General features: G+C 43.2%; 1 protein-coding gene and 1 non-coding gene across 2 annotated transcripts; one reads left to right on the plus strand and one right to left on the minus strand.

The window, feature by feature from the left end:
• Positions 1 to 17933: 17933 nt before the first annotated feature.
• Positions 17934 to 31612, plus strand: LOC126532188 (facilitated trehalose transporter Tret1-like). The gene is made up of 5 exons (XM_050179860.3): positions 17934 to 18280; positions 20268 to 20491; positions 22864 to 23132; positions 27212 to 27484; positions 31231 to 31612. The coding sequence occupies exons 1-5, from the start codon at positions 17959 to 17961 to the stop codon at positions 31577 to 31579; spliced, it is 1437 nt and encodes a 478-aa protein (XP_050035817.2). The 5' UTR covers positions 17934 to 17958; the 3' UTR covers positions 31580 to 31612.
• LOC126532478 (U2 spliceosomal RNA) lies at positions 26267 to 26450 on the minus strand. The gene has a single exon (XR_007599798.1). It is a non-coding gene; the product is annotated as a U2 spliceosomal RNA (small nuclear RNA).
• Positions 31613 to 72089: the final 40477 nt, after the last annotated feature.

Here is a 72089-nt window from a genome sequence, read left to right on the forward strand (position 1 = left end):
TTTTGAGCTTCTAGTTAAATACGATAATCAGGACAAGGCAAGAGAAGGTTCTACGAAACAACTGACGAGTGTGCCCAATTTGTACTTCGCTCTATAAAAGTTAGCACGCTTTCGGGCTTATCTTGTCCCATAACAATAATTGTCGTCGGCCTTGCTTGCGTTTCCTTTCTTGAAAACTCGGGGCTCGCAACTTTCTGTCGAGAATGCTGTGTCACGCTGGTAACGCGCAAGCCGTTCGTGACTTGGAAGTACCGGGCTCGCAGCGTTAAAGAAAGGAAATGCGGGCAAGACGGATGACAATTATTGTTGTGGAACAAGATAAGCCCCAAAGGGTGTACATTTTCAAAGAGTGTTGCAGATCTCACACTCTAAATAAGTTTGCAGCCTTCGGGTGTATATCTGCCACACAACAATAATCGTCATCTGCTTTGATGCGTTTCCTCACTTCAAAACGCCGCGCCCGCTACTTTCCTGTTGGGAATGCTATGTCATGCTGAGAACGCGCATGCCGTTCGTTACTGGAAAGTACCGGGCTCGCCGCGTTAAAGAAAGGAAATGCGGACAAGACAGATGACGATTATTGTAGTGTGGCAAAAGGGTGTAATTTTGTAAAGCAATGAAGGGGGCTATAGTTGGTGAACGTTCATGGTTATATTGCGCTCAGTTTTACACAGACGATATTAAGGAAGGACAGGACGTGGACGGACGTAGTGCAAACTACCAACTGTTTAATACTGTTAAAGAACGCGCTTACATACAAGGAGATATGGCGCGGGGGGGGGGGGGGTATAAAAGATATCACAAGTTGACGAAATGTGACCATAGTTCGGGTCAGGCATACATCGTTCACTTGCACCCGTTTGCCCTGGCAAACTCGACCTCAGCTTTGATAAGCGCGATGGACGGAGTGCTTACGCACATTTCTCTTTCTTTAGCTATCGCAAGTGCCTCGCATATTTGTCGCTCCGTTTTTGTTTTTGATGTGCCAATGACTGCAAGAGGGTGAACGCAGGATTCAAAGAGGCAAACCCTAGTGCTACGGTCTGTCAGACTAAGCACATGAAAAAGTACGTGGAATGTGCTACTTCAGTTGTTTACCAAATCCCACTAGATTGCGGGAAAGTATACATCGGGCAAACTGGACGTTGTCTAAATGATAGGTTACGGGAGCGCAAATACACGTGCCAGCTTCTGACAGCACGTAGCAACTTGGCTGCACATTGCAAACAATGCAAATGCTCTCCGCTACTAGAAAGCACCACAGTCATTGGCACATCAAAAACAAAAAGGGAGCGAGAGATATGGGAGGCGCTTGCGATAGCTAAAGAAAAAGAAATGTGCGTAAGCACTCCGTCCATCGCGCTTATCAAAGCTGAGGTCGAGTTTGCCAGGGCAAACGGGTGCAAGTGAACGATGTATGCCTTACCCGAACTATGATCACATTTCGTCAACTTGTCATATCTTTTATACCCCCCCCCCCCCCCGCGCCATATCTCCCTGTATGTAAGCTCGTTCTTTAACAGTATTAAACGGTTGGTAGTTTGCGCTACGTCCGTCCACGTCCTGTCCTTTCTTAATATCGTCTGTGTAAAACTGAGCGCAATATAACCATGGCTGTAATTTTGCTTAAGAGTGTGTACTTGCCATCTGTCTTGTCCGCATTTCCTTTCTTTAACGCGGCGAGCCCGGTACTTCCATGTCGCGAACGGCATGCCCGTTATCAGCATTACAGAGCATTGCCGACAGTAAAGTAGCAAGCGTGGCGTTTTCAAGAAAGGAAATGCAAGCAAGGCAGATGACGATTATTGTTGTGTGGCAGATATACACCCCAAAGGGTGTAAACGTTTTAGAGCTTATAGAAGCACACCCTTTGGGGTGTATATTTGCCCCGCAACAATCGTCATCTGTCTTGCCTGCGTTTCCTTTCTTGAAAACGCTGCGCTCGGTACTTTCCTGTCTAGAACGCTTTGTCATGCAGATAACGCGCATGCCCTTCGTGACTTGGAAGTACGGGGCTCGCAGCAAAAGAAAGGAAATGCGAACAAGACAAATGAAGATTATTGTTGTGTGGCAAGATACCACCCAAAGGGTGTTAAGCGTACCTAAGAGTGTAGGTAGGAAAATAATTTGGGATAACACATAAACAATGTGTTGTTCTCACGCTTGTTGTAACACTGCAGCCTTCCAATGGATGAGTTAGCTGAGAGTAGAAAACCCAAGGCCCTCGAAAGCGCAGCAAAGGTAGTCCGTTGTTGGTTGGTCGAGAAGTACGCTAGAACTTAATAGTTTTGACCCGCAGTTCGCTAACTCACCCGCTTGTCCATACCAGTGAGCATGGTTAGCCAAGTCTTCCAGCCGAACGAGTGACCTTTCCCTGTACCTGTTGGGTAGTCGCTTTTGGTGTTTTAATTTCCTGAAAGCTGTTAAAATATTTCGTTAGGTTGCGGACAGCTCATCGCCTTTTCCAATTGCATGGAGTCATGAATAGGAGTTGTTTATCAAGGCGTATACATACTTCGCCTTCATTGTCTGACAAAATAAATATTGTGAAGGGCCTCATTGACTGGTTAGTCTAGTTTTGTAAAATAACTGCAAAAGTTTAGTGGGGCTTGAACGTACGCTGACTTTTCTATGTTATAATAAATTGTGCGAACTGCCGAAAGCTGTTCTACAGGGACGCTACCCGAGCATTATGACTAGCGTCTGTAAAATTGTGCATGTCTTAGATGAATTCTGGACCGTATTTGGTTACTGTAGGAAAATCGATAAAATGAAGCCTGCTTTGACATGCTGCATAATCAATGAAGACAATTTTCTCGACAGCAAGACGTCTGGCATCCAAAGGAGGTTTTTGGCGACTTGATTTTAGTGCTCTCCTTATTCTAAAGCACCATCTTGACTAACCGTGGTATAGTATCGAGGTGGCTAATGTAAATCCATCTATTAAACGCTCAATTGGTACCTTCAGATTCAAAGTTTGCGATGTCTGGGATGAGCATCACGATCTCAGGTCGCAATGGTTTGGCTTCGTAGACTAGCAGGACGCCGGCGTAGAAGTCCTTTTTCTCTTGTTCGCTGAGCGTCGCCCTCTCTTTCAGCCAATCGTGGTCGGTCCTGCTGACGACAACCTGTGATAGTGTACAAAGAATACGGTGGAGGAAATAATATAAATAAAATTAGCTTTTACATAGCGGTGACTGAAAACTGCAGACTCCTCTCATAAACATCGAGGTAGCCTTCCTGCATTTCTCCGTGCTCGAAGCATGGCCGTATACATATTGTTCATCTGGTGCGTACGGCTTTTACTATTTCTGTTTGGTAACAATTTGGTAATGCTGTGTTTATGTCAGGGTAAGAAAATCGATTGACATGGAGTAGCAACGTACACTTGCCGTTGTCTGTTGCTGTAATAGTGAACTTTCCTACCATATTTTAGACATATAGCTACGTCGCAAAGCCAGTTAGCTTATAGAAAGGAGTTAAAAATATGCTGCATTAAATACGACCAGCACTAGTTTAATGAAGAGAAGTACCTAATAGAAACGAAAGTAATAAAAGAAAGCGAGGGAAACGAAGGGCTCTCAAATATTGACCACCAGCCAGCAGAATGGTCTTGCTAGGTGCATTTTGTTGTCCTCATTAACAACGTGTTAACGGAACTTGTTAAACGTTATTGCGATCATGAAGAACACATTGTTTGGCACATCCAGCCCTCAAGACACACACAATGTATTATTCATAAATACTAGAATCAATTACTGTTAGTGTATGATATACAGGTTTCGAAGTCTACTACACATATGTTTCTTTTCATTCAGGATATATTTCTAGTCGTTCATCACAACCCTTGCTACTATGATTGTGTTCTCATTCTGAGATATGAGTGCACTTTGTCTGCTAGTTTTTTTTTTATTTTATTAACGTGCCTGCCCTGGTGACGTAGTGGCTTTAGCTTTGCTGCTAAGCCCGAGGACGTGGGATCGAATACAGGCTGCGATAGCTGAGTTTCGATGGTGGGCGAAATAGAAAAAAAAATTCTCGTGTACTGTGCATTATGTGTAGGTTAAAAAACCCTAGGGGGTCAAAATAAGCCCGGGGCTCACCACTAAGAAGTGCCTCATAATCCATTGAGGTTTTGCCACGCAACACCTAAGAATTTGGCTTTCTAATTTATTAACGTGCCTAAGAGTCACAAATAGCTTATGTTACGCGCCCTGCATGGTGACGGCGCCAATTGCTTTTCCACATTTTCAAAGAAGGAAAACCACCTGAATTCTAGTGTAGTGTCTCGGCGAGTCTCATTCACGCACGTGAAAAGAGTGCAGTCACTTACCCGCATAACCTTCTTGCCGTTGACGACGTTCAGACCATCGACGCGGAAGGCCACGAAAGTGTGGAGCGCGTACTGAAGGGATAGGCGAAGCATGGGCAAGACCGGGTTGTCCATCGTATCCTTAGCACCCTGCTCCTGCCGGCCAGTGAGATTCATTCCAATGGACTCGAGGAAGTGCCTTATTCTGGGCAACTCCAGGGCGAGTGCCTCTTTGGGGAATCGCGTGCAGGCTCGAAACAGGCTGACCGCCTTCTGCGTCGCCGTGTGGTTGGTCTCCAGAACCAACCAGGAGTCGAGTCGCGCCTTGAGTGAGTTAAATGCATCGTTTCGCATCTGCGAGGCAGTGACAAAAAATCAGTCGAAGGGCTTGTGTCGAATAAGAGACTAGCTACGTTATACAGTGCCTTGAATAAGTACACAATTAGTATTTGCAATCGTACACCCTTGGTTTGCTTCTTAGATTTGGAGAGATGAGTACCTTGCAAATATATACCTTACATATTGTTTAATTCTATATACGGGTGCAGTCAGCCATCTGTAGCTGTACTGATGCAAAATATTTGCTACCTTGGTTTTTATTTTACTTTTAATTTTTTTTTTTTGCTTTATTGGATAGCCGCCAGCCGCATAAATTCGCTATGGTGCAAGAATTTCTCGAACGTGCAACTAGCGGTCCCTATTGTGTTTCCCATTCGTACCTTGTCTGTCCTGCACAGGCCACAAGTACTTCAGTACATTGTTAATAAAATTATTGTTCTTTACATACTCTTTAATCCGACCAGTTCAAAACACGCGCCACAAGCAGCGCAGGTTTCTTGCGTACGCTGTACAGACGAGAGTACGCTTTTTGCAGCACGAAAATGAGAGATGCTAGTCACATCGTATCCCAAACCACTCACGCATAAGTCAGTCGGCCTGGTGCGCCATGTACAGTACTCACGGAATGAAATGGGACACGGAGCATTTAGTAGAACCCTACATGTGTGCAAAGTACGCGAGAGCACCATGTCATGTCGCTAGGAATTTGGTCACCAAAGGTGATGAGGACTCTGATGTAATTGTACGCGCCGGAATTGCGTCGATGTGACACGAACTGTAGCCGGTTGAAGCGAAAGTATGCGCATTACTTAGCCCTAAATTGACGCGTTTCATTCCGTGAGCACTGTACTGTGGTCGGAAGCCACACAATTACCGTGTTGTCTGAAAAGCGGGCATGCCATATCGATCACTGATTCCTCTTTCATGCTTCACTTCGCATTTGACACAGGTGCTCTGCTGTGACTTCTTTCACTTCTAGCCTTCTCTCTCCTTTTCTCGTCGTAGAGAGCTTTGGCAAGGCAAACAAGGTGTGCTGCAACCATTGCACTGATCTACATGTCAGTGACGTCACGTTACCATACCTCTCGATTTCCGCGACGTGTTGGTAGTTTTCTTTTAGTCAACATTTCCGCAGCGTCGCTTCATTGGGCACGTGTTTCTACTTCGTCGCATTAACAGGTAGTACGATTGATCATTTGTTTCATGTTCGAAAAATTTCGACCTCGCGTCGTCAATACGTAGTAGCCAACTACATAATTAAGCAAATAAATGATACAGAAAATGTGTGCAAGAATTTCTATTAATTTCTTGCCTAATTATATTTTCCTACATGAGTACATCGAATAAAACGGGAAAAACAACGCCCTCTTGTCACTTGTCATGTTCGTTGCATCTATCGGAAAGAAACGGTTGGTATACCGCAAAATTGAAACTGTGAGGTAAATTTTGGTTCGTACAGTAGGCCTGTGAGTCATTCTCCATTACATGATTTGGCCACTTCGTTGGTCAGACTATAAAGGGCAAGCAAATTTCGGAGAAAAGCTAGCGGTGTTATACGACACGTTTCCTGCACACAGTATATACAGAGGCATACGATAGCTTCCTAATCATTTATACTGCAACATCAACTAGGCTGATTTTGCCGCTATGCGAGACTTCTTATTGCGTGGCATTAGGCGGCGGTTTTCAGTTCTTTTTCAGTCAGGTTTGACTGCCATAGTGGCCTAATGCACTGTTCGAAACTGACCCAACGGCTTGTTTTACAGCGAAGCTGTTAAGGGCTAGTTCGCCCAGCACCATGTCCGTGTGTAGACGCAAAACTCCCCATACGTGGGCCGATCCCCAAGATAGTGCAATGCCGGGCCGACCCGCGGCGGAGGTGAAGCAGGGTTTAGGCACTCCCCACACGTGCGCCGATCCCGAAAATAGATCAATACCAGGCCGACCCGTGGTGCAGGTGACGCAGCTGCTAAGCACTCCCCATACGCGGGGTGATCCCGAAGATAGTGCAATGCCGGGCCGACCCGCGGCGGAGGTGAAGCCGGCATTAAGCACTTGCCATACGAGGGCGTACAACAAAAATAGAGCAATACCGGGCCGACCTGCAGTGTATGTGACGCAGGCGTTAAGCACTCCCCGTACGTGGGCCGATTCCGAAAATAGTGCAATACCGGGCAGACCCACGGCGGAGGTGATGTAGGCGTTAAACACTCCCCCATGCGGAGCGCGATCCCGCAAATCGTGCAATACCTGGCCAACCAGCGGCGGAGGTGAAGCAGGCGTTAAGCACTCCCCATACGTGGACCAATCCCGAAAATAGTGCAATACCGGGCCGACCCACGGTGCAGGTGCAGTTCGTTATTAAGGGGCCCACATACACAGCTTCGATGGTCATCCTTTTTCAAAGAGTAAAAGGGCACTGAGTTTTCTCTCCATTTTTGTCCCTTGCAAATAAATTATCTGGCCTTCATAACCACAAACCATTGGCAGAAATTTGTAAACAGAAATTTTCCGAGTTATTCATTAAAAGGTGCTAGATAGGATCGCATCTTCAGATAATTTTGCTCCCACATGCGAGGCATACCTAGATAACCTATATTTACCAACACGAGAAATATGGAGCAGAGGTAAAGGTTTCCGTCCCAACTACCAGTCGATTGCTCACCTGTGTGTAGAGCCCTCGTGACGGTCCTTGATGCCCACCACACACGTGTTGCTGGAAGTCTTCACACGGATCCGTTTCAACAGCATTAGTTATGCGCGCAATAAGTTCTTGAGCTACTTGGCATTCTTGGGAGCTGCACTGCGTAACTGCGGCTATACTTCTATGCAGTTTTGCTTCATGCTTCACATTTGTGTCATTTTGGTAAAGAGAAAACGTTGCACTGGTTTGCATCACGTGATGTGATTGGTTCAGTGAATCTGCTATTGGCTCTCTGTTTGCTTTGCTTGAGTAGGGCAAGCCATCAGAGTGTAGTCCGGCAAGTAGAGCTGATTCCCCTTCGTGAGTGCTCTTTACAGAACTATTGGTCACATTTATCATCAAGAGTGGCTTCTTCCAGGCCAAGTATGCGGCAGTCGCTGCTGCCGAAGACAGCTCAGCCTTGCTTCTTTCTTTGTTAGAGCCAATGTGGACTGAATCAATTCTAAGTCGTGAACGTTTGCTTTTAGAGTTGTACTCTGTGTTGAACGGATTTGGTGAGCAGGCAAATCCACCTAATTTTTGAGCAGTGCTATCGTTATGCGCTTGTAAAGAGCCTCTATTACTGACTTCTTCAGTCGATTTTGGCTGACGAAAGCCCTCGACAGCGGTAGTGTTTTCCTTAACGACAAGTTCTATGTTCAGGCGATGTTTCTTGAATTCGTTAAGCTCAATGAAGGACACCTTCGATAGTTTCCTTCGCGGCATCTTCCGGCGTATGCTGGAAGGCTTGGTCAACTTTCGTAGTCTTCGCATCAATAGCGCTCTTCGTGTCGTAGGAACGCTGTATATAGGCAGTATCTGATCGTCACCGCCAATTTGGACTCTCTTAATCCAGAATACTGTCGTGTTGTCAATGTCCGTGGAATCGTTCAGTGATAAAGCTCTCGTTGTTTCCTGCGTTTGCGTGGATGTCACTTGATGGGGTCTTTCGTGTTCGCCGAGTTTACTAAATGCCATGATGGCCGATTCCTCCACAGGCAGACGCACAAATGACAATGTTGGCTCTTCGTCAATATCGTTGGCAGTTATCTCTGTCTGCAACAAATATGTGACCAGGAAAGTGAAGTATTACTGCCTGATATTTTCATTCCTCTTATGCTGATGTTAGAAACTTTAGCGACTGTGCTACATTGGTCGGACACAAATAACAAGCCGCCTGAGCTTAGCTTGCAGCGCCTATACCATGAAAACCATGACAACGGGTAGGAGCACTTTGAGCGAAATGCAAGTGATTTGTACAGAAAAACATATCTGTGGGAGGTAACGGTGCACTTTAGTGCCCACGCATGCCGATTCGACACGCTGAAACCTTACGTAAACGTTGTAACCTGCTATATTGTAGAGACTAGGTAAAACTCTAAAGCGAAAGATAGAAGCGTGGGATGATGAACGTCCTGCATCTTGATACCAGCTAAATCACACGCATTGAATTGTCTTGCATGGGGCCTCTAGTAAACTTCGCGCTTATGTGATGTTTACTGTTAGTTACTGCACGCTGCGCACTTAAGTGCTCAGAACCGCAGCCGAAAACAGTCAATTAGCTCAAGCTGAACACATGTGAGTGACGCCAAGATATATTCCATGCTTTTTAAGAAACTGATGTGTCACATCAAAAGAAACCAACAAAGAAAGACACCAAGGACAACATAAGGTAAATTACTTCTACTTACTATTTAAACAAAGAGCTTGTGCGGCACCGTTTTCCCATCCACTTTCTGGGGTATGTATGTTTTTACTACCAAAACTAACCTTAGGTGTGTTAGCCAGTGCCACCACTCGCCTCAGGCGCCACAAGTACGTTATCTTTTTGGGTGAAGGCAACGGGTCAATAAACCCATACATGCTACCTGAAGGCATCAATGTTGCCGGATTCGAGACCCTCGTTATGCAATGAACGAGAAGAAAAGGAACAGAGAGGCCTGATTGTTATTAGTAATATCATAAGATGTCAACAAAGAAACACATGAAGGAAAACATAGGGAAAATTACTTCGGGAGTTTAATCTGTAAGAGTGTCGCACGCGTAATGCGAAGACGTCGGTTCGTATCCAACTTGTGGCCAGTTGTTTTTCACGCACTCTCATCTGAATTTTTTTTTTCATTTGTTTAATTCAATTAGTAAGTAGAAGTAATTTCCCCCATGTTGCCCTTGGTGTCTTTGTTTGTTGGCTTTTTATGATGTGATAAGAGGTTTAACGCAGGCTATACGGGTTCTAATCTATTTGTCTCTTTAGTTGCAGTTCTGCTGCTCTACAAAGTACAATTTCAGGCAAAAATGTACAAATATATCTAAAGTCTACCTATCTAATGCTTCCTGCAAAGTTGTGATGGCGGCTGGTGTTTTGATGTTCCTGTGATGCCACAAAGACGGAGTTAAAAACCTCAAAACATAAATCAATAGCTCCAAACCGAATCATATTTAAACACCTCAACACGCTCGCTTGTTCCCGAGTCACTGTGATTTTTCAAGTGATGAGACTGGAATGCCTTAACATCAACATAGGATAGCGGAAGGGAGGAACCTCTGTATCGTGAAGGATGTTCTAACTAAAACATTTTAGTAACATAAACTCGACTGAAATAATTCTGCATAAATAGAACTGGTTCCCTGATGGAGTTCAACAACCAGACAGAGCTATAATTGACCCTGTAGTGGGGTGGCTCTGCATTCACCTTTCGCACACGCCCCGCTCCGTAACGTATGTCTAAATATAAAAACACCGACGTTCTGGCGCTCCGCCACACCAGAATGTGGCAGCCCGGGCGGGCAACCAACGCCGTCACATAGTGCGCTGCAGTAGAATTCTATAGCAACTAAGCTACAGCGGCGTGGTTTCAGACAAGCCGATAACATCTTGTGTATCTTTAGAGGGTTTGAAGACTAGCTCGCTGGTATGCACTAAGAAAACCACAGCGCTTGTGGTGTCTTCCCGCCTAGGGTACCGTCTACGTTGTGCGCTGTTAACACCAGGATGGAAGTCCAACAAGCCCAAGCTGCTATTCTAGAGGAATACTGCGGCTGCTGGTATCGCGCATGTTTCTGTTGTTATCCCGCAACGGGGGCAAATTAAGCGGCATGGATAACCTAATTTTGAAGAATATACTGGTGGGCTAGTTAGATTACATACTGCTGATTTGCTGAGCAAGAACGAGACAAAAAAATAGGCAAGACAAGACAGAAAGAACGCTGGCAGTCTGTCTCGTCTTGCTTATTTGGGTGTCCCGTTGTCACGCTGTTTATTAGCACTGTGCGGACGTTCTACAATTGAAAACTTTATTTGGATGGCATCTCACCTGATGGAGAAGTTAACTCACATTGTAAAATTTACTCAGTGCGGACTAGAATTACGCGTATTTAGCTGGGAAGTGCCTACAGAGAAGGGCCTACAGAAGCTCATGAATGCTGAAAAATAATTTTTTTCTTATGCGTTTAGCTACGCGCATTCTGCACAAGGAAACTACGCAGCACGATAACGACTGCCTCAGTTCCTGACACGAAAAAGAACCGGATACAACCACCACATCTGAATTATTGCAATTAGGCGAAAAAGAAAACGCAGTCTGCGCCAGAACGACGGTAATCTTTCGGCTTCTAATGCAATATCCCTGAAGAGATGACTGAAACAAAGTTAAACTCGACATTTCAAGCGCATTAGGCTACAAACGAGGCTTTCATGTGGACACCAAAAGGTCTAACCCTTTCGAACCTTTTCTATTTCCTTAACACGAGTTGCACACTTACGTCGTATCCGTAGAGGCTTTTCAGTGTCATGAACACTACTGTTATAAGGAAGGCAGCGAGCAATGCCAGCGCTGCGACGGCCGCACTGCCAAAGGGCTCGCACCACGCTGTCTCTTCAACATTGTCCTCAACGTCCACAGCAACCACGTGTGGTTCTGCAAGGTCGTCCGCCGGCCCATGTGAGTCGTACGAGCTCGTCTCCGACGAGTCTGTTTCGCTCGGCTCGTCGGTGTGTCTGTCACTTCGTTGATGTGACTCTGCTTCGCTCGGGTCTGTTGAACCATCAGTCGCCTCGTGTGTTCCGTACGAACTTGCCTCCGATGATATTGACGGTGCTGCCACTTCGTGACTGCTGGTGAGGGAGTTAAAAAAAAAGGATGCAGTGAAATATCACATTCTAGACCAAAATAAATGCGCCGACTGAACTTTAACACCCCATAGATTTAGTCGCCTAGCGTATCAAGCTCTCTCTCTCTCTCTCTCTCTCTCTCGTTTTGGTCAAGTGTGTTTGAGAAAACAAGAAAGTGTGTTTTCAGAATCAAAACATGGTTCATCTGTTAGGCGTGATCCATCAAGGCACGATGGAATAACATCCATGCTTCACTTTGGTTTAGTCGACAATTGTTTATCAAGTGGGTGTGAATTACTTTACAAAAATACTTAAAGGAACGCATACATGAAGGCTGTGGTAAAAACTTGTCCATGAAGTTAAATAATCTCATGGACGATGAGATAACATCCATGCTTCGCTTTGATTTAGTCGACAATTGTTTATCATGTGGGTGTGACTTACTTTGCAAAGATACCTAATGGAGCACATACGCTTTGGCAGGAAATTCTCCATATTATTAAACATCTAATAGATTTCAATGCTTCAAGTAGAGTAATGTTGCTCTAACACCTTCATTTATTATAATGCACTATTGTCGTAAAGAAAATGGTAGTCTGCGCGCTATACAGGCACCTCAAATAGTTCGCCATCTTTCCAATGCGGGGACAGAATTCCCGTCACTCTACTAAACTAACAATAATAAAAGAATTTGTGTTCACTGACCAGCTTTCACCACCTAGATCGCCAAAAAGAAATTTAACGGATTTTGCACGGGAACCAGATAGCGCAAAAACAACAACTAAGAAATCAATCAGATATTGAAGCCTGACGAGTGTTTAAACGGTGTCTCGCAATATATCTCTGCATTTCCTTTCTCTCTCTCTTATTCTCTCTCATCTGGCTTTTCTTATACCTTTTTTAATACTTGCGGCAAACAACGTCCAATAATGGAGAAATGAATCAGCGTTTGTATGCAAACTACGCGGCTTTTCCGAAAAATATTGTTCCGACCGTCTACTTCATTACACGAGCCCTGTCCACCAGCTGCGTCACAGATATCGTGCATTTCCTCCTGCACAATCTCTCCATATCTTACTCCATAGCACTCCAGGGCAGCTCCTCACGGACCGCCGACGTTACTTCTTGTCTAAGTTCACTGACGACATCATCCATTCATGCTTTGCTGAGCATGATGTAGCCACAGCTTATCTAGACACGACCTTAGAAAACGACCTTACAAAACGACTTAACAGTATGATAACCGACTTTCTAGCTATATACGTCTGTGCCAAAGACCAGAACTCGGATGTCCTTCTGCCGTATGTCACTTTCGCGTAAAATGTGTCCCGTCAATCGCCGTTTTACCTACTATTTGACCGTGATCCTGTTCAGCCCCTGGGCACCCCACTTCCACGTAGAACACAGTCACGCACCACGCTTCCGACACGTCACGAACATTTCAGCGTAGTCATTAAGAACAATTATGATAGCGGTTCACCAGCACACTTACCGAACGGTTAACCTTTGCCTGGTGTCGTCTTTATCTTCAGTATGTTTTTGCTGCTCTTTTAAATCCATTACGCTGCTTCCTTTTTAATATGGCTGTTCGGGTTCTCGTACGGTGGTTTCTAGGTTCTAAACGAAATGGCGGCTAGTCCTCGATATGAAGCAATGGCATTCACCCACTGCGCGAAGAAGGCGGTTTTAAAATAATTTTATTATGAACAATATTTTATAAACCAAATGAAACCTTAGCATACAAAGGTATCAAGGCCTAATTACCAGTCCCATTTTTAAAAAAAAGTTAACATTACAAGCATATTATTATTTTAAGCACATTATAAGCATATTAACATTCAAAAAGAAGTAAGGGGCACTTTCACAAGTTCTCAATGGTAGTCGTTCTGTGTTAATTGCAAGGTGACGAATGGTAATATAACGTTCTTCTATTGAGATATAGGAGCGTGGAAACACAACGTTGTTTTTGTTTTAAAGCAAAGGCTCTTCCCCTCGTCGATACAATATGTGCAGATTGCCGAAGATTTGCCGAGCGGTGCGCGCATGAAAAGGGGGTGAAAATGCGTATGAAAAACTTATTGTTGGTCTAGAAAACATTGAAGTATAACGAAATAGTTGAGCAAAAGCTTGGAAAATGAAAGCTAGTAAAAATTGAGAGAATTGATGCTAGTCGAAGATATCTTTTATTTTCACGCAAATGTTAAAGCAAATGTTGCGCAACCGTAACTGTAATAGAAGAAATCTTTGCAGAAATTTACGCAAATGTATTGCAAATGACCCAAGTGCAACAAAATGTTTATTTAAACGTCGTGATACCCCGTGACCATAGTTGCCTATTCGGGCACAAACCAGGGGCACTTATCCATTGGTCCAAATTATTGTCAGCTCGCCCTGATCTGTACAGCAATCGCCACTAATATTCAACCAGCCCAACTTCTCATTTTCTGAACACTTCGACTTCTCTCACCCTACTCACATGCCCACTAATTTTCCTCCCTCAATGTGGTGGGCAGTGAAATAGATAACTGCTGTCAAGAAAATAAGTTGTTGCACTGACGAAGGGCATACCCTTCTCGGAACGTTGCATCGAATGTTTGGTCGAGATCAGGGGATCTGTACTATGCTTAAAGTAGAGATCGGTGCGCAATACAGCAGCAGATAGCACCCGTAAAGTGGGGAGAAGTAGCAAAGAAACATCCGCTTTATAGGGAAATGCACCCTATATTACTGACCAAGTCAGCGAATGAAGGAAATTCACTTGGATCTGGTTGCAAAAAGCAATGCTCAGAGAAAATACGGTGCCAACTTGACTGGAAAGTAGTCAAGTTGACATGAAAAATTAAGTGGCAGACGCTGTTATAATACAAGTGCAGCAACACAATGGATATCAATTTTTAAATCATGTTAGGCGTGCTTTCTTCCACTGTGGTGGCGTTTGACACAGTTATTATAATCGTGCGTTTTCTTCTATGCAAGTCACAAGAAATCAGATCTTTGCTCCTACAAAGGAACTGACCACCGGTCTGTGACACAGAGCCGTTAGGCTGTCGCTGCAGCTGACATCATGGTTTTGTTGTTCTTGTCATCGTCGTCGTCCAGCCAGCTACCGCTGTTATTGGCCGATGCAAAATAGGAAGTAAAAGTTTGCGGGGGTCGCGCGCCACATAGGCGAAATAGAAGAAGAAGAACAAGAAGATTGCGTGGCTGAGTTCGGGTGGAGCATCATCCTGGAGTCTAGGTCAAAAATCGCTGCGTGAGTGATGTTTACTTTTTGTCTGTAATTGTTGCATCGCTCAGTTATGCGAACAAATCCCTTGCACTGACACGTAAAGCATAGAAGTCTAATTGTTGTCGATTACTGCTGGTACAGAATACGAAAGTGAATGACTGCGAGGCTAGTGCTACTCATTACGACATGTCTTGTGCTAGTGTGTCCAAAAATGGCGTTAAAGTGCCTCTGGAGAAAACGTGGCGTATGTTCTTGCAAATTTGAGGCAAATCGCCAACGCCGAAGTTGCAGACAAGCGCGATAGAAAGAAAGGCGGCTTCGCAAGAAATCCTTCTAACCGCACCGGGCACGGTCACAAGGTTTTGATTGTTCTAGCGCTTAAAAACTGCGCAGAGCCCAGACATGTAGTGAGATAAGTTGAAAGATGTTTTCGTAGCGCCTTTAAGCACTGTGGCTAACAGCATTGTGCACGGTCCTTCTGCTTATCAAGGCTTTCATTCTTCTGATCATTTGACAGTTTGTCGTCATCGGCGTGGTGTAGCTGCTCCAGCCGAGCACCATGAAGCGACTTGCTTACATTCATCACAATATGAAGTTCGAGTTGAGCATTTCACTTTAATGCCGCAGCACACTTACCTTTGTTATGTATAAGAAGCCCAACACGGGCACACATTTACGAAACTTCTTAGTGGCAGCTTATACTTACTGTGTAGCTGCTATCTGCAAGTTTCATGGAGAGAGCACGGCGATGGAATCGGTAGTTCCTAGTCAACTCGCTAAGGTGACTGTTTGGGCATGTTAGTAGGACATGAATGCAGCTTTTTGCGCACAAGACGCGAACCAAGAAGAGGCAGGACATTGTTTTATTTTGAAGCAAGTAACCACATATATAGCAGAATCTATGACACATCACGTGTGCACCGCCCGTAGAAAATGCCTATCTCTACGCAAGAAGGATAGCTCCTTGCTGGAAAGGGCGATGGACGGTTTTGACACCCAGGTGTCACCGCACCTGTCAATCAATTCCGCTTTGATGATTTCTCGGGTTAACTGATTACGATTTTTGCTGACAATTGAGCATGCACTAAAGAGGGTGTTTTTTTTTAGCTTCACCAAATTTTTAAAATTAGATGATATAAATCACGGTTACGTTGTCTTTACCACTTGAGTGTACGGATAGGCAGCCTCCAGGTACAGAGAAATTTACGTAATTACATGCGTAATTAGCGAAGTTACGGTTACGAGTTCTGAGTTACGACATCGACGATACAGACGCTCTTTTTCCGGCCATAGTATCGGTTTCAAAAAGCCTGCGAAGTGGAACTAATTGTTCGCGTAGCTCCCACGTGAAATCCGCTATTCAAAATTTGATCGTTGCGACAGTTAGTGTCGAGAACGGGCCCCCAAGTACCCATTTGCTGTAGCCATCTACTCCTGATAATTAGACAGTTAATTACTGTAACTTTGCTAATTAGGCACGTAAGTGCTGCAACTGCTCTATATCTAGAGGCCACCAGTCGGTATACTCGAGTGGTAAACATACGATTACTGTTAGTGATATTTTTCCAATTTTAAAATTTTTTTGCGGCTAACACGAAAGCCCTGTGTACTGGTCTATACACGTGACTGTATTTGTGGCGTCTGCCTGATTACATGTACGATTTCTACAGTGGGCATCGAAAAACCCCCCACTCATTTCTATCGCATTGTAGCGATAATCCTGTAGCCTGTCATTAAGGCATCATCCGCCCTGACCAACATAGTTACACCCATAGTTCAAAGGCAGATTGTAAACCATTCCTTCTGCAAAGAGAACGAACTTTGACTGATATGAGCCTCGTACCAACAAGGCATTGTTCCTGTATGCGTCAGCTCACTCAAAGCTGGTAAAAGGGGGCATCGCGAAGTTATGCCTCTTCAATTCTTTAAGCAAGTCTTACCCAGAGCTCATGGCCGACAGCTTCTCTGAACAGGCACTTCGCCTCAGGAACGCGGAGTACCCTACACATGTCTTGGTTAGCGTTGCTGAAGGATTGTTGAAGCGCATGTCACCACAAATTACTAATGCCTCTCAATATTCCACGTTTACAAAAAAGTCGCGGTTATTCTGTATATCCACGGCATATCGCATCCACTGAAAAGGATTGGCCAGGGGGCGAATGTGAAGATATTTTTTTTTTTCGCTCCCGATAAACTTCAATCTTTGTGTACATTGACCTGTGCGTGTGCCCCCAAACAGCCTGCTTGCGAAATGAGACATCACGCAAAGTTCGTTGACTGTGCGGAAGGAATAGGTTACAATCTTCCTTTGAACTGTGGGTGTAACTATGCTGGTCTGAGCGGACGATGCCTTAATGACAGGCTACGGGAGCATCGCTACAATGTGATAGAAATGAGTGGGGGGTTTTTGGATGCCCACTGTAGAATTTGTACGCCTAATCAGGCAGACGCCACAAATACGGTAATGTGTAAACCGGTATGTAGTGCATGCTGAATTGCTGGCAAAATCGTAATCAGTTAAACCGAGAAATCATCGAAGGGGAATTTATTGACAGGCGTGGTGCCACCTCTGCGTCAAAACCATCTATCGCCCTTTCCAGCAAGGAGCTATCCTTCTTGCGTAGAGATAGGTATCTTCTGCGGGCAGCGCACACGTGATGTGTCACAGATTCTGCTATATATCTGTTCGCTTGCTTCAAAATATAACAATGTTGCAAGTGTGCGCTCGTGTGTCTCAGCCTTTTCTTCGTCCTCGTCTTGTGTACAGAAAGCTGCATTCTAGTCAACTGGCACGTTTCCGTTCGATATGCGGCAGATTCATCGACATCGCTTCCTGCATAGCAGTTCATCCCAACGGTTGGCACTACCCTAACCGAAAGAATAACGAACAGTGCGTGACATATCTAAACACAACCAAGTGGTACATTCAGCATGCGTTAGAGCAATGAATGACATGAACGAGAAGAAGAAGATGGGGACTGCATAAGAGGAGCTGGTTTGCTAGTTGAGTATCTGACCCGCTCACTTCTTTCTATGTTTTTTTCTCCCGCTAGGAGAGTCTTCCTTTCGTCGGTATGGTATCTTAGCTACCGCTACAAGCGAGCTTTTAGTGTTACACCCCCAACCAAGAGCATTAGTGAGCCGTGGCTGTACCATAGATTAAGATACATAAAGTGAGTGAGGCTTTGAATTAGCCTCTTCCTGCACTACTAAAGTATCGCATGAAAATTAAGATTACTACACGCCCTTGCAGCATGGCCAGTAGCCTGACACCGCTTTCGGGAATGAGTAGCGATGGGAGCCAATGCTCGCCTTCATCGCCAAGCAACGCGGCCATGGCGGCACTGCGTCGCTGGCGGCCGCCTGCCAAGGGTGGCTCACCTCTCGACGACATCGACCTGCCGCCGCCCTGCGGTCTGCACGAGCGCGCCATGCTAGTAGCCTGCCTCGGATCGTGCGCCGCTGGCACGACACTGTCCTACACGTCGGCAGCCATGCCGTTCATCGAGCTCGAGCCCTGGTACCAGCTGCAGAAAACCGCGCCCGCCAACCGATGGGCGGCCGACGTCCTCTTGCTTGGTGCAACTGGAGGGGCACTTCTGTCCGGTGAGGAAAAAAACTGCGCTTGTAGAAAAGGAATCGAGTTCCGTAAGAAAGCTACAGGGTGTGATACTTTTAGTTTAGAACGAATGAAAGTTGAAGTCGGGTAGGTATTTTATGAAGCACGATCTTGCATTGGATGCACGTTAACGAAACCCAGGGGTCAAAATTAATCCGGAATCCAGCACTACGGCGTTTCTCATGATCAGATCGTGGTTTCGGCCCGTAAAACCCCACGTATTAGCTTCTAAAACTTTGCTTTAGATATTTATGGCACTGAAACGCACGCCTGCAAACGCGGACACACGAAGTAACGGCTTTTTTGTTTTCCTTTCGGTTCCTTAAATTCTTGTGTACGTATCTGTATGCCGACGTTCCGGTAACGTTAGTTTGATTGCCTTTATGGGAAGTAGAGAAACAAAAAACAACTAAAGGGGTTGAAGTCAAGACGAGAGTACAGGGGAAAATGGCGGCTTAATTTGGCTCACTTTGCGTAAAACCTATAAAGAAGCCGCTTTAAATATGTTTTAAGCACAATTCAATGCTACTTTCAAGTTATCTATCTCGGCATGTCATCATCTAGAAACGCTCTAACATAAGTTAAGGGCTCCTGCAAATATTACAATAGAGGACTACGTCTGCACTTCTTTTCCTTCTTTACCCAAGGCATAAAGATATGTCGGAGCACTGTAGCTTGACATGACTGAATGTATGTTGTAGGCTGTTCTATGGGAGGAAGTCAAGCTGTTTTTATTATTTTGCTTAATCGCATCATTAGTCGAGATTAATTTACTAACTTTGCAAATGTTAGCTTCCAATGAGAATATTAGAGAGCGTTCTATAGAAACAGGTAATTCAGCCCCTCGTAACTTCATACGTGTTATGAAATCACCTTTACCACTTATTAAAGAACGCCTGCCAAATATGAAAAAGACAAAGAAAAAAAGAAAAGCACTGCCGTGTTCAAATGGGCGCCACGAATGCAGTACTGTCAGACATGCCGCGTATGAACGAACAGCTTATTCGGCCTTGTGCCATGCGTGGTCTCCTTATCGCTATCATGACATGCCACAATACAAAACATCACTCGCGCAAATAGCGCAACCGAGGCCTGCGTCGCTACCATGTCACTGTTTTAGTCGTAGCACACAGGCTAAATGCGTCGTTTGTTCATACTTAGCATATATGTTTGAGAGCATTGTAATCACGGCGCACAACAGGACATGCCACATGCATTTCCTTCATATTTTGCGCGCTTTCTTTCGGAAGCAGAAAAAATGATTACGTAACAGATAGGAAGCCCAACACTGATTAGTTAGACGTTTACTAGAGCGCTCTGCAACTGTCTCATTGAAAGTGTTGCTCTGAATTTAATAATTCCGAAATTGGTTATTCAATCTCCGTTAGTTACACCATTAAGCAGAATACAAAACCTACTGCCGCCTCAACTGTGTTGCGGCGCACGCGAGCTCTCCTTTTCAATCCTCCGGCATGTTATCAGGCATGCGACGCAGCTGGCGAAGCGAGCGGAGGCGAGCGCAACTACGAGGAACGCGGTGTGACAAGGAACGCCGTGGGACGTCATGTGCCTCATCGGAGCATGGCCACGGCGAAATCGCAAGTTCGCGGCCAGTAAAGCTTTCGCTTTAAAAAAAATGGAATGACTTGCTCTTAAAGATAGCTAGCATGATTTGGTCGCGTCTTCGTAAAGTGCCTTGGAATACTTTTAAACGTTTGTTAAAGTTAGCTGGGACACCCTATACTCCTATACTATATACTGCTGAGGCTTCTGCCCTTCGGTGTACCAAGCTTCACACATTTTCGATTTGTCTACCACTGTGCGCAATCGAAAACGCGCAGATGACTAGTGAGTTAATTAGATCCATAAACTTACAATTTTAACGCGTGCGACGCTATTTTTGCTGAGTATTTCGAGCTAATTGTGTGGCTCTTTTAGTTACAATGTAATCTGTACACGTCTTCGGCTTCGCAGGGATCCTGCTTCCCTTGACGGGCCACCGAAGGACTCTACTAATATCTGCCTTCGGCCTAGTTTGTGCCTGGATCTGCCTGATTTCTTCCAATAGCGTCGTCATGCTGATGGTCAGCCGTGTTGCGAGCGGACTCTGGCTAGGCGCCTTGGCCTGCTGCTCCAGCCTTTATGTGACCGATGTGTCTCCTCCCAAGAAAAGAGCGTTCTTCGGCGGAATGATCGAGGTTGGTGACTTAATTATACACTTGTGACAACTGAACAAAAACAAGATAACCACGATACTACGCTGTAATGTGTCTCCACTTTATTGCACTTAGTGAAACAGCGACAGCGACAAAGAAACCGAGAATGCGCGACGCATATGCAGTAAGCATATGCAGTTACATACCGTAACTCTAGTAATGCCATGATAGATTCGAGAAGTAGTTCACATGAGCCAGTAGTTGTTTCTAATAGTCAACGTTAAGAACTAATACAGAAATATCGACGGATCCCACGCATCGGGGGGAGGGGGGGGGGGGGGGGGGGGATTGGTTATAAACAAAGCTTTCTTTGCTGTTTACGGAAAGCTTATGCAAGTGTAATGATAATGACGCAGATGCAGTGTAATGCTTACGTATGAATGGAACGCGATCACGCAAAAATGCAACATATTGACATATTGACGGAAATATTTTTATGTGGGGGATATGTCCGCACTAACACGACGCGAATGCATAATTAATGTATCATGTGTGACGCCCGCGTACGTTATTCTACTGCGCGCCTAGAAATAACGCGACGTAATGAGAGACTCTCACCGCCTCAATCCATCGCACTTCTTACTCGTCACATTCCTTAATGCTGATGATCACCGCGCGTTGTTGTGCTGTTTCCCGCTCGTGCACTTGTGGGTGTAGTGTTCGGCCAGCTCCTCACTGCTCGTAGCCATCAAGCGTCACTGTTTCGCACTTACGAGGCCGTAAGTGCTGACGTTCTACACCACTCCTCGCAGCGTAACGAAGGCATTCTTGTTCCACTCGACACCTCTTTCGGGTCCGCCTCTTCCTTCTTTCAATAAGCTATTTTATCCCGTTTTGTTAATTTCACTTCTTCCTTTCCATTCGATGCCCTTGTTGTCTACTCCTGCACTTTTCTGCAGCCGATACCTTCAATTTTAGGCATGAAATGCTTTTAGCTCCGGTTGTCGGCGGCCTTCAAGTGACCTTGAACCCAAAGCCAGAGCCGTTATCCGTGCACTTGGACGAGAATATCCCGGCATCTTTGCAAGGACAACGCGAAATCATCCGGGGTCCCAGTCAAAACTTAAGAGAATACTGCCTCTGGCCCTTAACCCTTTGAACAGGACCACCATACATACGCTAGTTACGGCCCAAACAAGTTACTAAAAATATTGCTTCCGAGTTCTTCTTAATGTTGGCTCACAATATCACTCAAGCTGTAATTTCTAGTACGCTAAAGTTGTGTTTGTCATTTCCGATGGTGACGTTCAAACGGCAGATACAGTGCGCCATACACTTGATTGTCATCTTTTGGCGCTGAGACAGGGTTGCCTGTGCTCTTCTCAGCGCCAGTAGTCCGTGAGTTCCGCGGTGCTGGCTTTGCGCCGCTTCCTCCGAGAGCTGGCGCCACGCTCCGTGACCAGGCCGGCTGTGTCCGGCGCGTCGCAGCAGGTTGTCAGATGATATAGTGATGATTGTGAAATGATTATGAGTACACGTCGTAATTACTCCAACCGATCTTCTTTGCCGATAGCCATGTCATGCTTACACATGCGCTCGATTACGGGAGAGTCAGCATTTTTCTATTGCTGACTTTTCTCTGTTCGTTATTGTCGCTTTTCTCTCGTTCCTGTGACCCAAGTTGTTTTCTACTCGGTGAAACAACAGCAGCCAAGCTATGACTGCAATTTATCGAGTAGCCGAAGTAAGGATGGCGGGAAGAGTGGTTTGTGTTAGGAGGAGGCATATGCTTTGGAATTCTGGCTTCATTTAACACGTCCTTGGCCCTCACTACTACTATGAAAGCCGTATGTAACATAGCTATGTAGTCCAGTCTATTTTACAATGCACAATATCTTGTGTAGGATTGTTCTTAATATGGTACATTATTTTTAATTATTTTACCGCTTAAAGCCATCACATTGCGCGTTACACACACACCGCCACACACCTTTTCTATCTCGCCAACTTTATATAATTGGTAACTCTCTTCGCCTGTACGTTGCTTATGAATCCAGAAGGAACATATTGAGAAAGCAACGCTGAAGAGGTTTGAGTTTTAAACTCGCACGTTGTTTATTATGGTTGAGCAGACTTACATCTTAAACATTGAACGTGGGACAGATTTGAGAAGCAATATCTTTATGGGAAATCTGGGAGTCTAACAAAATTTTAGATGGTTGAAAACCCTAGTGTTAGCGGCTACATCTAAGAAAATGTATGTGCCTCTGATTTCTTTGGTGATTGCAAATAGCTACCAGATGTGCGTGAGAAAATAACCGATAATATTGTCGCAGAAGAAACAGACTAACGGTAAGTCACATAGTGCGAGTTTATCAAGGAACATTGTACATTGTTTACTCTGGCTCGTGCAGGTAGCAATGAACGCAGGAGCACTGACAGCCTGCTTTCTCGATAGCGTCAAGTGGGAGTTCCAGGCTTGCCTTTGCACGTTGTGGCCGCTGGCTGTGTTAGCCTTTCAGCACTACGTGATCGAGAGTCCGCGCTCTTTGGCAGCCAAAGGACGTCGCCAGGAAGCCAACGTCGCGGCTTCTCGTCTCTACGGCATGGACCTCCCACCCGAGCTAAGGCAGAAAAAGGGTGGACAGGTGGATCCTCCAGTTCAGTGGCTGAAGATGAGCCGGTGGGTATCAGTCATATCTGATCGTGTATAGAGTCTACTGTGAACTGCCGAGCGCCTATTCACTCATAATTGACAACTGATAGGAAAAAGAGTTATGCAGATCAAACGCATATAATGGAATCTATGTCAAGCGAAGCTTTTATAAAGCGGTTAATGAAATGCTATAAATTTGACCACTTGACTCCTGCAGCTTTGGCACAAAGAAAACTGGCACGCGTGCATGTACTCTTGCGCACGTGCTCTATGCAATATTACTCGTCATATATTTTTCTTCATTTTCTATTAATTTCTCATTCATTTTCAATACACCGTCTAATTCTTGGCCAGTCTCCCGTTGTAGGTACGTGTCCTAGTATATAAATCACCATCATTATTATCCACACGTGACCATCATCTCAAAGTTGCCGTTGGCACGAATTGGCACGAAAAAAAGCATATGTGCGATTGAAGAGTAGGCATGGAAAGTTTAGAAGGGCATACTTTAATCAAGTAATTATGGTCTAGATGACGTCTATTCGTTACAATGAGGATACTTCGGCATTATTTGTTTTATCACTGAGTGTTTTCGTAGAAAACGAGGCCAGCAGCCCGGACACCTACATGTCCTGTAAAGACGGTAGTGCTGACCCGGCGTGCGAGTTATTCTTCAAGAAAGCAGCAGCCCCCGGTTAGCAGCCATGGTCAGGAAAGACCGCAAAGGTTCGCACAGAAAGCCAGAACTCACCTGCAATGATGCATCATCTGCATCGTATGCGAGCAGCCGAAACGCGTAATGTATGAGGTGTGTACTGCAGTCAAGCTCCTCTCTCACCTTTCCCTCTGGACACGCTGCGCCATCTAGCGACACTGTTGGGGAGTGCACGCATACCCAGTGGCAGAAGTGACCCAAGTTATTGTCAAAGCGGCCTATTGAAGAGCGGCACGTACTCAGTGGTACATACCCACGGGAACGGCTCCCATATTTAGACTGCATGACCTTCGGGATCGACCAGCATTTTTAGATATGACTCTTTTCTACATCGGCCAGTATTTCTGGTTAGATAGTTCGAGCAACAGCCAGAAAGAAAACTCGTCTCACGATGTCAGAAATGCTATTCGCATTAAAGGAAGAATGGGAGCTCGTTCTATCTAGCAAGAAAAAAATCAAAGGGAAATATTTCGTGGAGTAAAAACTTGATATGTATAACACCTGAATTCAAGATGTTGGCCAATTGGCACCAGCTAAGTGTGTCCCACAGGTTACCTGATGTGGAACAACGAGAAAGCAAGATGCTTGCTTCCTGTAACTGGTATGTAACCTTAACGTGGTATTTAATATTAGTACCGTGTTGTAGGTGTTTAGTGAAACAAAACGCCGAAAAAACACTTGCACTGCACTCTTCCTCTCCAGCGTTTCATCGACGTTTCGCTTTAGTAAGCACTCAGCGTATTCGACCAACCAAATTTCTGTCGCTAAGCCTTCTTCTGCGTGGAGGTCATGGAGTAAGGCTTTTGATGGAGAACAAAAGTGTGAGACCGGGCACACATAGGAAAGATCCCAGTGGTCATAGTGCTGTCCAGGTGCTTCATGTGTCGCCTCAGTCTTCAAAGAGGAGGTAGGAGGATCCATTGCGTGATCTTGAAAACTTTACAGAGGCAGCAGACGCTTGCACCATCGAGAAACGATTTCTTCGTTTTTACTCAAATAAAGGCAGTGCGCGCTTATTGTGTTAAGAACATTTGCTGGCTTGGTGTATTACTGTACTCCTTGTGATAAGCGTATGTTCTGGGAAGGTGATATCCCGATTTATGAGGCTGCGGTTTATATTGCTATAGCGAATATAATTTTCACATAAACTAGCATATGGGAAACACTCGTACTGGATGAAATGCAGTTAATTACCGTGAAATAAGCAGGTAAAAGTGAAACCGTCCTGAATGCTTCAGCGAGACTACCGCGTGTAACTAACAAGGTCGACATTGTCCCATAGGTGGTGTAATCTGTCCAGCCCATTCATACTATCACGATAATTTACTTGTCACAAATGGCAAAAACATTGTAAGGCCATTGTTTAGGCATTGGAAAGAGGAAGCGCCCGACGGATCTCTTGGTATGGAGCGCAGAACGAAACCGGTGCTGGACTATTTCTCAAGACTCTCATCCATTTTCCGTAAATAAACACGCCTCATCCCTAACAGTTATGTGGTGGGTCCGTCTTCCTCTTCCTCTTTCTTTTGCTTCAACCGAAGCGTTACAATATATTTCACGTACCGTATTTACTCGAATGTAACACGACCACGATTGTAACGTGAGGGCCGACGATTCAGACCGCGAAATAAACAAAACTAAAACTTCGATTCTAACGCGACATGAACGGAAAGCGAAAGGGTGCTTTCATTCAAGGTATCAATTCGGGAAGGAGTTCGTTATCATCGTCGGCTGAGAAGGAGACGCAGCTTTCCTTGGGCTGTATTCTAGGGCAATCACTTTGGCAAATTACACTTGACTCAGTACCGAAAGCGTCCCTCACAAGTGTTTTTTGGCGCTCTGCCAAGCTCGTTATCAGTGCCAAGAGCGCTGTGGGTCGTATACTTCGAGGGGTTCGGTGCCGAAACGAGCCAAGTCTCGGGAAAGCGAAACTATTCGCGAAAGTGATCGGCCGAGGATCAAATCGAATCCATGCTGTCGAGCTAGGTTGAGATTACGTACTCTTAGAAAACCGCGCAACCATCCATTCGAGGACAGCACCAGGTCACAACGAGGCCCTTCCGATCCGCCCAGCATTCGCAAAGGGCCATGGGTGCCACCAACCGAGAATCGTTGGCGTCGCTGTGCCGAGCCGCGGCAGAGTTTCCCAGCTCCTCGGCCATCAAAATTACTCGTCTCTCGAAGCGGCCGCCACACCGAACGCTCTGCGTCGCCATAACGTTGCGAATGAACGTAGAAGCTCGAAAGGCCGCAGGGTAATGCAGCACCGTAACCGTAACACCAGTATTCCAACAAAAAAAGTTTTGATTTCGGTCGACTTGTCTATGGATTGAATCGAGACGTAAAGGTAGAAATCGCAACATAACGTTAAAAATCGTGGAATTTAGTATAGTACAGCGCAGCTCTATATGGCTAGTTTTGCAGCAGAACGATGTCCGTAGACCAAAAACAGTGGGCCGATCCCGAAGATAGCATAATACCGGGCCGACCTGCGGCGGAGGTGAAGCAGGCTGCAAGCACACTCCGCCAACTTGCAAAAGTAAGTTTAATATCTTGGGTCCAAGTAAAGCCCGTATCTGATACTAAGCTTATAAGAACAGATAGTACACTTTGACCCGCGTCGGCCACATCGACGTTCGCACCGCCCTCTCTTTGTCGGCGTTCCGAGCGCGTGCGTATCTCCTTTCCTTTCCTACCGCTCTCGAGTGGTGGCGATCCCGTGGAAACGTCACGCATGTCTAGTTCCCTCCGACTCCTCGGTTCGGCGGTTCCGTATTCAACGCGAATGTATATAAATATCATGGTAAATGAGTCCGTACGTATGTCCAAAATTTTGTGTCACCTCTGTATCATATGCTAAAAAGCTTTGCTGGTCATCCACCTTCATAGTAAAATGGCTCATTTGTGTTTTTTTGTTTTTAAATCGTAAATTTCGCCCTTGTTCAAATCTAACGTGACGTTTGAGTTCAAGCAACGAAATCATGAAGAAATTCCCATTACAATCGAATAAATACGGTCAGCTCCTTAGCAGTTCAACTTTACATATGTTGTGGCAGCCTTGTGTTCAGTTTTCTGGAACTTTACAAATTTGTGCACGTAACCTTACTGTTAAATTTCTTGAGGCCTAGCAAGGAGGCACTCCGACAAATAAATACTCCATCAGTATATTGGCCATTGGCCAAATGAGTGCACTCCTTTCTTTTTTTTTTCACATTTGTATATGAATTGGGTTGCGCAGTCGCGCTAAATCCGTTGGCGCATTCCACATTCGGGCGCGAGCCCATGACTGAAACGTCGTAGAGGCTTGTGTCCTGTGTCCTCAAACCCTTCTCGAAAGGGCTGAATCGCAGAACTAACAGACTTCTACAAATCGCTACCCGCTTCTTCGCAGGATGGTGTCTGGCTGCCTGCTGCTCTTCCTTCTTCAGAACCTGTCATTCGCCCAGCTGTTTCAGCCGATGGCCCTGCAAGTCAGTAGCTACCTGACTGGAATGTCTTACGGGAACGTGGTTGCATTGCTTCTACTCGCCGGTCAAACTGGTCTCGCTACCATATCTGCGGCGTACACACACCTGGTCGGTCGTCGGTGGCTACTGGGGGCCTCCGCTGTTCTCGTCACCGTGGCACATTTTACGTTAGGACCACTAGAGTACCTGGTGTTTAGGTATGCGCCTTACTGTGACGTCTCCTAACAGATTCTCAAATATGTAGACTCTTCTCTGATTGCTCAACGGTCATGCCACCATAAATAGTGGTTTTCGTCTAACCGCCGTAGCCGAGCAGCACTGTGCTTGGTCAGAACGAGACACGAAGCTCACCTGCATAAAGCCTTGTGCTGATGACTGGCCTTCTACAATAGAGTATAGTTCAAGGCCCATATTAACAAAAGGCGGTTATGGTAGAATTGTTCATATCAGAGCAAATTTTAGCCAATCTGTTTGCTGGACATATTATTATCAAAGTCGGCCGGCCAAAGGCAATGATGTCCGCCTAAGGCGAAACAGTTGAGGCATCCGTGACAACCTAAGCGAACAAAATTTTTGTCGCAGTCGCTAATGAAACGTTCCAGTGTATATGCAGCGAGGTTGTTTTAGGTCGTATTTTATACGTGTATGGTGTTGGTATGGATCCCCCGTAGAATAGGTTTAGTATATTGAAAGAAATATAATGGACGAAGTGTCATGGGTAACATAACACGTTGTGGCTAAGCACATCTAGGGTTCGGCTCCTCGTTTACGAAACGCCCATTAACCGGAACGCCAAGGCATCAATAAGCATTGCACAATTCGGAGATCAAAGCCACGTGAGCGAAATTCTAAGCTAAGGCGAATATCAACAGCTGATGCAAATAATATTTATCAGGGGCATCCGTACTGCGAATTTTCCGAAGCGAATTGAGCATGTATATTCGATAACGTTCTGATACGACATCGAGTTCCAATTAATTGTTTCTAAAACATGAAATGCTTTTAAATCCCGTAGTCGGCGACCGGAGCCAAAAGCCAGACCCGTTATCCGGTCAAGTTGCGAGAACGAAACGAGATCATGTGGGCAACCAGCAAAAACCTAGAAAATGCGGTCTCTGGCCGCCAACCCTTTGTACAAGACCGCATCACATAGGCCAGCTATTGCCCAAACAAGTTTTAAAAAATATTGCTTCCGAGTTTTCCTAATGTTTGTTCACAATATAACTGAAGCTGTAGCTCTAAAAAACCGCCACCGGCAACAACCGCACGTGACGTCACTCTATACTAACCCGTTAAAACTAGCATACCGAGGATGACCAGGCCGCCTTTGACGAAGACAGGTCCTCCTATCTAAACGTTGGCCAGCCTTTCTGAGGCACCTTATTTCTGTTTATAACCGTTATACCACAGAAACTCTAACTCTAGTGCGCTTAACTTTTATTTGTCATTTCTAATAGCGACGTTCAAAAGGTAGATACAGGGCACCATATACTTAATTGTCATCTTTTGGCGCTGAGTACTGAACGGTCGAGGTCAGCGAGTTCTGCAGCGAGGGTTTTGCGTCTCCTCAAGAGATGGGGCCAGGCTGCGTGTCACCTTTTCAAGGCGCTTCTACCCGCCGTGGTGGCTTGCTGCTCCTGCAGCAGAATCATTCCGAACAATCACTACTCGCACCTGGCTTTCTCATGCAGAAACTCCCAATGGGTGATCTCATCCTCTATTTCTGAGCCAGAAAAATATCAGACCATTTTGAATAGTAAGCTCACAAACCTAATATGAATGATATAGCAAACAATTATTAGATTCCTGTTCTAAATATTATATATTCACAATCTGCTACATTTTTATCCCTCTGTTGGCGCGTACAACGCTAGAATCGCTTCGGAAATCTATTAGCGTGCAACGTTTACTTTCATTTTTAACTGTACCTTTTTGATATTGCTACTTCAATTGCTTCTTTCAGTTGCTGACCATCATTGCTAGTCGAAAAACGCCTTATTTAGGCTCGTTAAAACATTAGTCAGTTGACTATCGATAGAACACAAGATATTTGAGAGAATAAATCAGAAAGGAACCATGCTTTCAGCAGCATCCAACCCATTGACGGATACGAAGTCAATTAAGTAAACGTTATAGACTGGAAAGGAAATGCCCTTACAGAATTCACCCAGAGTTTGTTCAGTGCACAAAAAATGACAGAAACAGAAAGGACCGCAATAGACTGCGAATTGTCGTTCGTAAAAGTGCTTCACTTCTTAAGAAGGGCACTGATAACCTTCGTTTAAAGGTCTTCGATTTCTCACTTTTTTTTTTCGTTTTTTATCGATATTATTTAATGTCGCGTCAATTTTTATTTGGAAATTTGTGCAAAACGTTGGGTGCTTCAGAGTTTAATCAATTTTATATATGCCGCGATGAAAAGTCTCGTTCTGTCGTGGCCACCGCCTGTGAGATTAAGGAGGGTTGCCTTTAAAAACTAAAATGGCGCGACCAAACGCAGCTTCTTTCAACATAAACTTTTACGCTAGATAGTAAGGTCTGTTCTTGTTAAACAGCTATTTTGTTGCTAAAGCTGGCCTCCTCCATCCTCTTCACTTGGCGCCTGCTCTTTGTGTCTCTTTTACAAAAACACGAAGCTTTCCTAATTCACTAAAGCTTATTGATTGGAATTTATGCCCTCTATCAACACGGTATCGCAGCTACAGAGGGCTGCGTCGGAAATTACCTCCTTTTTTTTTACATATTCAACTGCGATTGTTATAGCGCGTGCCCTATTTGTTGATAGACCAATATATCCCCTTTTCACTTCAAAGCTAATTTGCCCATGAGTGCCCTCCCCACGGCGTTCCTCAGAACCCACTGCAACGTTCCACTACGCTAAACACCGTACCTTTTGTAGCCGTGCGTACACAGCTGCCCAAATTAGTTAGAATACCAGAAACTATAAAAACGCAAATTTTACTCATGCTTTAGGCCAAATCGTCAAAGATAAGACGGCAGAGAAGAGTCAGACAAACGACGCAGCTAACTCGCACATTCGCTGCAAAATTCATTTTAATTATATATGTTCCTCTGCAGAATTATTGGTGATTAAGACCAGTGCGGAACTGGGGCAATACTTCGTATACGTTTGCAGAGCTTTGCACTATATATGTAGTTGAACAAAAGATGCCAAACTGACGTCCAGCTTTGAGATGTGGTCATGCACTCAGCAGCTTCATTTTTTGCAATAAATTGTATGTTTGAGGAACTAAGACTTGTTGCGAATAGCGTCATCGCTTGTATGATCCCATTTCTTTATTTTCCCCGCTGTTTAGCCTCCATATCCAGTGTGTACCAACTAACTCAGAATTTATTTCTTCTTAATTTCTCCACGGCCATGTTTCCGCTTAATTTTTAGTTCTTATTACCCCATCTTCGTTATTTGTTGAAAGGGTACCATGCTTCCTTTATCACGTGACCAGCCGGTCTGCATGAAAGATGCCACAAAAGCTTTTTCTCCGAGTGTGAAAGCAGCCCGCAAATACACGCAATATGCCTCGAGCGGCCAGTCGAGCGGCAGTTTTGCGTGTATTCCCCGGCTTCTTTCACGCTCGAATAAATATTTTTATGTAGCATGTAGTAAGCAACAGGAAACTGCATCGGGAGCTTTTCATGCTGCTCTAGAATTTTCTCGTTGACGCTATTAATCTAATTATGATATTAAACAAGTTGACTAAATAAGTGACTAATTCTATATTTAGGCGCAACAACGGGAAAGACGGCAAACGCCATACGGTCAACAACATTACCTTGGCTCTGCCCAGCTATGCGGCGTTTGCATATTGTTGGTGCATGATTGTTGGGACACTCTGTATATAGTATACATGCCTTCATGCTTTCAGTATAGGCTGTACATTGCAGCGAAACGCGTACTGAGCGCTTATGCGTTTTTGTCTCGCAGCACGTGGACTCTAGAAGAAAGGAGCCAACCGGCCAACTGGCGCGGCGTTGCGTCCATCGTTACCCTGGTGCTCGGCTACTCATTAGGACTGTGCCACTTGCCACCTCTGCTGACCGGCGAACTGGTGCCGCTCCGAATGCGCTACCTAGGCTCCGCGGTCATCTGGGCGACGCGCTGGATCGTCATGTTCTTGATGGCGCATTTCGAGGACAGCTTGCTGGCAGTCATGCAGACCAGACAGACTTTCCTCGCGTTTTGCCTCGTATATGTGCTCACTGCCTGCATCACGATCGCCCTCATACCCGAGACAGAGGGTCGTTCCCTCGTGGACATCGCTAAAGACGAGTGATGGCCGACGAGGAAGACTATAGTTTCTGTATATACCCTGCGGCGGGGGGGGGGGGGGGGGGGTAAATTTAATGTGCCATTAATAGCTTACTTAATTGTGCCTATATTATTGTTCTGAGTTCCGATCGATCCTCTGCCTATACTTTTCCTGCTTACGCATAAACTGAAGCGTGGCTTTTAGAAACTTGTATATGATAGAATTGGGGTCTCTGTCCTCCATCAGGCATACGTTAGTACAATGGACTGTTTGTACCAGTTTTGCAAATTGAGAATATGTTTGAATATAGCCTTGGTATGTGCACAAGAAACAATTTTGTACTCCCGAGGCATTCCTTTATTATCTTTCAAAGGTGGTGTTCTCGTCGATATTGTTTGTTATTGATGCGAATAGCGTTGTTGTCCTCAACTACTTTTGTCCTGCTAACTCAAAAGACTGCTGGACATATTTTGAGCAACGTTTTCTTTCCACTCATCGCGTTATCCAGAGCTCTACCCTCTATAATTTCCTTCAAGAAACACATTCTGCCCTTCGGAAGTCTCTGAAATACTGTCAATTGAAAATCTGCTCGCTATCGCCAAACATTTACCCCAATTTTAATTGTCAAATATGCGAAGCCTTCCTGACGTGTGCCTAGTTTGGAAAGTTTATACAATAATCAGTCTGTCCTTCAGTGGTCGAAGATGCGGCTCTGAAAAAGGTAGTGTTGGTTCACCGTAACGAGGAACATTGACTAGGTGATATGTTAGCCATTGATTGCCAGTCAGGGTTACTTTCCCTAATTACACATCGTGTTCCTTTAAAGCAACCAAATATGAATTTTAGGAGAAAACTTAGCGTCAGTAATATCGTCAGCCAAGAAGAGTATTATTTTTCACCCGTAAATGCGAATACTAAAAGAGACATAAACCGACTTCCAACGTTGAAAGTTTCGTTGATTGATGCTTCGGAACGGCTCGCTAATGAGAAAGGCACATGCACTCATATATGCATTATTGTTCATGGTCACTTCGTGTAAAACATTTCTCAACAGGGTGTAGGCGTTGTGCACAACGCGGCAGCAGGCTGGTGTACCTTGAAAGCGATCTGCGATGCCGAAAAGCGTGCAGAGTGCTGATAGCTTACCGTGCTGTGTTCTCGCGGCTTGTTTAGCGTTGAAGGGGAACGCGCGGGCCCATATCTTCAAAGCGATCTGCCAAAGTGGCAGAGTGAGGCGTGTGCCGTGAGCACCGTCTGCTCGCCGCTTCGTTGTCGTTGAAGCGAGAAGCTGCTCGAAAGTAAATCCGCTCGCTGCTGCGTACGCTACTTCGCAAATGGTCGTCCTACAGGACAGGCAGACGGACAGTTAACAAGCGTGGAACTGCTTGCGAATTTAATATTCACGTGCATGCTTCGCAGTAGGTTGTGTGTGTTTGTGTGTGTGTGTGTGTGTGTGTGTGTGTGTGTGTGTGTGTGTGTTGTGTGTGTGTGTGTGTTAAAGAAGCTTTGCTTCACTTAGATTCCAACAGTACGTTTGATCTGCGCGCTTTAATTTTTCTTCTATTTACTACCTTAATGTTGCACTTGTGCATTTACTTCGACGCTCGTGTTTCGCTCGTGTTACTTCGACGCTCATGCAAATGCAATAATAATAATGGGTATAAGCCATAAAAGAGGATCATCATCATCATCATAATAATTCGCTGCCTATAAGGAGGGGTCGGCAGCTAATAGCATTCGGTAGGCTGAAGAGTACCAGCTACTGAAACCTCTAAGCAAGCTCTTTCGGAAACCGCTTGAACGTTCCTGGCCGCTGCACATTCAGCAACGAGTATGTCATGCTTCATGTGATGAACTTGCATGATACAATAATTATGTTAATTTACCTATCTCTGCAAAAATGAGGAAATTAGAGCCTGGCCTTGTAGTATGCCAGTCAATCGCATAATTCGACCGAAAACCTTATTTCCGATATAGCGCTAGATATAAGGAGGTGCTTCTGCTCGATTTTGGGATCAGGCGCTACGCTTTGAAGACTTAATTTTTTTTCTTTCTCATGGTTTTAGATTGTGAACATGGCTACGAAGATTGTCATGGCAATTATCTGCACACTAGGTATGCAGGTATAGCGCATGCATTTTTTTTTTCTTTTTGCAAGTTTTGCTGAGTACAATGAACTGCGTTTTTATTACAGGAACGCTAAAAGGTTTTGCGCTTGTTACTGCTAGAATTCTTACCTCAAATTGTGCAAAAATATTGAACATACGGTTCGCAATATTTGAACAAAGCACTTGTAGGTCATTGTTTGCTTAGTTTGTACCGACGTTTACACACAGCTGTTATGGCGACTAAATCAGGAAAACGCTATATAGTGTCTTCTTACTTTCGCTGTGCCTTTAGTTCCGCGAGAGCTACGTTCCTCGTTATACCTATGTTTATAGAACACACAGGTCATGCTATAAGTGATGGGCAGGCATATTTTGAAGTATGAAGGTTATTTAGGACATAATTTGCAAGTGTTAAGCTAGTTTTTTTTTTTTTTTTGCTTGCTTGCTTGCTTGCTTGCTTGCTTGCTTGCTTGCTTGCTTGCTTGCTTGCTTGCTTGCTTGTTCAGATGCATCACATAAAACGCTTATAATATTTTTTTCTCCAGCTGCTCTGGGAGAACCCAAGGCGACAACAATTTTGCCTTTGAAGAGAACGTAATCATGTAATGGGCGACGCACTTAACACTTTTAAGCTGATTAGGCTGCATAGAAGCTGTGCAGAAAATTACTTATGCAAGCGTTCGGGAGCTCTATAGCCTTGTTTTAAGAACAACCCGGGAAGGTTGCAGATTGTGCCGACATAACTTAGCATGCCACAAAGTTTATATTTGGAGAGAATAGGGGGTATCCTACATATTTGTGATGTGTGGGAGTGTTATTGGTGAGCTGAACGAAGCAGCTGTTTCATATTCAGTAAGAATATGGGACAGGTCATGTGCGATGTGTACGTAGAAATTCAAGGGACGTGCGCTAAAAACAATTTTTTGCTATATATTATTTCGCAAACGCTCCAGATTGTTATATATGTGTCCTCAGAACGCTTTCGAATTTTCCTAGCTCAATGTATATAAATACAAGAGATCCCAAGATCAAATTGCGTGAAAAAGGTTAGAATATTATGGCTGTATGCATACGAAATTAAAGTGTGTGGGTGAGGTAAGGCTTTAGTTGAAGGTTACCTTAAAGAGTGTGGTCTAATAAAATAAACTCTGAGAAACTGGTCGAAGCGAACAGAATTGCTTGGAACCAGGCTGCTACATCACACAAGTCTCCTTGTCTTCTTTTTTTTTTTTGTGCCCACTGAGGAAAAAACAAGTTTACATCTATGGCCGGCCCAGCTGTCCTCTCCGATGTGAAGATACACATACAGCTCTGGATTTAATGCGAAGCTTTTGAAGCCAGCCCTCGTGCTGTAAAATGACTTTTCTTCCGTTTACCCGCTTCGCTTGACATGAATTCAAGATGTATGTTGGATATGCATAATTACTTGTCTTCAGTTTTTCTTGGATGAACCTAGTACACTCTTAGACAAAGGTTACACCCTTTGGGGCGTATATCTGCCACGCAACAATAATCGTCATCTGTCTTGCTTGCGTTTCCTTTCTTGAAAACACCGCGCCCGCTGCTTTCCTGTCGGCAATGCTATGTCATGCTGATAACGTATGTACATGGCGTTCGTTACTAGGAGGTACCCGGCTCGCAGCGTTAAAGAAAGGAAATGCAGACAAGACAGATGACGTCTTTTTCTGTGTGGCAAGATACGACCCAAAGGGTGTAACTATGTTTTAGAGTGTAGGCAATAGCGTCGGATGTTCGTATGTTAGTTTGGAATTTGAGCCTAAAGAACACATTGGTAAGCGCGAAAGTTTTTACTCGTAAGAATAAAAGTGCCGGTCAGTTAATGCTCCCTCGTAAAAAACAGCTGCGCTGCGTACGTGCGCGTGCGTTCTTGCGTATATGTGTATGTATTTCTTTGTTGCTGTCCACCCACCCACAAGGATATTACGTCTTATGCGTCAAGTCAAACCATGTAAAGCGTACTTTTGTTGGCCCAGCATAGCTCGGCTTCCCCACCCACTGAACAGGTTAGCCTGTGTGTGTCTGTTTCTCTCTACGTCCTCGTTGAGTCACGTTTACACATTCTATCATTGTTAATTTAGCTAGTAAGCGAGTTTTTACTAGTTTATACGCCCGATAAAACTATTTTCCTTACTTCGTACAGCTATCTACTAATTTGCTATTGCAATCGGTGCTTCGCCTTTCGGGCGGAGCTGCTAATTTTTTTCTGTATCGGTGTACACTACTAGAGGTTTGGAATAAAAAAGAGCGGTAAAAGAAATAAATCTTGCAGTTGGAGGCTACGCGGGCGTACGAGCACCGAAGCAGCTGCTCAACTTGGCCGGATTCACGGAAACCGGGGTCAGGGCAGCGTCGTTAGCGGGCAACGTACAGTCCCATTATCGCGCCATGTGTAAAAAGAAGAGCCTCTTCGCTCTACTTCAAGGCTGGGCCATGAGCGGAGTCCCGTTCTCCGTGCAGTTCCTGTCCAGCACTGTTGGAGTGCGCATCGGCTACGCATTGTTCGAAATCATTGCACTAATCTTAGGCAAAGTCTTCTGATCGGTATGTCTATGGGAAGCCGGAAGGTGAAAAGCGATCGGCCAGTCGCCATGCAAAAAAAAAAAAAAAACACATTCTTTGATTTGTCGTTGCGTGAAACAGGAAACAGCAGCTGAAAGGTGTGGTCACGTAATTCACGGTGACTTAGTCAAAATTTGTACAACGTGGCCACCACAACACTGCGTGGTAGCACGTCGACTGTGTGTTTGGCGCTATCTAGTCAGATCACCACTTTTGAGAGTCTTCATAGATTATCAGTGTAATAGAAGTAGCCTCTGAAATGTGCTAAGCTTTAACCTGTTATTCTGACTAGAATCTGCCACAAGTAACTTTAATAAAAAAAATATTTCCCGATAATGTGGCTATAACACACACGCTGTTAGCTGCACTGTCTAGACTTTTGATAAAATGTAGCTTTATTTATTCTAGTTTGGTCGAGCGCATCACCCCTCCTAAGACCACGACACGACCGTTGATGTGGCGGCATCTGTAATCTACGTTTTCATTTACGCATTACGGAAAATGAAGTCGAACTCATGGTATCGAACACAGCTACTTCGTTTAACCTTAAGTGCTCGTGGCTTTCAACGTTCAGGGTTTTGCGTATTAACTGAAGAAAAAGAAAGCTTTCAGAAATTTGCCATAGAACTTTAGATTGTGCAGCTTTAATTTCTCGGACGCTGCTCCAAGAATACGCGGATGCAATGTGTTGCCCCGACAGCAGCACGCAGAGCAACTACCGCTGAGAGGAAGGAGCAGCGCATGGCAGCAGCGAATTGTGTCGAAACGCTCGTATGGTGAACGCCGACATTGGGGATGCAGGCGTGGCACTTCGATGGTCCACAACGAGAGCGACGGAAAACAGTCGGCATTTCCCAGCATCCAGTGAAACAGTAGATATGCCAGCCTAAAGAGTACTGTGCGTACGGCCCAGACCAGTGCATACACCAGTGTTGCTCAAACTGCTAGCCATGAACCCAAATGGGTCATGTGCCTCTTTCTAGCGTCATGGAAGGTCCTGGTATATGTACACTTTGCTTGGAGGAAAGCAGATGAACTTTAATATATGGAAGCTGACATCAACAACAAAATCTTGTTGCCCGCTCCGGGGCGTGTTCCCAATGCTTCTCTGCCTGCGTCGGTTCCTCGCTCAAAAGCCTCAGGCCTTGTGCAGCAATATATATATATATATATATATATATATATATATATATATATATATATATATATATATATATATATATATATATATATATATATTGCTGTACAAGGCCTGAGACCTTGCAAGCTAAACAATTTCACAATGGCAGTACTTATTCTACACACATTTTACTTTGCGCGAATATTACCCATGTTATTCTACACATTCAAGCATGTGTAACTTGCTGCTAAGACCCGTAAGTTCACCTTACCCTTTGAAATGTGTTTGTGCATTACTTATACCTGCCTGTAAGTTTAACAAATATAAGCAAATGTATGGCGTAGTTCATCGAGGATACAGTAAAAACCCACTACGGACATCCCATAACAGAGATATAAGTGCTTTCTCTCTCTCTCTACAATACTCTCTCTCTCTCTCTCTCTCAAAAAAGGAGAGTTCAGTAATTATTTCCCACGCCTATAATCTCTCTTCGAAAATAAAGGATTCGTGATTCATATGACTAACCGTACTCCCGTTTCTATTAAACGTAAAGTTGATGTAAAATATAGTTATCTCGGATCATTGGGAAGCGCAGCTAATGATGGCAGTACGACACTTTGGAATAGTTGCTTCAAAGTATTTTATGCAGTTAACTTTGCACAAAGATTTAAAATATTATTCGCCCTCATTGTCGCTAAATTAAATATTTCCGATATTTATGAGAAAACATGCGCTCGTAAAACACACTACGCTCCAGAGTGCTGTAATTCATTTCGAAAGCCACCACGCGCAGATTGGCTTTCCCGAAAAAAAAAAATATCGGGCTAAAACCCATTATATTTTCTGCGCCGCAACACCCAAACACTTCTCTAGAAAGGTCTGGTTCGGCGCACACATCTCTCCCAATGCGGATCCACGTGCTGACGCCCATTTACTCGATGAATAAAGAGACATGTGACGAGCGGCTTTCCTGAACAAAAAAGGCAGAACTATAGCACATTACTATGTCACCGCAGCCAGGTAAAATCAATTAAAAGTGCTGATTCGACACATACATCACTCCCAGTGTCAATGCACGCGCAGACACTAATTTACGCTATGAATAAACAGACGTGCGCAGAGTGGCTATTCAGCAACAGGCAAGACTATAGCAACTATACTATAGCAAACTACGAGAAATTAGCGAACTACTAACGTTCCAAACATTTGTTCGTCCCAAACTGAAATACTCATGCGCAGTTTGGGGCCCGCATCAGATTGGCGAACAAAAAGCTCTTGAACCTATCCAAAACCACGTTATTGTATTTGTTTTCTCAGATTATTCTCACTTGTCTAGCATTACAGAACTAAAACAATAATTAAAACAGTAAATAAAACATTAAAACAGTTAATTTTCCCAGTCTTGAGTCATGCAGAAAAATAGCGCGCCTGTCCCTCTACCATAAGTTTTATCACTCGTCTCTTGCTCGCTCGATCATCATACCTACTCGTCGCCTTTCACTCCACTACAGTCATTCTAAAGCTGTATATCCACCACCTGCGTGCACTACTGCGCATCTCAACTCATTTTTCATTCGAACAGCGGACGACTGGAATCATCTGCCTACCGACGCTGCGCACCACTCCAATCCTATCCACTTCAAGTCATTCATCGAAGACCAGTCACAAATATAATACTCATCCCTCATGTAAAACCCCACAATAGGGGCATTTGAGGAACAAATAAATAAATAAATAAATAAATAAATAAATAAATAAATAAATAAATAAATAAGTAAATAAATTCCACTGTCAGCGTTTCCAATCATTTCTCCGAAAAGTGCTGGTACGGCGCACACATCGCTCCATCTGCTAACGCAGAAGCCGACGCTGATCGCAGGATGAAAATCGATATCCGTTGATTGTCATTTTCCCAAGGCAAAAAGGTAAGCTAATAACCCATTGAAATGTCAATGCGCAGGCAGGTCCAATAATTTCTCAGAAAACCAGTCGCCTGGCGCATGCATCACAATACCGGGTAAGGCACGTGCAGGCTTCGATTTACGCATTGAGCAAAACGACCTGCGCGGATTGTCTTTCCATGACAATAACTGGCATGTACACAAACTCTGGGAATGGATGTAACTGAAGCATTGTATGCTGTTTCCATTGATTGATGGTAATTACCGGTGATGTCAGCGGTGAGCTTGTTCTTTGATCAATGTTTAATCCAATACGAGATTGGTTAGCTGAATAAAACATTGCCTTGCGTGCACCACTGCTATCTGCCGGAGTAGTTTGCTTGAGGCATTCTGCGCCCTTCTTCATCATCTCAGTAAGGGTAAACCTATAGCCCAAGAAAATATTGTCTAACACAGGTCCAATAGGATCTCTCGAAAGCGCTCGTTCTTCGCGCACATCACTCCGCACGCATGCTTCAATGCCGATTTAGGTGTTAAATAAACGAATGGAAATTGTTTAAATTTCTCGCAAAAGATTTTAGAGAACGGTAACCCTATAGCCAATGAAAATATTCGTTTGCGCCAGATAAAATAAGTTCTCTGGAAAGTGCTGGTTCATCGCGTATATCACCCCACACACATGCGTTGACGCCAATTTACGCGACAAAAAAACGAATAGGCACATAATAATTTGTTGCAATAAATGAATAATAGGAAAGCCAGTAGCGAAGCCGTCACAGCAGAATAGGCGACAGCGCATGCGTGGGAAGGGATATATGCGAAGAAAAAGCGATTTCCAGAGCTCATTTTATCTGGTTGAAACGAATAATTTCATGGGCTATACCTTCTGGCCTTACCATTTTTTCATTTTTTCGAAAAGATTATGTGCCTATTCGCTTGTCGATCCCGTAAATTGCCGCCAGCGTATGCGTGGGAAGGGATATATGCGAAGAAAAAGCGATTTCGAGAGCTCATTTTACCTGGCTGAAACGAATAATTTCATGGGCTATACCTTCTGGCCTTACCATTTTTTCATTTTTTCGAAAAGATTATGTGCCTATTCGCTTGTCGATCCCGTAAATTGCCGCCAGCGTATGCGTGGGAAGGGATATATGCGAAGAAAAAGCGATTTCGAGAGCTCATTTTACCTGGCTGAAAAGAATAATTTCATGGGCTATAGCCTTACCATTTTTTCATTTTTTCTAAAAGAATATTATGTGCCTATTCGCTTGTCGATCGCGTAAAACGGCGCCAGCGCATGCGTGGGAAGGGATATATGCGAAGAAAAAGCGATTTCGAGAGCTCATTTTACCTGGCTGAAACGAATAATTTCATGGGCTATAGCCTTACCATTTTTTTCATTTTTTCGAAAAGATTATTATGTGCCTATTCGCTTGTCGATCGCGTAAATCGGCGCCAGCGCATGCGTGGGAAGGGATATATGCGAAGAAAAAGCGATTTCGAGAGCTCATTTTACCTGGCTGAAACGAATAATTTCATGGGCTATAGCCTTACCATTTTTTTCATTTTTTCGAAAAGATTATTATGTGCCTATTCGCTTGTCGATCGCGTAAAACGGCGCCAGCGCATGCGTGGGAAGGGATATATGCGAAGAAAAAGCGATTTCGAGAGCTCATTTTACCTGGCTGAAACGAATAATTTCATGGGCTATAGCCTTACCATTTTTTTCATTTTTTCGAAAAGATTATTATGGGCCCATTCGCTTGTCGATCGCGTAAATCGGCGCCAGCGTATGCGTGGGAAGGGATATATGCGAAGAAAAAGCGATTTCGAGAGCTCATTTTACCTGGCTGAAACGAATAATTTCAGGGGCTATAGCCTTACCATTTTTTCATTTTTTCTAAAAGAATATTATGTGCCTATTCGCTTGTCGATCGCGTAAATCGGCGCCAGCGCATGCGTGGGAAGGGATATATGCGAAGAAAAAGCGATTTCGAGAGCTCATTTTACCTGGCTGAAACGAATAATTTCATGGGCTATAGCCTTACCATTTTTTTCATTTTTTTCGAAAAGATTATTATGGGCCTATTCGCTTGTCGATCGCGTAAATCGGCGCCAGCGTATGCGTGGGAAGGGATATATGCGAAGAAAAAGCGATTTCGAGAGCTCATTTTACCTGGCTGAAACGAATAATTTCATGGGCTATAGCCTTACCATTTTTTCATTTTTTCTAAAAGAATATTATGTGCCTATTCGCTTGTCGATCGCGTAAATCGGCGCCAGCGCATGCGTGGGAAGGGATATATGCGAAGAAAAAGCGATTTCGAGAGCTCATTTTACCTGGCTGAAACGAATAATTTCATGGGCTATAGCCTTACCATTTTTTTCATTTTTTCGAAAAGATTATTATGGGCCTATTCGCTTGTCGATCGCGTAAATCGGCGCCAGCGTATGCGTGGGAAGGGATATATGCGAAGAAAAAGCGATTTCGAGAGCTCATTTTACCTGGCTGAAACGAATAATTTCATGGGCTATAGCCTTACCATTTTTTCATTTTTTCTAAAAGAATATTATGTGCCTATTCGCTTGTCGATCGCGTAAATCGGCGCCAGCGCATGCGTGGGAAGGGATATATGGGAAGAAAAAGCGATTTCGAGAGCTCATTTTACCTGGCTGAAACGAATAATTTCATGGGCTATAGCCTTACCATTTTTTTCATTTTTTCGAAAAGATTATTATGGGCCTATTCGCTTGTCGATCGCGTAAATCGGCGCCAGCGTATGCGTGGGAAGGGATATATGCGAAGAAAAAGCGATTTCGAGAGCTCATTTTACCTGGCTGAAACGAATAATTTCATGGGCTATAGCCTTACCATTTTTTCATTTTTTCTAAAAGAATATTATGTGCCTATTCGCTTGTCGATCGCGTAAATCGGCGCCAGCGCATGCGTGGGAAGGGATATATGGGAAGAAAAAGCGATTTCGAGAGCTCATTTTACCTGGCTGAAACGAATAATTTCATGGGCTATAGCCTTACCATTTTTTTCATTTTTTCGAAAAGATTATTATGGGCCTATTCGCTTGTCGATCGCGTAAATCGGCGCCAGCGTATGCGTGGAAGGGATATATGCGAAGAAAAAGCGATTTCGAGAGCTCATTTTACCTGGCTGAAACGAATAATTTCATGGGCTATAGCCTTACCATTTTTTCATTTTTTCTAAAAGAATATTATGTGCCTATTCGCTTGTCGATCGCGTAAATCGGCGCCAGCGCATGCGTGGGAAGGGATATATGGGAAGAAAAAGCGATTTCGAGAGCTCATTTTACCTGGCTGAAACGAATAAATTCATGGGCTATAGCCTTACCATTTTTTTCATTTTTTCGAAAAGATTATTATGGGCCTATTCGCTTGTCGATCGCGTAAATCGGCGCCAGCGCATGCGTGGGAAGGGATATATGCGAAGAAAAAGCGATTTCGAGAGCTCATTTTACCTGGCTGACACGAATAATTTCATGGGCTATAGCCTTACCATTTTTTTCATTTTTTCGAAAAGATTATTATGGGCCTATTCGCTTGTCGATCGCGTAAATCGGCGCCAGCGTATGCGTGGGAAGGGATATATGCGAAGAAAAAGCGATTTCGAAAGCTCATTTTACCTGGCTGAAACGAATAATTTCATGGGCTATAGCCTTACCATTTTTTTCATTTTTTCGAAAAGATTATTATGGGCCTATTCGCTTGTCGATCGCGTAAATCGGCGCCAGCGTATGCGTGGGAAGGGATATATGGGAAGAAAAAGCGATTTCGAGAGCTCATTTTACCTGGCTGAAACGAATAATTTCATGGGCTATAGCCTTACCATTTTTTTCATTTTTTCGAAAAGATTATTATGTGCCTATTCGCTTGTCGATCGCGTAAATCGGCGCCAGCGCATGCGTGGGAAGGGATATATGGGAAGAAAAAGCGATTTCGAGAGCTCATTTTACCTGGCTGAAAAGAATAATTTCATGGGCTATAGCCTTACCATTTTTTTCATTTTTTCGAAAAGATTATTAGGGGCCTATTCGCTTGTCGATCGCGTAAATCGGCGCCAGCGCATGCGTGGGAAGGGATATATGCGAAGAAAAAGCGATTTCGAGAGCTCATTTTACCTGGCTGAAACGAATAATTTCATGGGCTATAGCCTTACCATTTTTTTCATTTTTTCGAAAAGATTATTAGGGGCCTATTCGCTTGTCGATCGCGTAAATCGGCGCCAGCGTATGCGTGGGAAGGGATATATGGGAAGAAAAAGCGATTTCGAGAGCTCATTTTACCTGGCTGAAACGAATAATTTCATGGGCTATAGCCTTACCATTTTTTTCATTTTTTCGAAAAGATTATTATGTGCCTATTCGCTTGTCGATCGCGTAAATCGGCGCCAGCGCATGCGTGAGAAGGGATATATGCGAAGAAAAAGCGATTTCGAGAGCTCATTTTACCTGGCTGAAACGAATAATTTCATGGGCTATAGCCTTACCATTTTTTTCATTTTTTCGAAAAGATTATTATGTGCCTATTCGCTTGTCGATCGCGTAAATCGGCGCCAGCGTATGCGTGGGAAGGCATATATGGGAAGAAAAAGCGATTTCGAGAGCTCATTTTACCTGGCTGAAACGAATAATTTCATGGGCTATAGCCTTACCATTTTTTTCATTTTTTCGAAAAGATTATTATGTGCCTATTCGCTTGTCGATCGCGTAAATCGGCGCCAGCGTATGCGTGGGAAGGCATATATGCGAAGAAAAAGCGATTTCGAGAGCTCATTTTACCTGGCTGAAACGAATAATTTCATGGGCTATAGCCTTACCATTTTTTTCATTTTTTCGAAAAGATTATTATGTGCCTATTCGCTTGTCGATCGCGTAAATCGGCGCCAGCGTATGCGTGGGAAGGGATATATGGGAAGAAAAAGCGATTTCGAGAGCTCATTTTACCTGGCTGAAACGAATAATTTCATGGGCTATAGCCTTACCATTTTTTTCATTTTTTCGAAAAGATTATTATGTGCCTATTCGCTTGTCGATCGCGTAAATCGGCGCCAGCGCATGCGTGAGAAGGGATATATGCGAAGAAAAAGCGATTTCGAGAGCTCATTTTACCTGGCTGAAACGAATAATTTCATGGGCTATAGCCTTACCATTTTTTTCATTTTTTCGAAAAGATTATTATGTGCCTATTCGCTTGTCGATCGCGTAAATCGGCGCCAGCGCATGCGTGAGAAGGGATATATGCGAAGAAAAAGCGATTTCGAGAGCTCATTTTACCTGGCTGAAAAGAATAATTTCATGGGCTATAGCCTTACCATTTTTTTCATTTTTTCGAAAAGATTATTATGGGCCTATTCGCTTGTCGATCGCGTAAATCGGCGCCAGCGCATGCGTGGGAAGGGATATATGCGAAGAAAAAGCGATTTCGAGAGCTCATTTTACCTGGCTGAAACGAATAATTTCATGGGCTATAGCCTTACCATTTTTTTCATTTTTTCGAAAAGATTATTATGGGCCTATTCGCTTGTCGATCGCGTAAATCGGCGCCAGCGTATGCGTGGGAAGGGATATATGCGAAGAAAAAGCGATTTCGAGAGCTCATTTTACCTGGCTGAAACGAATAATTTCATGGGCTATAGCCTTACCATTTTTTTCATTTTTTCGAAAAGATTATTATGGGCCTATTCGCTTGTCGATCGCGTAAATCGGCGCCAGCGTATGCGTGGGAAGGGATATATGGGAAGAAAAAGCGATTTCGAGAGCTCATTTTACCTGGCTGAAACGAATAATTTCATGGGCTATAGCCTTACCATTTTTTTCATTTTTTCGAAAAGATTATTATGGGCCTATTCGCTTGTCGATCGCGTAAATCGGCGCCAGCGCATGCGTGGGAAGGGATATATGGGAAGAAAAAGCGATTTCGAGAGCTCATTTTACCTGGCTGAAACGAATAATTTCATGGGCTATAGCCTTACCATTTTTTTCATTTTTTCGAAAAGATTATTATGGGCCTATTCGCTTGTCGATCGCGTAAATCGGCGCCAGCGCATGCGTGGGAAGGGATATATGGGAAGAAAAAGCGATTTCGAGAGCTCATTTTACCTGGCTGAAAAGAATAATTTCATGGGCTATAGCCTTACCATTTTTTCATTTTTTCGAAAAGATTATTATGGGCCTATTCGCTTGTCGATCGCGTAAATCGGCGCCAGCGCATGCGTGGGAAGGGATATATGGGAAGAAAAAGCGATTTCGAGAGCTCATTTTACCTGGCTGAAACGAATAATTTCATGGGCTATAGCCTTACCATTTTTTTTCATTTTTTCGAAAAGATTATTATGGGCCTATTCGCTTGTCGATCGCGTAAATCGGCGCCAGCGCATGCGTGGGAAGGGATATATGGGAAGAAAAAGCGATTTCGAGAGCTCATTTTACCTGGCTGAAAAGAATAATTTCATGGGCTATAGCCTTACCATTTTTTCATTTTTTCGAAAAGATTATTATGGGCCTATTCGCTTGTCGATCGCGTAAATCGGCGCCAGCGCATGCGTGAGAAGGGATATATGCGAAGAAAAAGCGATTTCGAGAGCTCATTTTACCTGGCTGAAACGAATAATTTCATGGGCTATAGCCTTACCATTTTTTTCATTTTTTCGAAAAGATTGTTATGTGCCTATTCGCTTGTCGATCGCGTAAATCGGCGCCAGCGCATGCGTGAGAAGGGATATATGCGAAGAAAAAGCGATTTCGAGAGCTCATTTTACCTGGCTGAAACGAATAATTTCATGGGCTATAGCCTTACCATTTTTTTCATTTTTTCGAAAAGATTATTATGTGCCTATTCGCTTGTCGATCGCGTAAATCGGCGCCAGCGCATGCGTGGGAAGGGATATATGCGAAGAAAAAGCGATTTCGAGAGCTCATTTTACCTGGCTGAAACGAATAATTTCATGGGCTATAGCCTTACCATTTTTTCATTGTTTCGAAAAGATTATTATGGGCCTATTCGCTTGTCGATCGCGTAAATCGGCGCCAGCGCATGCGTGAGAAGGGATATATGCGAAGAAAAAGCGATTTCGAGAGCTCATTTTACCTGGCTGAAACGAATAATTTCATGGGCTATAGCTTTACCATTTTTTTCATTTTTTCGAAAAGATTGTTATGTGCCTATTCGCTTGTCCATCGCGTAAATCGGCGCCAGCGCATGCGTGGGAAGGGATATATGGGAAGAAAAAGCGATTTTGAGAGCTCATTTTACCTGGCTGAAAAGAATAATTTCATGGGCTATAGCCTTACGATTTTTTTCATTTTTTCGAAAAGATTATTATGTGCCTATTCGCTTGTCGATCGCGTAAATCGGCGCCAGCGCATGCGTGGGAAGGGATATATGGGAAGAAAAAGCAATTTCGAGAGCTCATTTTACCTGGCTGAAACGAATGATTTCATGGGCTATAGCCTTACCATTTTTTTCATTTTTTCGAAAAGATTATTATGGGCCTATTCGCTTGTCGATCGCGTAAATCGGCGCCAGCGCATGCGTGGGAAGGGATATATGCGAAGAAAAAGCGATTTCGAGAGCTCATTTTACCTGGCTGAAACGAATAATTTCATGGGCTATAGCCTTACCATTTTTTTTCATTTTTTCGAAAAGATTATTATGTACCTATTCGCTTGTCGATCCCGTAAATTGGCGCCAGCGTATGCGTGGGAAGGGATATATGCGAAGAAAAAGCGATTTCGAGAGCTCATTTTACCTGGCTGAAACGAATAATTTCATAGGCTATACCTTTTGGCCTTACCATTTTTTTCATTTTTTCGAAAAGATTATTATGTGCCTATTCGCTTGTCGATCGCGTAAATCGGCGCCAGCGCATGCGTGGGAAGGGATATATGGGAAGAAAAAGCAATTTCGAGAGCTCATTTTACCTGGCTGAAACGAATGATTTCATGGGCTATAGCCTTACCATTTTTTTCATTTTTTCGAAAAGATTATTATGGGCCTATTCGCTTGTCGATCGCGTAAATCGGCGCCAGCGCATGCGTGGGAAGGGATATATGCGAAGAAAAAGCGATTTCGAGAGCTCATTTTACCTGGCTGAAACGAATAATTTCATGGGCTATAGCCTTACCATTTTTTTTCATTTTTTCGAAAAGATTATTATGTGCCTATTCGCTTGTCGATCCCGTAAATTGGCGCCAGCGTATGCGTGGGAAGGGATATATGCGAAGAAAAAGCGATTTCGAGAGCTCATTTTACCTGGCTGAAACGAATAATTTCATGGGCTATACCTTTTGGCCTTACCATTTTTTTCATTTTTTCGAAAAGATTATTATGTGCCTATTCGCTTGTCGATCGCGTAAATCGGCGCCAGCGCATGCGTGAGAAGGGATATATGCGAAGAAAAAGCGATTTCGAGAGCTCATTTTACCTGGCTGAAACGAATAATTTCATGGGCTATAGCCTTACCATTTTTTTCATTTTTTCGAAAAGATTATTATGTGCCTATTCGCTTGTCGATCGCGTAAATCGGCGCCAGCGCATGCGTGGGAAGGGATATATGCGAAGAAAAAGCGATTTCGAGAGCTCATTTTACCTGGCTGAAACGAATAATTTCATGGGCTATAGCCTTACCATTTTTTCATTTTTTCTAAAAGATTATTATGTGCCTATTCGCTTGTCGATCGCTTAAATCGGCGCCAGCGTATGCGTGGGAAGGGATGTATGCGAAGAAAAAGCGATTTCGAGAGCTCATTTTACCTGGCTGAAACGAATAATTTCATGGGCTATAGCCTTACGATTTTTTTCATTTTTTCGAAAAGATTATTATGTGCCTATTCGCTTGTCGATCGCGTAAATCGGCGCCAGCGCATGCGTGGGAAGGGATATATGCGAAGAAAAAGCGATTTCGAGAGCTCATTTTACCTGGCTGAAACGAATAATTTCATGGGCTATAGCCTTACCATTTTTTTCATTTTTTCGAAAAGATTATTATGTGCCTATTCGCTTGTCGATCGCGTAAATCGGCGCCAGCGCATGCGTGGGAAGGGATATATGCGAAGAAAAAGCGATTTCGAGAGCTCATTTTACCTGGCTGAAACGAATAATTTCATGGGCTATAGCCTTACCATTTTTTCATTTTTTCTAAAAGATTATTATGTGCCTATTCGCTTGTCGATCGCGTAAATCGGCGCCAGCGTATGCGTGGGAAGGGATATCTGCGAAGAAAAAGCGATTTCGAGAGCTCATTTTACCTGGCTGAAACGAATAATTTCATGGGCTATAGGCTTACCATTATTTCATTTTTTCGAAAAGATTATTATGTGCCTATTCGCTTGTCGATCGCGTAAATCGGCGCCAGCGTATGCGTGGGAAGGGATATATGCGAAGAAAAAGCGATTTCGAGAGCTCATTTTACCTGCCTGAAACGAATAATTTCATGGGCTATAGGCTTACCATTATTTCATTTTTTCGAAAAGATTATTATGTGCCTATTCGCTTGTCGATCGCGTAAATCGGCGCCAGCGTATGCGTGGGAAGGGATATATGCGAAGAAAAAGCGATTTCGAGAGCTCATTTTACCTGCCTGAAACGAATAATTTCATGGGCTATAGCCTTACCATTTTTTCATTTCTTCGAAAAGATTATTATGTGCCTATTCGCTTGTCGATCGCGTTAATCGGTGCCAGCGCATGCGTGGGAAGGGATATATGCGAAGAAAAAGCGATTTCGAGAGCTCATTTTACCTGGCTGAAACGAATAATTTCATGGGCTATAGCCTTACCATTTTTTCATTTCTTCGAAAAGATTATTATGTGCCTATTCGCTTGTCGATCGCGTAAATCGGTGCCAGCGTATGCGTGGGAAGGGATATCTGCGAAGAAAAAGCGATTTCGAGAGCTCATTTTACCTGGCTGAAACGAATAATTTCATGGGCTATAGGCTTACCATTATTTCATTTTTTCGAAAAGATTATTATGTGCCTATTCGCTTGTCGATCGCGTAAATCGGCGCCAGCGTATGCGTGGGAAGGGATATATGCGAAGAAAAAGCGATTTCGAGAGCTCATTTTACCTGCCTGAAACGAATAATTTCATGGGCTATAGCCTTACCATTTTTTCATTTCTTCGAAAAGATTATTATGTGCCTATTCGCTTGTCGATCGCGTAAATCGGTGCCAGCGCATGCGTGGGAAGGGATATATGCGAAGAAAAAGCGATTTCGAGAGCTCATTTTACCTGGCTGAAACGAATAATTTCATGGGCTATAGCCTTACCATTTTTTCATTTTTTCGAAAAGATTATTATGTGCCTATTCGCTTGTCGATCGCGTAAATCGGTGCCAGCGCATGCGTGGGAAGGGATATATGCGAAGAAAAAGCGATTTCGAGAGCTCATTTTACCTGCCTGAAACGAATAATTTCATGGGCTATAGCCTTACCATTTTTTCATTTCTTCGAAAAGATTATTATGTGCCTATTCGCTTGTCGATCGCGTTAATCGGTGCCAGCGCATGCGTGGGAAGGGATATATGCGAAGAAAAAGCGATTTCGAGAGCTCATTTTACCTGGCTGAAACGAATAATTTCATGGGCTATAGCCTTACCATTTTTTCATTTCTTCGAAAAGATTATTATGTGCCTATTCGCTTGTCGATCGCGTAAATCGGTGCCAGCGCATGCGTGGGAAGGGATATATGCGAAGAAAAAGCGATTTCGAGAGCTCATTTTACCTGGCTGAAACGAATAATTTCATGGGCTATAGCCTTACGATTTTTTTCATTTTTTCGAAAAGATTATTATGTGCCTATTCGCTTGTCGATCGCGTAAATCGGCGCCAGCGCATGCGTGGGAAGGGATATATGCGAAGAAAAAGCGATTTCGAGAGCTCATTTTACCTGGCTGAAACGAATAATTTCATGGGCTATAGCCTTACCATTTTTTTCATTTTTTCGAAAAGATTATTATGTGCCTATTCGCTTGTCGATCGCGTAAATCGGCGCCAGCGCATGCGTGGGAAGGGATATATGCGAAGAAAAAGCGATTTCGAGAGCTCATTTTACCTGGCTGAAACGAATAATTTCATGGGCTATAGCCTTACCATTTTTTCATTTTTTCTAAAAGATTATTATGTGCCTATTCGCTTGTCGATCGCGTAAATCGGCGCCAGCGTATGCGTGGGAAGGGATATCTGCGAAGAAAAAGCGATTTCGAGAGCTCATTTTACCTGGCTGAAACGAATAATTTCATGGGCTATAGGCTTACCATTATTTCATTTTTTCGAAAAGATTATTATGTGCCTATTCGCTTGTCGATCGCGTAAATCGGCGCCAGCGTATGCGTGGGAAGGGATATATGCGAAGAAAAAGCGATTTCGAGAGCTCATTTTACCTGCCTGAAACGAATAATTTCATGGGCTATAGCCTTACCATTTTTTCATTTCTTCGAAAAGATTATTATGTGCCTATTCGCTTGTCGATCGCGTTAATCGGTGCCAGCGCATGCGTGGGAAGGGATATATGCGAAGAAAAAGCGATTTCGAGAGCTCATTTTACCTGGCTGAAACGAATAATTTCATGGGCTATAGCCTTACCATTTTTTCATTTCTTCGAAAAGATTATTATGTGCCTATTCGCTTGTCGATCGCGTAAATCGGTGCCAGCGCATGCGTGGGAAGGGATATATGCGAAGAAAAAGCGATTTCGAGAGCTCATTTTACCTGCCTGAAACGAATAATTTCATGGGCTATAGCCTTACCATTTTTTTCATTTTTTCGAAAAGATTATTATGGGCCTATTCGCTTGTCGATCGCGTAAATCGGCGCCAGCGTATGCGTGGGAAGGGATATATGCGAAGAAAAAGCGATTTCGAGAGCTCATTTTACCTGGCTGAAACGAATAATTTCATGGGCTATAGCCTTACCATTTTTTTCATTTTTTCGAAAAGATTATTATGGGCCTATTCGCTTGTCGATCGCGTAAATCGGCGCCAGCGTATGCGTGGGAAGGGATATATGGGAAGAAAAAGCGATTTCGAGAGCTCATTTTACCTGGCTGAAACGAATAATTTCATGGGCTATAGCCTTACCATTTTTTTCATTTTTTCGAAAAGATTATTATGGGCCTATTCGCTTGTCGATCGCGTAAATCGGCGCCAGCGCATGCGTGGGAAGGGATATATGGGAAGAAAAAGCGATTTCGAGAGCTCATTTTACCTGGCTGAAACGAATAATTTCATGGGCTATAGCCTTACCATTTTTTTCATTTTTTCGAAAAGATTATTATGGGCCTATTCGCTTGTCGATCGCGTAAATCGGCGCCAGCGCATGCGTGGGAAGGGATATATGGGAAGAAAAAGCGATTTCGAGAGCTCATTTTACCTGGCTGAAACGAATAATTTCATGGGCTATAGCCTTACCATTTTTTTCATTTTTTCGAAAAGATTATTATGGGCCTATTCGCTTGTCGATCGCGTAAATCGGCGCCAGCGCATGCGTGGGAAGGGATATATGGGAAGAAAAAGCGATTTCGAGAGCTCATTTTACCTGGCTGAAAAGAATAATTTCATGGGCTATAGCCTTACCATTTTTTCATTTTTTCGAAAAGATTATTATGGGCCTATTCGCTTGTCGATCGCGTAAATCGGCGCCAGCGCATGCGTGGGAAGGGATATATGGGAAGAAAAAGCGATTTCGAGAGCTCATTTTACCTGGCTGAAACGAATAATTTCATGGGCTATAGCCTTACCATTTTTTTTCATTTTTTCGAAAAGATTATTATGGGCCTATTCGCTTGTCGATCGCGTAAATCGGCGCCAGCGCATGCGTGGGAAGGGATATATGGGAAGAAAAAGCGATTTCGAGAGCTCATTTTACCTGGCTGAAAAGAATAATTTCATGGGCTATAGCCTTACCATTTTTTCATTTTTTCGAAAAGATTATTATGGGCCTATTCGCTTGTCGATCGCGTGAATCGGCGCCAGCGCATGCGTGAGAAGGGATATATGCGAAGAAAAAGCGATTTCGAGAGCTCATTTTACCTGGCTGAAACGAATAATTTCATGGGCTATAGCCTTACCATTTTTTTCATTTTTTCGAAAAGATTGTTATGTGCCTATTCGCTTGTCGATCGCGTAAATCGGCGCCAGCGCATGCGTGAGAAGGGATATATGCGAAGAAAAAGCGGTTTCGAGAGCTCATTTTACCTGGCTGAAACGAATAATTTCATGGGCTATAGCCTTACCATTTTTTTCATTTTTTCGAAAAGATTATTATGTGCCTATTCGCTTGTCGATCGCGTAAATCGGCGCCAGCGCATGCGTGGGAAGGGATATATGCGAAGAAAAAGCGATTTCGAGAGCTCATTTTACCTGGCTGAAACGAATAATTTCATGGGCTATAGCCTTACCATTTTTTCATTGTTTCGAAAAGATTATTATGGGCCTATTCGCTTGTCGATCGCGTAAATCGGCGCCAGCGCATGCGTGAGAAGGGATATATGCGAAGAAAAAGCGATTTCGAGAGCTCATTTTACCTGGCTGAAACGAATAATTTCATGGGCTATAGCTTTACCATTTTTTTCATTTTTTCGAAAAGATTGTTATGTGCCTATTCGCTTGTCCATCGCGTAAATCGGCGCCAGCGCATGCGTGGGAAGGGATATATGGGAAGAAAAAGCGATTTTGAGAGCTCATTTTACCTGGCTGAAAAGAATAATTTCATGGGCTATAGCCTTACGATTTTTTTCATTTTTTCGAAAAGATTATTATGTGCCTATTCGCTTGTCGATCGCGTAAATCGGCGCCAGCGCATGCGTGGGAAGGGATATATGGGAAGAAAAAGCAATTTCGAGAGCTTATTTTACCTGGCTGAAACGAATGATTTCATGGGCTATAGCCTTACCATTTTTTTCATTTTTTCGAAAAGATTATTATGGGCCTATTCGCTTGTCGATCGCGTAAATCGGCGCCAGCGCATGCGTGGGAAGGGATATATGCGAAGAAAAAGCGATTTCGAGAGCTCATTTTACCTGGCTGAAACGAATAATTTCATGGGCTATAGCCTTACCATTTTTTTCATTTTTTCGAAAAGATTATTATGGGCCTATTCGCTTGTCGATCGCGTAAATCGGCGCCAGCGCATGCGTGGGAAGGGATATATGGGAAGAAAAAGCGATTTCGAGAGCTCATTTTACCTGGCTGAAAAGAATAATTTCATGGGCTATAGCCTTACCATTTTTTCATTTTTTCGAAAAGATTATTATGGGCCTATTCGCTTGTCGATCGCGTAAATCGGCGCCAGCGCATGCGTGGGAAGGGATATATGGGAAGAAAAAGCGATTTCGAGAGCTCATTTTACCTGGCTGAAACGAATAATTTCATGGGCTATAGCCTTACCATTTTTTTTCATTTTTTCGAAAAGATTATTATGGGCCTATTCGCTTGTCGATCGCGTAAATCGGCGCCAGCGCATGCGTGGGAAGGGATATATGGGAAGAAAAAGCGATTTCGAGAGCTCATTTTACCTGGCTGAAAAGAATAATTTCATGGGCTATAGCCTTACCATTTTTTCATTTTTTCGAAAAGATTATTATGGGCCTATTCGCTTGTCGATCGCGTAAATCGGCGCCAGCGCATGCGTGAGAAGGGATATATGCGAAGAAAAAGCGATTTCGAGAGCTCATTTTACCTGGCTGAAACGAATAATTTCATGGGCTATAGCCTTACCATTTTTTTCATTTTTTCGAAAAGATTGTTATGTGCCTATTCGCTTGTCGATCGCGTAAATCGGCGCCAGCGCATGCGTGAGAAGGGATATATGCGAAGAAAAAGCGATTTCGAGAGCTCATTTTACCTGGCTGAAACGAATAATTTCATGGGCTATAGCCTTACCATTTTTTTCATTTTTTCGAAAAGATTATTATGTGCCTATTCGCTTGTCGATCGCGTAAATCGGCGCCAGCGCATGCGTGGGAAGGGATATATGCGAAGAAAAAGCGATTTCGAGAGCTCATTTTACCTGGCTGAAACGAATAATTTCATGGGCTATAGCCTTACCATTTTTTCATTGTTTCGAAAAGATTATTATGGGCCTATTCGCTTGTCGATCGCGTAAATCGGCGCCAGCGCATGCGTGAGAAGGGATATATGCGAAGAAAAAGCGATTTCGAGAGCTCATTTTACCTGGCTGAAACGAATAATTTCATGGGCTATAGCTTTACCATTTTTTTCATTTTTTCGAAAAGATTGTTATGTGCCTATTCGCTTGTCCATCGCGTAAATCGGCGCCAGCGCATGCGTGGGAAGGGATATATGGGAAGAAAAAGCGATTTTGAGAGCTCATTTTACCTGGCTGAAAAGAATAATTTCATGGGCTATAGCCTTACGATTTTTTTCATTTTTTCGAAAAGATTATTATGTGCCTATTCGCTTGTCGATCGCGTAAATCGGCGCCAGCGCATGCGTGGGAAGGGATATATGGGAAGAAAAAGCAATTTCGAGAGCTCATTTTACCTGGCTGAAACGAATGATTTCATGGGCTATAGCCTTACCATTTTTTTCATTTTTTCGAAAAGATTATTATGGGCCTATTCGCTTGTCGATCGCGTAAATCGGCGCCAGCGCATGCGTGGGAAGGGATATATGCGAAGAAAAAGCGATTTCGAGAGCTCATTTTACCTGGCTGAAACGAATAATTTCATGGGCTATAGCCTTACCATTTTTTTTCATTTTTTCGAAAAGATTATTATGTACCTATTCGCTTGTCGATCCCGTAAATTGGCGCCAGCGTATGCGTGGGAAGGGATATATGCGAAGAAAAAGCGATTTCGAGAGCTCATTTTACCTGGCTGAAACGAATAATTTCATAGGCTATACCTTTTGGCCTTAAGATTTTTTTCATTTTTTCGAAAAGATTATTATGTGCCTATTCGCTTGTCGATCGCGTAAATCGGCGCCAGCGCATGCGTGGGAAGGGATATATGGGAAGAAAAAGCAATTTCGAGAGCTCATTTTACCTGGCTGAAACGAATGATTTCATGGGCTATAGCCTTACCATTTTTTTCATTTTTTCGAAAAGATTATTATGGGCCTATTCGCTTGTCGATCGCGTAAATCGGCGCCAGCGCATGCGTGGGAAGGGATATATGCGAAGAAAAAGCGATTTCGAGAGCTCATTTTACCTGGCTGAAACGAATAATTTCATGGGCTATAGCCTTACCATTTTTTTTCATTTTTTCGAAAAGATTATTATGTGCCTATTCGCTTGTCGATCCCGTAAATTGGCGCCAGCGTATGCGTGGGAAGGGATATATGCGAAGAAAAAGCGATTTCGAGAGCTCATTTTACCTGGCTGAAACGAATAATTTCATGGGCTATACCTTTTGGCCTTACCATTTTTTTCATTTTTTCGAAAAGATTATTATGTGCCTATTCGCTTGTCGATCGCGTAAATCGGCGCCAGCGCATGCGTGAGAAGGGATATATGCGAAGAAAAAGCGATTTCGAGAGCTCATTTTACCTGGCTGAAACGAATAATTTCATGGGCTATAGCCTTACCATTTTTTTCATTTTTTCGAAAAGATTATTATGTGCCTATTCGCTTGTCGATCGCGTAAATCGGCGCCAGCGCATGCGTGGGAAGGGATATATGCGAAGAAAAAGCGATTTCGAGAGCTCATTTTACCTGGCTGAAACGAATAATTTCATGGGCTATAGCCTTACCATTTTTTCATTTTTTCTAAAAGATTATTATGTGCCTATTCGCTTGTCGATCGCTTAAATCGGCGCCAGCGTATGCGTGGGAAGGGATGTATGCGAAGAAAAAGCGATTTCGAGAGCTCATTTTACCTGGCTGAAACGAATAATTTCATGGGCTATAGCCTTACGATTTTTTTCATTTTTTCGAAAAGATTATTATGTGCCTATTCGCTTGTCGATCGCGTAAATCGGCGCCAGCGCATGCGTGGGAAGGGATATATGCGAAGAAAAAGCGATTTCGAGAGCTCATTTTACCTGGCTGAAACGAATAATTTCATGGGCTATAGCCTTACCATTTTTTTCATTTTTTCGAAAAGATTATTATGTGCCTATTCGCTTGTCGATCGCGTAAATCGGCGCCAGCGCATGCGTGGGAAGGGATATATGCGAAGAAAAAGCGATTTCGAGAGCTCATTTTACCTGGCTGAAACGAATAATTTCATGGGCTATAGCCTTACCATTTTTTCATTTTTTCTAAAAGATTATTATGTGCCTATTCGCTTGTCGATCGCGTAAATCGGCGCCAGCGTATGCGTGGGAAGGGATATCTGCGAAGAAAAAGCGATTTCGAGAGCTCATTTTACCTGGCTGAAACGAATAATTTCATGGGCTATAGGCTTACCATTATTTCATTTTTTCGAAAAGATTATTATGTGCCTATTCGCTTGTCGATCGCGTAAATCGGCGCCAGCGTATGCGTGGGAAGGGATATATGCGAAGAAAAAGCGATTTCGAGAGCTCATTTTACCTGCCTGAAACGAATAATTTCATGGGCTATAGGCTTACCATTATTTAATTTTTTCGAAAAGATTATTATGTGCCTATTCGCTTGTCGATCGCGTAAATCGGCGCCAGCGTATGCGTGGGAAGGGATATATGCGAAGAAAAAGCGATTTCGAGAGCTCATTTTACCTGCCTGAAACGAATAATTTCATGGGCTATAGCCTTACCATTTTTTCATTTCTTCGAAAAGATTATTATGTGCCTATTCGCTTGTCGATCGCGTTAATCGGTGCCAGCGCATGCGTGGGAAGGGATATATGCGAAGAAAAAGCGATTTCGAGAGCTCATTTTACCTGGCTGAAACGAATAATTTCATGGGCTATAGCCTTACCATTTTTTCATTTCTTCGAAAAGATTATTATGTGCCTATTCGCTTGTCGATCGCGTAAATCGGTGCCAGCGTATGCGTGGGAAGGGATATCTGCGAAGAAAAAGCGATTTCGAGAGCTCATTTTACCTGGCTGAAACGAATAATTTCATGGGCTATAGGCTTACCATTATTTCATTTTTTCGAAAAGATTATTATGTGCCTATTCGCTTGTCGATCGCGTAAATCGGCGCCAGCGTATGCGTGGGAAGGGATATATGCGAAGAAAAAGCGATTTCGAGAGCTCATTTTACCTGCCTGAAACGAATAATTTCATGGGCTATAGCCTTACCATTTTTTCATTTCTTCGAAAAGATTATTATGTGCCTATTCGCTTGTCGATCGCGTAAATCGGTGCCAGCGCATGCGTGGGAAGGGATATATGCGAAGAAAAAGCGATTTCGAGAGCTCATTTTACCTGGCTGAAACGAATAATTTCATGGGCTATAGCCTTACCATTTTTTCATTTTTTCGAAAAGATTATTATGTGCCTATTCGCTTGTCGATCGCGTAAATCGGTGCCAGCGCATGCGTGGGAAGGGATATATGCGAAGAAAAAGCGATTTCGAGAGCTCATTTTACCTGCCTGAAACGAATAATTTCATGGGCTATAGCCTTACCATTTTTTCATTTCTTCGAAAAGATTATTATGTGCCTATTCGCTTGTCGATCGCGTTAATCGGTGCCAGCGCATGCGTGGGAAGGGATATATGCGAAGAAAAAGCGATTTCGAGAGCTCATTTTACCTGGCTGAAACGAATAATTTCATGGGCTATAGCCTTACCATTTTTTCATTTCTTCGAAAAGATTATTATGTGCCTATTCGCTTGTCGATCGCGTAAATCGGTGCCAGCGCATGCGTGGGAAGGGATATATGCGAAGAAAAAGCGATTTCGAGAGCTCATTTTACCTGCCTGAAACGAATAATTTCATGGGCTATAGCCTTAGCATTTTTTCATTTTTTCGAAAAGATTATTATGTGCCTATTCGCTTGTCGATCGCGTAAATCGGTGCCAGCGCATGCGTGGGAAGGGATATATGCGAAGAAAAAGCGATTTCGAGAGCTCATTTTACCTGGCTGAAACGAATAATTTCATGGGCTATAGCCTTACCATTTTTTTCATTTTTTCGAAAAGATTATTATGTGCCTATTCGCTTGTCGATCGCGTAAATCGGCGCCAGCGTATGCGTGGCAAGGGATATATGCGAAGAAAAAGCGATTTCGAGAGCTCATTTTACCTGGCTGAAAAGAATAATTTCATGGGCTATAGCCTTACAATTTTTTCATTTTTTCTAAAAGAATATTATGTGCCTATTCGCTTGTCGATCGCGTAAATCGGCGCCAGCACATGCGTGGGAAGGGATATATGCGAAGAAAAAGCGATTTCGAGAGCTCATTTTACCTGGCTGAAATGAATAATTTCATGGGCTATAGCCTTACCATTTTTTCATTTTTTCGAAAAGATTATTATGGGCCTATTCGCTTGTCGATCGCGTAAATCGGCGCCAGCGCATGCGTGGGAAGGGATATATGGGAAGAAAAAGCGATTTCGAGAGCTCATTTTACCTGGCTGAAACGAATAATTTCATGGGCTATAGCCTTACCATTTTTTTTCATTTTTTCGAAAAGATTATTATGGGCCTATTCGCTTGTCGATCGCGTAAATCGGCGCCAGCGCATGCGTGAGAAGGGATATATGCGAAGAAAAAGCGATTTCGAGAGCTCATTTTACCTGGCTGAAACGAATAATTTCATGGGCTATAGCCTTACCATTTTTTTCATTTTTTCGAAAAGATTATTATGTGCCTATTCGCTTGTCGATCGCGTAAATCGGCGCCAGCGCATGCGTGGGAAGGGATATATGCGAAGAAAAAGCGATTTCGAGAGCTCATTTTACCTGGCTGAAACGAATAATTTCATGGGCTATAGCCTTACCATTTTTTCATTGTTTCGAAAAGATTATTATGGGCCTATTCGCTTGTCGATCGCGTAAATCGGCGCCAGCGCATGCGTGAGAAGGGATATATGCGAAGAAAAAGCGATTTCGAGAGCTCATTTTACCTGGCTGAAACGAATAATTTCATGGGCTATAGCTTTACCATTTTTTTCATTTTTTCGAAAAGATTGTTATGTGCCTATTCGCTTGTCCATCGCATAAATCGGCGCCAGCGCATGCGTGGGAAGGGATATATGGGAAGAAAAAGCGATTTTGAGAGCTCATTTTACCTGGCTGAAAAGAATAATTTCATGGGCTATAGCCTTACGATTTTTTTCATTTTTTCGAAAAGATTAATATGTGCCTATTCGCTTGTCGATCGCGTAAATCGGCGCCAGCGCATGCGTGGGAAGGGATATATGGGAAGAAAAAGCAATTTCGAGAGCTCATTTTACCTGGCTGAAACGAATGATTTCATGGGCTATAGCCTTACCATTTTTTTCATTTTTTCGAAAAGATTATTATGGGCCTATTCGCTTGTCGATCGCGTAAATCGGCGCCAGCGCATGCGTGGGAAGGGATATATGCGAAGAAAAAGCGATTTCGAGAGCTCATTTTACCTGGCTGAAACGAATAATTTCATGGGCTATAGCCTTACCATTTTTTTTCATTTTTTCGAAAAGATTATTATGTACCTATTCGCTTGTCGATCCCGTAAATTGGCGCCAGCGTATGCGTGGGAAGGGATATATGCGAAGAAAAAGCGATTTCGAGAGCTCATTTTACCTGGCTGAAACGAATAATTTCATAGGCTATACCTTTTGGCCTTAAGATTTTTTTCATTTTTTCGAAAAGATTATTATGTGCCTATTCGCTTGTCGATCGCGTAAATCGGCGCCAGCGCATGCGTGGGAAGGGATATATGGGAAGAAAAAGCAATTTCGAGAGCTCATTTTACCTGGCTGAAACGAATGATTTCATGGGCTATAGCCTTACCATTTTTTTCATTTTTTCGAAAAGATTATTATGGGCCTATTCGCTTGTCGATCGCGTAAATCGGCGCCAGCGCATGCGTGGGAAGGGATATATGCGAAGAAAAAGCGATTTCGAGAGCTCATTTTACCTGGCTGAAACGAATAATTTCATGGGCTATAGCCTTACCATTTTTTTTCATTTTTTCGAAAAGATTATTATGTGCCTATTCGCTTGTCGATCCCGTAAATTGGCGCCAGCGTATGCGTGGGAAGGGATATATGCGAAGAAAAAGCGATTTCGAGAGCTCATTTTACCTGGCTGAAACGAATAATTTCATGGGCTATACCTTTTGGCCTTACCATTTTTTTCATTTTTTCGAAAAGATTATTATGTGCCTATTCGCTTGTCGATCGCGTAAATCGGCGCCAGCGCATGCGTGAGAAGGGATATATGCGAAGAAAAAGCGATTTCGAGAGCTCATTTTACCTGGCTGAAACGAATAATTTCATGGGCTATAGCCTTACCATTTTTTTCATTTTTTCGAAAAGATTATTATGTGCCTATTCGCTTGTCGATCGCGTAAATCGGCGCCAGCGCATGCGTGGGAAGGGATATATGCGAAGAAAAAGCGATTTCGAGAGCTCATTTTACCTGGCTGAAACGAATAATTTCATGGGCTATAGCCTTACCATTTTTTTTCATTTTTTCGAAAAGATTATTATGTACCTATTCGCTTGTCGATCCCGTAAATTGGCGCCAGCGTATGCGTGGGAAGGGATATATGGGAAGAAAAAGCGATTTCGAGAGCTCATTTTACCTGGCTGAAACGAATAATTTCATAGGCTATACCTTTTGGCCTTAAGATTTTTTTCATTTTTTCGAAAAGATTATTATGTGCCTATTCGCTTGTCGATCGCGTAAATCGGCGCCAGCGCATGCGTGGGAAGGGATATATGGGAAGAAAAAGCAATTTCGAGAGCTCATTTTACCTGGCTGAAACGAATGATTTCATGGGCTATAGCCTTACCATTTTTTTCATTTTTTCGAAAAGATTATTATGGGCCTATTCGCTTGTCGATCGCGTAAATCGGCGCCAGCGCATGCGTGGGAAGGGATATATGCGAAGAAAAAGCGATTTCGAGAGCTCATTTTACCTGGCTGAAACGAATAATTTCATGGGCTATAGCCTTACCATTTTTTTTCATTTTTTCGAAAAGATTATTATGTGCCTATTCGCTTGTCGATCCCGTAAATTGGCGCCAGCGTATGCGTGGGAAGGGATATATGCGAAGAAAAAGCGATTTCGAGAGCTCATTTTACCTGGCTGAAACGAATAATTTCATGGGCTATACCTTTTGGCCTTACCATTTTTTTCATTTTTTCGAAAAGATTATTATGTGCCTATTCGCTTGTCGATCGCGTAAATCGGCGCCAGCGCATGCGTGAGAAGGGATATATGCGAAGAAAAAGCGATTTCGAGAGCTCATTTTACCTGGCTGAAACGAATAATTTCATGGGCTATAGCCTTACCATTTTTTTCATTTTTTCGAAAAGATTATTATGTGCCTATTCGCTTGTCGATCGCGTAAATCGGCGCCAGCGCATGCGTGGGAAGGGATATATGCGAAGAAAAAGCGATTTCGAGAGCTCATTTTACCTGGCTGAAACGAATAATTTCATGGGCTATAGCCTTACCATTTTTTCATTTTTTCTAAAAGATTATTATGTGCCTATTCGCTTGTCGATCGCTTAAATCGGCGCCAGCGTATGCGTGGGAAGGGATGTATGCGAAGAAAAAGCGATTTCGAGAGCTCATTTTACCTGGCTGAAACGAATAATTTCATGGGCTATAGCCTTACGATTTTTTTCATTTTTTCGAAAAGATTATTATGTGCCTATTCGCTTGTCGATCGCGTAAATCGGCGCCAGCGCATGCGTGGGAAGGGATATATGCGAAGAAAAAGCGATTTCGAGAGCTCATTTTACCTGGCTGAAACGAATAATTTCATGGGCTATAGCCTTACCATTTTTTTCATTTTTTCGAAAAGATTATTATGTGCCTATTCGCTTGTCGATCGCGTAAATCGGCGCCAGCGCATGCGTGGGAAGGGATATATGCGAAGAAAAAGCGATTTCGAGAGCTCATTTTACCTGGCTGAAACGAATAATTTCATGGGCTATAGCCTTACCATTTTTTCATTTTTTCTAAAAGATTATTATGTGCCTATTCGCTTGTCGATCGCGTAAATCGGCGCCAGCGTATGCGTGGGAAGGGATATCTGCGAAGAAAAAGCGATTTCGAGAGCTCATTTTACCTGGCTGAAACGAATAATTTCATGGGCTATAGGCTTACCATTATTTCATTTTTTCGAAAAGATTATTATGTGCCTATTCGCTTGTCGATCGCGTAAATCGGCGCCAGCGTATGCGTGGGAAGGGATATATGCGAAGAAAAAGCGATTTCGAGAGCTCATTTTACCTGCCTGAAACGAATAATTTCATGGGCTATAGGCTTACCATTATTTAATTTTTTCGAAAAGATTATTATGTGCCTATTCGCTTGTCGATCGCGTAAATCGGCGCCAGCGTATGCGTGGGAAGGGATATATGCGAAGAAAAAGCGATTTCGAGAGCTCATTTTACCTGCCTGAAACGAATAATTTCATGGGCTATAGCCTTACCATTTTTTCATTTCTTCGAAAAGATTATTATGTGCCTATTCGCTTGTCGATCGCGTTAATCGGTGCCAGCGCATGCGTGGGAAGGGATATATGCGAAGAAAAAGCGATTTCGAGAGCTCATTTTACCTGGCTGAAACGAATAATTTCATGGGCTATAGCCTTACCATTTTTTCATTTCTTCGAAAAGATTATTATGTGCCTATTCGCTTGTCGATCGCGTAAATCGGTGCCAGCGTATGCGTGGGAAGGGATATCTGCGAAGAAAAAGCGATTTCGAGAGCTCATTTTACCTGGCTGAAACGAATAATTTCATGGGCTATAGGCTTACCATTATTTCATTTTTTCGAAAAGATTATTATGTGCCTATTCGCTTGTCGATCGCGTAAATCGGCGCCAGCGTATGCGTGGGAAGGGATATATGCGAAGAAAAAGCGATTTCGAGAGCTCATTTTACCTGCCTGAAACGAATAATTTCATGGGCTATAGCCTTACCATTTTTTCATTTCTTCGAAAAGATTATTATGTGCCTATTCGCTTGTCGATCGCGTAAATCGGTGCCAGCGCATGCGTGGGAAGGGATATATGCGAAGAAAAAGCGATTTCGAGAGCTCATTTTACCTGGCTGAAACGAATAATTTCATGGGCTATAGCCTTACCATTTTTTCATTTTTTCGAAAAGATTATTATGTGCCTATTCGCTTGTCGATCGCGTAAATCGGTGCCAGCGCATGCGTGGGAAGGGATATATGCGAAGAAAAAGCGATTTCGAGAGCTCATTTTACCTGCCTGAAACGAATAATTTCATGGGCTATAGCCTTACCATTTTTTCATTTCTTCGAAAAGATTATTATGTGCCTATTCGCTTGTCGATCGCGTTAATCGGTGCCAGCGCATGCGTGGGAAGGGATATATGCGAAGAAAAAGCGATTTCGAGAGCTCATTTTACCTGGCTGAAACGAATAATTTCATGGGCTATAGCCTTACCATTTTTTCATTTCTTCGAAAAGATTATTATGTGCCTATTCGCTTGTCGATCGCGTAAATCGGTGCCAGCGCATGGGTGGGAAGGGATATATGCGAAGAAAAAGCGATTTCGAGAGCTCATTTTACCTGCCTGAAACGAATAATTTCATGGGCTATAGCCTTACCATTTTTTCATTTTTTCGAAAAGTATATTATGTGCCTATTCGCTTGTCGATCGCGTAAATCGGTGCCAGCGCATGCGTGGGAAGGGATATATGCGAAGAAAAAGCGATTTCGAGAGCTCATTTTACCTGGCTGAAACGAATAATTTCATGGGCTATAGCCTTACCATTTTTTTCATTTTTTCGAAAAGATTATTATGTGCCTATTCGCTTGTCGATCGCGTAAATCGGCGCCAGCGTATGCGTGGCAAGGGATATATGCGAAGAAAAAGCGATTTCGAGAGCTCATTTTACCTGGCTGAAAAGAATAATTTCATGGGCTATAGCCTTACAATTTTTTCATTTTTTCTAAAAGAATATTATGTGCCTATTCGCTTGTCGATCGCGTAAATCGGCGCCAGCACATGCGTGGGAAGGGATATATGCGAAGAAAAAGCGATTTCGAGAGCTCATTTTACCTGGCTAAGACGAATAATTTCATGGGCTATAGCCTTACGATTTTTTTCATTTTTTCGAAAAGATTATTATGTGCCTATTCGCTTGTCGATCGCGTAAATCGGCGCCAGCGTATGCATGGGAAGGGATATATGCGAAGAAAAAGCGATTTCGAGAGCTCATTTTACCTGGCTGAAACGAATAATTTCATGGGCTATAGCCTTACCATTTTTTCATTTTTTCTAAAAGATTATTATGTGCCTATTCGCTTGTCGATCGCGTAAATCGGCGCCAGCGTATGCGTGGGAAGGGATATATGCGAAGAAAAAGCGATTTCGAGAGCTCATTTTACCTGGCTGAAAAGAATAATTTCATGGGCTATAGCCTTACAATTTTTTCATTTTTTCTAAAAGAATATTATGTGCCTATTCGCTTGTCGATCGCGTAAATCGGCGCCAGCACATGCGTGGGAAGGGATATATGCGAAGAAAAAGCGATTTCGAGAGCTCATTTTACCTGGCTAAAACGAATAATTTCATAGGCTATAGCCTTACGATTTTTTTCATTTTTTCGAAAAGATTATTATGTGCCTATTCGCTTGTCGATCGCGTAAATCGGCGCCAGCGTATGCGTGGGAAGGGATATATGCGAAGAAAAAGCGATTTCGAGAGCTCATTTTACCTGGCTGAAACGAATAATTTCATGGGCTATAGCCTTACCATTTTTTCATTTTTTCTAAAAGATTATTATGTGCCTATTCGCTTGTCGATCGCGTAAATCGGCGCCAGCGTATGCGTGGGAAGGGATATATGCGAAGAAAAAGCGATTTCGAGAGCTCATTTTACCTGGCTGAAACGAATAATTTCATGGGCTATAGCCTTACGATTTTTTTCATTTTTTCGAAAAGATTATTATGTGCCTATTCGCTTATCGATCGCGTAAATCGGCGCCAGCGTATGCGTGGGAAGGGATATATGCGAAGAAAAAGCGATTTCGAGAGCTCATTTTACCTGGCTGAAACGAATAATTTCATGGGCTATACTATAGCCTTACCATTTTTTCATTTTTTCTAAAAGATTATTATGTGCCTATTCGCTTGTCGATCGCGTAAATCGGCGCCAGCGTATGCGTGGGAAGGGATATATGCGAAGAAAAAGCGATTTCGAGAGCTCATTTTACCTGGCTGAAACGAATAATTTCATGGGCTATAGTTTTACCATTTTTTCATTTTTTCTAAAAGATTATTATGTGCCTATTCGCTTGTCGATCGCGTAAATCGGCGCCAGCGTATGCGTGGGAAGGGATATATGCGAAGAAAAAGCGATTTCGAGAGCTCATTTTACCTGGCTGAAACGAATAATTTCATGGGCTATAGCCTTACCATTTTTTCATTTTTTCTAAAAGATTATTATGTGCCTATTCGCTTGTCGATCGCGTAAATCGGCGCCAGCGTATGCGTGGGAAGGGATATATGCGAAGAAAAAGCGATTTCGAGAGCTCATTTTACCTGGCTGAAACGAATAATTTCATGGGCTATAGCTTTACCATTTTTTCATTTTTTCTAAAAGATTATTATGTGCCTATTCGCTTGTCGATCGCGTAAATCGGCGCCAGCGTATGCGTGGGAAGGGATATATGCGAAGAAAAAGCGATTTCGAGAGCTCATTTTACCTGGCTGAAACGAAGAATTTCATGGGCTATAGCCTTACCATTTTTTCATTTTTTCTAAAAGATTATTATGTGCCTATTCGCTTGTCGATCGCGTAAATCGGCGCCAGCCTATGCGTGGGAAGGGATATATGCGAAGAAAAAGCGATTTCGAGAGCTCATTTTACCTGGCTGAAACGAATAATTTCATGGGCTATAGCCTTACCATTTTTTTATTTTTTCTAAAAGATTATTATGTGCCTATTCGCTTGTCGATCGCGTAAATCGGCGCCAGCGTATGCGTGGGAAGGGATATATGCGAAGAAAAAGCGATTTCGAGAGCTCATTTTACCTGGCTGAAACGAATAATTTCATGGGCTATACTATAGCCTTACCATTTTTTCATTTTTTCTAAAAGATTATTATGTGCCTATTCGCTTGTCGATCGCGTAAATCGGCGCCAGCGTATGCGTGGGAAGGGATATATGCGAAGAAAAAGCGATTTCGAGAGCTCATTTTACCTGGCTGAAACGAATAATTTCATGGGCTATAGCCTTACCATTTTTTCATTTTTTCTAAAAGATTATTATGTGCCTATTCGCTTGTCGATCGCGTAAATCGGCGCCAGCGTATACGTGGGGAGGGATATATTCGAAGAAAAAGCGATTTCGAGAGCTCATTTTACCTGGCTGAAACGAATAATTTCATGGGCTATAGCCTTACCATTTTTTCATTTTTTCTAAAAGATTATTATGTGCCTATTCGCTTGTCGACCGCGTAAATTGGCGCCAGCGTATGCGTGGGGAGGGATATATTCGAAGAAAAAGCGATTTCGAGAGCTCATTTTACCTGGCTGAAACGAATAATTTCATGGGCTATATAGCCTTACCATTGTTTCATTTTTTCGAAAAAATTATTATGTGCCTATTCGCTTGTCGACCGCGTAAATTGGCGCCAGCGTATGCGTGGGGAGGGATATATTCGAAGAAAAAGCGATTTCGAGAGCTCATTTTACCTGGCTGAAACGAATATTTTCATGGGCTAGCCTTACCATTTTTTCATTTTTTCGAAAAAATTATTATGTGCCTATTCGCTTGTCGACCGCGTAAATTGGCGCCAGCGTATGCGTGGGGAGGGATATATTCGAAGAAAAAGCGATTTCGAGAGCTCATTTTACCTGGCTGAAACGAATAATTTCATGGGCTATAGCCTTACCATTTTTTCATTTTTTTCTAAAAGATTATTATGTGCCTATTCGCTTGTCGACCGCGTAAATTGGCGCCAGCGTATGCGTGGGGAGGGATATATTCGAAGAAAAAGCGATTTCGAGAGCTCATTTTACCTGGCTGAAACGAATAATTTCATGGGCTATAGCCTTACCATTTTTTTCATTTTTTCGAAAAGATTATTATGTGCCTATTCGCTTGTCGATCGCGTAAATCGGCGCCAGCGTATGCGTGGGGAGGGATATATGCGAAGAATAAAGCGATTTCGAGAGCTCATTTTACCTGGCTGAAACGAATAATTTCATGGACTATAGCCTTACCATTTTTTTCATTTTTTCGAAAAGATTATTATCTGCCTATTCGCTTGTCGACCGCGTAAATTGGCGCCAGCGTATGCGTGGGGAGGGATATATTCGAAGAAAAAGCGATTTCGAGAGCTCATTTTACCTGGCTGAAACGAATAATTTCATGGGCTATAGCCTTACCATTTTTTCATTTTTTCGAAAAAATTATTATGTGCCTATTCGCTTGTCGACCGCGTAAATTGGCGCCAGCGTATGCGTGGGGAGGGATATATTCGAAGAAAAAGCGATTTCGAGAGCTCATTTTACCTGGCTGAAACGAATAATTTCATGGGCTATAGCCTTACCATTTTTTCATTTTTTCGAAAAGATTATTATGTGCCTATTCGCTTGTCGATCGCGTAAATCGGCGCCAGCGTATGTGTGGGAAGGGATATATACAAAGAAAAAGCGATTTCGAGAGCTCATTTTACCTGGCTGAAACGAATAATTTCATGGGCTATAGCCTTACCATTTTTTCATTTTTTCGAAAAGATTATTATGTGCCTATTCGTTTGTCGATCGCGTAAATCGGCGCCAGCGTATGCGTGGGAAGGGATATATACAAAGAAAAAGCGATTTCGAGAGCTCATTTTACCTGGCTGAAACGAATAATTTCATGGGCTATAGCCTTACCATTTTTTCATTTTTTCGAAAAGATTATTATGTGCCTATTCGCTTGTCGATCGCGTAAATCGGCGCCAGCGTATGCGTGGGAAGGGATATATACAAAGAAAAAGCGATTTCGAGAGCTCATTTTACCTGGCTGAAACGAATAATTTCATGGGCTATAGCCTTAGCATTTTTTCATTTTTTCGAAAAGATTATTATGTGCCTATTCGCTTGTCGATCGCGTAAATCGGCGCCAGCGTATGCGTGGGAAGGGATATATACAAAGAAAAAGCGATTTCGAGAGCTCATTTTACCTGGCTGAAACGAATAATTTCATGGGCTATAGCCTTACCATTTTTTCATTTTTTTCGAAAAGATTATTATGTGCCTATTCGCTTGTGGATCCCGTAAATTGGCGTCAGCGTATGCGTGGGAAGAGATATATGCGAAGAAAAAGCGATTTCGAGAACTCATTTTACCTGGCTGAAACAAATAATTTCATAGCCTTACCATTTTTTCATTTTTTCGAAAAGATTATTATGTGTGGATCCCGTAAATTGGCGCCAGCGTATGCGTGGGAAGGGCTATAGGCGAAGAAAAAGCGATTTCGAGAGCTCGTTTTACCTGGCTGAAACGAATAATTTCATGGGCTATAGCCTTTCCATTTTTTCATTTTTTCGAAAAGATTATTATGTGCCTATTCGCTTGTCGATCCCGTAAATTGGCGCCTGCGTATGCGTGGGAAGGGATATATGCGAAGAAAAAGCGATTTCGAGAGCTCGTTTTACCTGGCTGAAACGAATCATTTCATGGGCTATAGCCTTTCCATTTTTTCATTTTTTCGAAAAAATTAATATGTGCCTATTCGCTTGTCGATGTCGTAAATTGGCGCCTGCGTATGCGTGGGAAAGGATATATGCGAAGAAAAAGCGATTTCGAGAGCTCATTTTACCTGGCTGAAACGAATAATTTCATGGGCTTTAGCCTTACCATTTTTTCATTTTTTCGAAAACGTTATTATGTGCCTATGTGTTTGTCGATCGCATAAATCGGCGCCAGGGTATGCGTGGGAAGGGATATATGCGAAGAAAAAGTGATTTTGATAGCTCATTTTACCTGGCTGAAATGAACAATTTCATGGGCTATAGCCTTACCATTGTTTCATTTTTTCGAAAAAATTGTTATGTGCCTATTCGCTTGTGGATCCCGTAAATTGGCGCCAGCGTATGCGTGGGAAGGGATATATGCTAAGAAAAAGCGATTTCGAGAGCTCGTTTTACCTGGCTGAAACGAATAATTTCAAGGGCTATAGCCTTACCATTTTTTCATTTTTTTCGAAAAGATTATTATGTGCCTATTCGCTTGTCGATCCCGTAAATTGGCGCCTGCGTATGCGTGGGAAAGGATATATGCGAAGAAAAAGCGATTTCGAGAGCTCATTTTACCTGGCAGAAACGAATAATTCCATGGGCTATTTTCCATGGGTTCCATGGTATTTTCATGGGCTATAATTCCATGGGCCTTACCATTTTTTCATTTTTTCGAAAAGATTATTATGTGCCTATTCGCTTGTCGATCGCGTAAATTCGCGCCAGCGAATGCGTGGGAACGGATATATGCGAAGAAAAAGCGATTTCGAGAGCTCATTTTACCTGGCTGAAACGAATAATTTCATGGGCTATAGCCTTACCATTTTTTCATTTTTTCGAAAAGATTATTATGTGCCTATTCGCTTGTAGATCCCGTAAATTGGCGCCAGCGTATGCGTGGGAAGGGATATATGCGAAGAAAATGCGATTTCGAGAGCTCGTTTTACCTGGCTGGAACGAATAATTTCATAGGCTACAGCCTTACCATTTTTTCATTTTTTCGGAAAGATTATTATGTGCCTATCCGCTTGTCGATCACGTAAATTGGTGCCAGCGTATGCGTGGAAAGGAATATATGCGAAGAAAAAGCGATTTCGAGAGCTCATTTTACCTGGCTGAAACGAATAATTTCATGGGCTATAGCCTTACCATTTTTTCATTTTTTCGAAAAGAATATTATGTGCCTATTCGCTTGTCGATCGCGTAAATCGGCGCCAGCACATGCGTGGGAAGGGATATATGCGAAGAAAAAGCGATTTCGAGAGCTCATTTTACCTGGCTGAAACAAATAATTTCATGGCCTTACCATTTTTTCATTTTTTCGAAAAGAATATTATGTGCCTATTCGCTTGTCGATCCCGTAAATCGGTGCCAGCGCATGCGTGGGGAGGGATATATGCGAAGAAAAAGCGATTTCGAGAGCTCATTTTACCTGGCTGAACGAATATTTTCATGGGCTATAGCCTTATTTCATTTTTTCGAAAAGATTCTTATGTGCCTATTCGTATGTCGATTGCGTAAATCGGCGTCAGCGCATGCGTGGGGAGTGATATACGCGAAGAAAAAGCGCTTTCTAGAGGACTTATTTTACCTGGCTGAAACGAATATTTTCAAGGACTATAATTAGCCCATGGGCCTTACAATTTTTTAATTTTTTCGGAAAGAATATTATGTGCCTATTTATTTGTTTATCGCGTAAATCGGCGTTAGCGCATGAATTTCGGGAGTGATATATGCGAAGAAAAGGCGATTTTGAGAGCTCATTTTACCTGGCTGAAACGAATATTTTCATGCGCAATACCCTTACCTTTTTTTCATCTTCTCGCAATGATTATTATCCTGAACCATGCACCGCTATCCTGAGATATGATTGTATGACCTGGCTGCGCTGACATTGTAACACGCGATGCTTTAATGCAGAAGAGAGCAGGTTCCTTTAAAATGCAACTGGAACGCCAATGCATTTCGTTGGACACTTTGAAAATTAATATCTCCAATTTGGTGCAGTCCAGCGATTTGGTTCTAAATGAATACGCCGTTCTAGTTCACCAGAGATGATTCGAAGAATAAGATATGTGCCGTAATTTAAATATTTTAAAAAGTAATTAGCGCAGTTATGATAATCATTCAAATAAGCATTTTGATATGTCGTCAAGGTTATAACTGTGCTATGTGCCACTGGCGAATAAAAACAACATTATGCAGCTAAAAATCACGCTACATAATTGCTATAGCAGTTAAACAGACATTTACTGCGAATTTGGGATGGAAAAGCCGAAATCCTCAATATCTGCTCACATGGCACCAAAATTATTCGTGTCTCGGCTGTTGTGTGCAGGTGCTAGTATTTCTACTCACGTTAGTATTGCTATTGTTACGTCTCAACACGATAAATGGCATTCCTTAGGGGCTTCCCACGAGGCACCCCCTCCATCAGCGCCCGTCCAGACGTCGACGCAGCCCTGGAGCTAACTGTTGGAGGGTCAACAAAGCAGCTCCCCTCAAGGTGACAAGAACCACCGGATACTGCAGACGCGGTAACAACCGCACTGGTTCTGCAGGCTGACCGTCACACTCAGAGCCCACTAATTGATGAAAGGGGCCAACGTTGAGGACTACCGGGGAAACAGCGTCGAGTTTGCCAGATTTCCACGAGGTTGCCTCATTGGAACGGGTGATGGCGCATCATTGGAGGCGGAGTCCGGCGGAACGGTGCGATGTCAGGGGAGAGATATTGCGAACAGTTCGACGATTATGATCAGCCGAGATAGAATGATCAGATTCTCTAGTGCAGCCTCCTGGAGAAGGCGACTGCTTGAAACGCGGACACCATTGGTGCAGCGTGGTCCTTACATGCCCTGATATGAGCTGAGCATTTCATTTGCTCCGACGTGTAGTGGGCCACCATGTCTAGAGCTAGTGTAAATAATGGAAAATAAACATTTTTCTGCACTCCTTTTTCCGGAAGATTCCGGGGATTCCTGGCATAAACGCTACCCCAAGCCGCATCACTCCATAGGTATGCCTAATA

The sequence above is a fragment of the Dermacentor andersoni genome, chromosome 5, assembly GCF_023375885.2.
Source record: "Dermacentor andersoni chromosome 5, qqDerAnde1_hic_scaffold, whole genome shotgun sequence".
NCBI classification, from domain to species: Eukaryota; Metazoa; Arthropoda; class Arachnida; order Ixodida; family Ixodidae; genus Dermacentor; species Dermacentor andersoni.

Coding starts and splice junctions, on each gene's coding strand:
- LOC126532188 (XM_050179860.3), top strand. CDS start 17,959: ATGAGTAGCGATGGGAGCCAATGCTCGCCTTCATCGCCAAGCAACGCG. Junction 18,281..20,267: donor TGGAGGGGCACTTCTGTCCG/GTGAGGAAAAAA, acceptor TCGGCTTCGCAG/GGATCCTGCTTCCCTTGACG. Junction 27,485..31,230: donor CTAGAGTACCTGGTGTTTAG/GTATGCGCCTTA, acceptor TTTGTCTCGCAG/CACGTGGACTCTAGAAGAAA.